Source organism: Strix uralensis, chromosome 5, assembly GCF_047716275.1.
Source record: "Strix uralensis isolate ZFMK-TIS-50842 chromosome 5, bStrUra1, whole genome shotgun sequence".
In the NCBI taxonomy this organism is placed as follows: Eukaryota; Metazoa; Chordata; class Aves; order Strigiformes; family Strigidae; genus Strix; species Strix uralensis.
This window is the reverse complement of record NC_133976.1, coordinates 42,989,983-43,060,875: the sequence shown is the minus strand read 5'-3', so window position 1 is coordinate 43,060,875 and position 70,893 is coordinate 42,989,983. Positions and strand designations below refer to the sequence as shown.

Here is a 70,893-nt window from a genome sequence, read left to right as displayed (position 1 = left end):
GAAGAAATATGCTGTTTTCAATTCCAATGTTTTTACTTTCATTATCATGTATTGTACTACTTTCTCCACATTAAATTCTTCCTGGGAGAGGTTTTTTAAGACTAGGGTTTTTGCAGTTTTTTAAAAGAAACATACCATGATTTAGTTCTTGTTTTATTTGTAGTAATCTTTCTTTGTTTCTTAAGCTGTTTTTTTCAGATTTCAGTTCTTTCATTTTCCAAATGGAATAATTAGGAACAATTTAAAGAGATTAATACTGTTCTTTTAATACAGAATAGCAGGATTTTGTTAGTGTAAGGTCAGTAAAGCAATCTAGAAAACAGTCTGGAGCAATATGTACTGGAAGTTCAGGATGCCCGGCTGAAGAAAGCTGAAGTAAAAGATACATCTGGAAGAGAAACTGAATCGTTTCCTGTCAGGCTTGCAACTCGAGCTTGCTCACTGTTCACTTGCCCCTCCCTAACGGGCACTTCTTTTTTCATGTTTGACAACCAGAAATGGAAAATGAGCTTTTGTTTTTGGAACTTGAGCTGGGGTGTTGCTAATTACTGATATGGTTATGTTCTCTTCTGGTGGTGACCATGCGAGATAGTAAGAAAGAGGAGCGCGAGGAAAGAGATCAGAATCAGGACAATGGCTATGGTCTATCTGAGAGATCTGTGGACATTATCCCAAGATATCTCAAGTATCACCCAGTCAAAGCACGAAAAGCAATAGATGTTGCAAGAGACAGCTCCCAAGCTACTGGAATTAAACATCTCAAATCAGAGATGGGCTTCTCAGCCATAAGCCCAGCTTTGTGCATGCATTTACAGCTTCCTCCTTGCTCTGTGTTCATGTGCCACCCAGCAGAGGGACAAGTGTCACGAGCCATCTGAAATAAGAGGTTGCCACTTTTGGGTATATTTTGAATCATGACAGGCTGTCTTTTGCATGGTGGCTGCAGATGTTGCCCCCTGATGTGTCCAGCAAGAGGGCAGCAGGGCAAAACGGTGCAGGACCTGATGCCTCCAGCGCTCGCTCCTGCTGCACTTGTTGCTTTTTGGCTTCCCCTGCAGCCCCAGCACCTCGAAACAGCTGCTCTGTTGGCTCGGTCTGTGAGAGCCTTGCAAAGAAAGCTTAGAGAAAGCTCTCCAGTGTCGTTTGGCAACGGTCTCTGCCCTTGCCAACTCAAGTATGAAAGGTTGTGCTTAGTTCTGCACATAAATTACACCCCGGGCTGTTGAGCTGTGCTGCCTTGGAATGAGGAGGCTTTTCACAGTACAAAATGACAGCATTAGGTTGAGGTTGAAAACATGGGTTTCAAATGAGGAAATTAAGCCAGACAAAACTATGCATGTACCTGATTGCACAAAGCCATCTGATAACCAGAGCCTTTTTCTCTGCTTTAAAAAGAAGTAGCTCTTATGAACCCAGGAGGTTATTTTTTTTTCTTTTTTTTTTTTTTGTCATTTGATCACAAAACCAGTCTTTGAGAATTATAAACATCATCACAATGCTACACACTGGCATGTAAGATCCCCTTACCATGTAGAGCATGTTGCTGGCTGCTGGATTCACTTCTGACCGGAATCTGTTATGGGTTCGCACACATTCCTCAATAAACTTTGGATCTCCAACATCAGGCAATGTCGGTGGTTCATAGGAGTCAGAGGAACAACAGAAGTGCAGTACAGCCAGCACACAAGCAGAAAATCTGCTTGTCATGATTCTCAGTCTCTGGTCTTCCAGCTTTAAGAGCAGAGTGTTTCAGCTGTACGAGGTGGTTTTAGCTTCACCAGCAGCGTTTTGCTTGGAAGGCTTGTGGGCTGGACTTATCTTAGCCATGGTAATTGAGTATGGCGTTGGTCACAGGAAATGAGTCACATTTCAGGAGCGTTGCTATGAGAATAAGGAAATCAAGCTACAAGATCACATCAGAGTTCTGGCAGCTTTGTCTCTCTTTTTCTTCTTTAATTGTGGTGGGCAAGATTCTTCTCTCCTTTCTTTTTTGTTTTGTATCTCTGGCACCCACCATCCCATCCATAGCAATCACTATGGATTGCAGCAAAGTTTGGGATGAATTTTCTGCTTTTTATGAAAATAGCATTGCTGTTAAGGCTGTTACTCTGAGCCAAAATGCTGTGAGAAGTAATTGATTTGAACTACAACTTTTACTACAGTATGAACAGTCACTTTGATTGTACATCAAATTACTGGAGGGGTAAGTTTGGCTGAGAACTGCAGTTTAAATCTGCTGCAGTTATTGATGGGTTTCTCCTGTGATCACACGCTTGTGCTATGTGTTGCTATCAATTTCTCCTCCCAAGCTTTAGTAATTTGTTATTCATTCCCTGCAACCCTGCTTAATATGTGTAGAAAGAGGAGGGGGGAAACAAACAAATAAAACGTCCAAGCGATGCGAAGGTAATCACTCACCACTCCCAATGGCAGACTGACGTCCAGACAGCCTCTGAGCAACAGCCACCCTAGAAGCCAGCCCCCCACCTTTCTTCTTCCTCTACCCTAGTTTTTTTTGCTGAACTCGATGTTATATGGTATAGAATATCCCTTTGGTCAATTCAGGTCAGCTGTGTCCCCTCCCAACCACTTGCCCATCCCCAGCCTATTTATAGTTGCTAGGTATAGAAGATGGCAGCAGACAAGACCTGACAATTGTGAAATTAAGTATGTATCTTCTTATGTGGTGACATTTTGTAGCATATGACAAGAGCCCAAACATTTGGAGCTTGTTTTTATTCTGTGGGATATCATGCTCCTTCAGAGCTGCAATGTGGATCAGAATTTGAATCACCGTGTTATCAAAACATCAGGACTAAGATAAAGGAGAAAAACCAGCTTTAAATATTGATAGCGCAGTTACGCATGGCTAGTATCAGCCAGTATCTCTTAGCCTGAAAGATGGCTTTGTTTCCTTTACTAACAAATTATATAGGAACAATAGGGATCAAGAGCTAAATGTGTCTAAAACCAAACTGAATCCCTCAACAGTTTGGGCTTTTTTAATGAGGCTGGTATCTTCCGTTTCTGAACAGAATCTGTCCTGGGCCCATTTAATCTTCCCTCTCCTCTTTTTCCCTCTCCGTTCCCCCCTTCCCCTGCCTGCAAGCTCAGGATGTTGTCATCTACTCTGCATTTCAGATTTTATCACCATCTCGCACTCTAAAATTAAGCTCTCCCCATTTACACCCCATCTTAATTCTTGCTCTATCAACTTTCCCTGTATTCTTCTAGCTATGGAGGACAAAGCTTAACTCTCAGAGGAGAAGAACAGAATAGTACAACTGACAATAGAGTAACTTTAATGGAGAATGATACACATAGGCTAAATATAGTAAAGGACAAGCTTTACTCCTTATGTTCATAAAAAGTAATACATACAGTTAAATTTCCATTATCTAGGGAAAATGATGTCTGGGATAACTGAAGGTTAATGGAGATGAGTTATTGCTTCTTTTGGATACAGTGTGCTGCTTCAGACATGTCTTTGTGATGCCCCAGGTTTCCAGGAGGCTTGTTAGCATATATAGTAACATATAGTCTACGTGGTCCTTCTAGCAATTTACCCCTGAGCTAGAGCTAAGAGGCTTGTACAGACATAGAAGTGTGTTGCAGCTACTGCCAATAAATTATACTAACTATATGAACAGCCACTTGTATCTTGCCCTGAGTGAAGAAGCAGCCTTTTCTATGCTGTATAAACATCACAAGGATAATGGAGAGATGACCAAATGTTTTTTTAAATGTGTGCAATTCTCTGAGAGTAATACAGTGGTAGGATCACTATCAGTATCTTAATTGATCTTTACTCATAAAAAAATGTGTGTGGAAACCACCGTTGTACTAAAAGAACAGCACCAGCACTCAGTACCAAAAACAGTGGCCTTAAAATTATAACACTAAGACAGTATTGGTCACAAGAGGGATGCGGGTCCTCAGCAGGCGGGATGTACGATGGCGTGGGAGGCCGGGGGGGACGGGGCCGCGGTGGCTGGGGCTGTGAATCCCAGTCTGGATACCAGTAGGCATAATCTAAAAGACAGTGAAGAAACAGCTGTTAAGATCCATCAAACTTAGCCATACGCATAGGAAAGCAATTACGAACAATTTGATACATACTTATCAGCTTCTCACGTTCTGTATTTTCTGTAAAGAGATCAGAAGAGGAAATAAATGTGAGTATCATTCAGTGGTGGTTCTTAATGTAGCCAGTGCCTGGCTGATGCACTGACAGTGCCAGTCAATGCCTAAAACATCCTGAAAGGCGGAAACAGGCCAACAAGAGCAGGTTCCCAACTGGTGTAGGCCTCATATTTTTTATTGAATTGAAAGAGAAGCAAAAAAGAAACAGCTGTATTAGGAAGAATTTGTGTCATGGGGAGGACGGAATAGCAAATAAAAACAAAACATGGAATTTATTTAAAATTGATACCAAACCAAATTTAAGTAGTTGCAGACAGACAAATATAACTACTAAATTTATCACAGAATTACACATTTACTAAGAGCTTTGATACATTTTCAGGATTGCACATGTGCATCCTCCTGGAATTGCTGATTTGCCCTATAGGAGAATACGGTAAAATGGGTTGTAAACGGGTTTTAGGATCTAGCACTTTATTGTTTAAAAGCTTTCTTTCTCCTCTCCCTCCCCCTAGTCTTTGAGATGTTTCCAGTTTTCCTGTGATGCATCAGTCTGGGACTTCAAGATGAGTCAGCCAGGATATCACAGATGGAAATAAGAGTACCAAATGTTCAATTATTTCTACAGCTGAAGCTATCTAGAGCCTGGCTAGTAGACACCATCCCCAAACAAATACAAACCTCTGTATAAAATTCATATTTAAGATATTGCTGCATATCCTTTAATCTCTGTTTATTTAAAACACTATTTCTAACTAATTTGGGACTAGGTGTAATGACATAAAGGTCCACAGCTGCAAACTGCTGTGGGAAAATAAGCTCTCACTGCTGTATTTCAAAAAATCGCAGAAGTTAGAAGTAAGTGCGCTTTTCAGTATAGTCTTATTACTGGTTCAGAACTACAGTTGTCTGGAAAATGTGATAGGACATACTAAACAAGCAAGAAAGCAGAACTTAAATATACTATTTCTGCTAGGAAATATTTGTCGGGGAATATTTGGGGGGAATATTTGTTGGGGCTTAAGTTTTAGATCTGACTTCTGGTCAGATAAAAGGTGGAAAGTAGTCTTATTGATACTTCTCTTCATCAGAAACTCTGGCTTCTACTTCTGAGAGCCTTCAACAGAAAAGTGTTTCAATTATTTTCTTCTAATACTATTCTTGCCAGGATTTAGTATTGTTGCTGTGTTGTGGGCTACAGATCCACTATGTACTTAGTGCAAATTGACTCATTGTTATATTTCCACTGACAATTATGCCACTTTTATTTCTATGCAATTTTCTTAGGTGATCTATTTGGTCTTACCACAGAGCCTGTCTAGACACTTCTCCTTACTGCATCCACTGCATGGTCGTCCCATTTTATATGGTTTTCTTGGGTAATTCCCCCTGCAAAGCAGAAGAACAGTAGTTTGTTAGCTCAGTCATTTGAAAAGCAATTTAAAAATACACGGTTTCATCAGACTGTGAGAATAATTTATCATTAAAAGTTACCGGGGGGAGAAAATCTTTTATCCAAAAACTAATCATTGCAACTGTTTGAAATTCCTTTTATATTAGATTAAAGCTCTCACTGGCATGGGGAGCAGCTATCTGGTGACTCTCGCCACTTGAAATTCATGAGACTTCTTGGACAGTACTGTATTTTCAGTGTAAGCATACAAGAGTCTGGCCCTAGTCCCTCATTACCTCCCTGTGTTTTAAAAACAAATCTGTAAAAGGTAAGCCCAGAAATTGCAAGGTATGAGATAAACTAGAGGACTGTCTTCCTTTTATTTCTTCAGTTAAGATGTCTTGTTTGAAGTTTGGGTGGGGCCATATAGAGATGTAATATTTCTCAAGCAGAAAGCTTGCACCTTACCCACTTTTCCTGCAGAGACTGTTGTCAGAACAGATTTTATTCCACCATCTTGGTTATGGTGAGTGCTCTCAGATATGATCTGCTCGCCTGCTTTTTTAGAAAGGGATTTTCTGCAGATCCGGCTACGTTCAGCAGCTTCTGCTCTCAATGGCCGGGGAGAGTTTCCCTTGCACTAGTGACATGTGGACATAGCTTCTTTTGAAATTTATTACAACTGCTCCCATCATTGTTGGCATCTAATACCAGATCAGTTATAGGATATTTAAAAAACAAAAAAACCCAACCAAATGCCATAATTAACTTACGCTGGCCCATAGTCGCAAACAAAATGTGCTGCTCTGAAGAGTCCTGGAAAATTTTCAACTGTATTGCAGAAGTGAACTGCACAGCCAACTTTGTAACTCTCTGCCCAAACGACCTGAAGGGCAAAGGGAAATACGTAATGCACCTGTTCAAAGACTGAAAACAGGAACAGCATTAAGGGAGGAAGAAGAAGGGAAGGATCTTGTGGAAGTTTAAAACAGCTGACACAGGAGCAAGATTGACAAACCAAAGGGCAGCTGAGGCAAACAACTGATTGATAGATGTTTTTGCATTTATGATCTGGCTCCCCTGGAAACATGAAATTGTCAGGGAATAATCCCTTTCCACCATTACTGGAAACAGGACTTGGACAGCCCTGGGGCTTGGAATATTTATTTCCAATCTCATGCAGCAATAAACCAGAGGGTGAAAACTTCTCCTGTTCCAAAGAAGTCTGTTCCAAGCCTGTGCTTGGATTTTCTGTAAAATCATTACATTATAAGTCGTGGGGCACATAAGACTCACCTGAGTGTAGTGACCACACATGCCAGTACAGCTACCAGTGCTGAAATCATAGCTGCTGACTTCATTAAACCAGTCACTGAGAGCTGTATCCACGGAAAAGAGGGTGGCTGTGCCAGTCCAGATGTTTTCTCCAACAGGGGTAAAGGTGGGGTGCACCTTCCCCGGCATTTTAAGGTAGATATTGTGCTTAAACTTGCACTTCTTTGCCCATGCTTTGGCAGTCTTAGCTAAAGCAGCATCCCAGGACTGTAGAAAAGGGAGAAAACATAACCTGTACTGCAGTGACTTAGCTGAATTCAAACATTTTTAAATAGTAACTTGTAAGGATTCTTCCCCCCTTTTCTGCTTCTCATCCCTGCATTCAGTTTCCTTCTCTGACTTGACATTTCTACTCCCATGACAATTCTTCTTTCTCCCTTAGGTATTGCAGGACACATAGTATCTATTCACTGTCCTGTAGTATCTGACTTGTTAAAACATTTAGAGCTGGACTGCAGTCTTTAAGCTGCTATGCCTGAGAGGAGGTAACTGGGTGAAACCCCCAGATGTAGAGGGGCTTGAGGGACTTTGTGCCTAGGAACTGTTGGCTGTCCAGGGACTCGCACTTTGCAATTATCACTAGACCAGACAGGAATTCCGTTCTGCTGGCCAGGACAGATAGAAGGATTCACAGCTGCTCCCTTCCCCAGCCCCTTTTGCCTCATTGCTCTTCTCCCTCCTCAGTGTGTGGCCAAAGCAAATAAAAGGCTCGCTCATCTCTGCTAGGCTGAGGAGGAACCATTCCCATCCTGAGTGGCACAAGTGATAATTTGAGAAACCGGTCTGGGAGACTCGCCAAAAGATTTCATGACATCGAATGACCAGGGAATAAATGGCAGGTAAAATTCGGTACAGAGAAATACAAGTTAAGGGATGTGAGAAAAAAACCCCAATTTTGACTTGGTGTTCATAGTGACAGGTTTTGAGACAACTATTACACTTGTAAATCAATGTTTAGTAGTAGTCTAAAAAGCAAATAAAGTGTTAGAAATTCCTTGAGAAGGAATTACACCACTGCAGAAGTGGTTAAATGCTGTGTTAAGTGTTAAATGCTGTGTGCAGCACATCACCGCACCTTAAGAAGGGGACACTAGAATTGGAAAGGGCAGAGAGAACATGGAGGAGGATGATTATCCTCACGTATGAAGGGCTTTCATAAAGCAACAGAGAGTGCTCTGCAGCTTTGACCAGAGGCAGCTGGACATCTTGTGTGAAGTAGGTAAACAAGCAATAATTACTTGCTCCTTCCAATAGAAAGACCAGAGACTGTCAAACAAAGCTAGGAATTAACAGGTCCAAATAAAACACAAAGAGATATTTTCACGCAATTTGTGGTTAGGCTGTGCAGCTCTTTGCTATACAATGCTAGCGACAATAAAAACTTGCATGAGCTCAAGGCTGAAAAAAAATCATACAAGAACAATCCATCAAGAGCTTTTAAATACAGTGCAACACCTTTGATTCAAGAGGTTTCTGTATATTTGTCCTGCTGTTATTCCAGGCATGCTGGATCTTTTGTCCAAGCAGCTAAGTTCACTCTTGTGCACTAGCATTTTAAATTAAACATTGTTTTTTAAAATGGTAAGAAATTATAATCACAAGTAGGCTGAATTTTACCCCTTTACTATGAACTTCCTTTCACAGAAATGATTCATACTGTGCATGCGGTTATGCATTTAACTTCCTTTACAGCTATGCAGCACTGCTGGAGGGCTCAGAGTAATGACATGAATTGGCTGGGGTTACCTCCCTCAGCTGTCTATCTACCTTTTTCCTTATTTATTTCACTGAAAAAGCTGAGAACTATCTATAGCCTGTTCTGGTATCCATTGTATTTACAGGAAGTTCTGCTTTCCAGCCCAGATATTAGTATCACTACTCTTCAAACCCTGCTACAGCAAATGAAGATCAGGTATTTAAATGGATGTCCTGGCAGATCCCTTTCTTCAACACATCTTCTAGATTGGAAGAAACAAGGGGAGATGATAGATTTTCAACCAATCCTGTAGTGCAGACTGCCTATTCAGGAGCTTAATACCAAACAGCTTCCCTGTAGGAAACCTGGACTAACATAAAACAGATTACTATCTCTCTTATAAAGAGGTAAATGAAATGCTGAGAACTGAACACGATTTTTTGCAATACAGCTCTTTGCTCTGGCTGAAGTTTAGAGTAGCAACCCACCCCTAAACAAGGAATTCCCTTTAAATTATTAAAAATGAACACTACTGTGAAAATTAATGTCTTTTCCGTTTCCTATGAAGAACTAACGCAGTTAACACAGAAATAATTGATAGAAAGGAAAAGAAAAGCACAAAACAAATGAAGAGTAAAGTTGGACTAAATCAGCAGCACAATCTACATGAATTTTCAAACAGATCACAAACGCCTCCTTACCATGCGAAACATATTGCTGGCTGGCGGATTCACTTTGGATCGAAACGTGTTGTGAGCTCTCACACAGTCTTCAATGAACTTTGCATCTTCTATGTCAGGTAAGGGATATTGTGGATAAGCACAACAGCAAGCAAAGAGACCCAATAAGAACAAAGCAGCAAAGAAAAATGTGATTTTCATAATTCTTCAATGCTTTCACTCTTATTTTTTAAAAGTTTTTAAAAGAAAAATCTCTCAGGTGAAGATAATACTGGCAAGCAGCTCTTCAGAGATGTGGAAGCACTTCAAAGTGTCAAAGTAACAGGAAGTGAAATTGCTCCATAGGGTACAGCTCTATCTGACATCACAGCTGGCCATCGAAGGGTAAACTGCGAAACAGGCATCTGCTGTGCATATTAGCAAGGAGCAACACTCCAGGTATACTTCTGTCTTGTCTTTGAGTGTGCTCCATTCTGGTTGACTGCCAAACCATTCCGTGACTGTAGGTCTTATCTGAAGAGATGCTGCAGAACAGCTTTCCTAAAACCTGCGTCAACCATAAAAATTGTAGCTTTGACAAAATACAAATCTGCTGATTTTCCTACAGTATAGCTTAGTCACACCAGCTCAATTAAAATTATTTTGCAGGACCTTGCTTCCATTTCAGAATTACTCTAGGAATAAACACAATTAGGGGAACTGTGTATATTGAAATTTGACTTCACCACAAGAAAAAAAAATGTTCCTGAAGAGCAGCTTACTGCAGAACAGACCTTCTGACCTGGTTTGGTGTGTAACAAAAGTATGCAAGAGCATAAACACCAACATATGTTTTAAGAGCTAAGGTCTTGTAACTCAGATTTAGGTAGGTTTACAGAGAAAATATGTTGCAGATTGTAAACAACATTCATGGGTCTGATTACCTGCTCAGTTTTACAGGTCAGGCCTTATCCTGCTGAGCACTTGTGGAAATTACCATTCTGGTGTTACCATCTCTGTTTGCATGATGACTTGTCTTAATACCCTTGATTTGGTTCAGAGTCTTGTAACCATCTGTACACTTAATTCAGCGTGAAGGAGCTGTAGCCCCCCAGCACCATCACAGCTATACCTATCTAGGATGTTAACAGTAGGCATATAAATATTTCTCTTTCTGCATCTGTTTATGGATGTCCATTTATTACTAACTCTCCACACCCTCCTTTTAGCTCTGCCATGATCTGTTGACGGATTTCATGAAGGTAGGGGCAGCTGTAGAAGGCAACAAGGTTGGGGGCGGGGGGGGGAGGTGGCCTCTGGTGTTTTATATCTTTTGGGAAAGAAACAGAAAGGACACTCCAATTTTTCTTGTTGGACAGGCTTAACACAGCCATTACCAGTAAACAGCCCTCAGAGGTACAAGAGACCTGGACAGAGAGGGAACTGAACAAGTATTACCTCTTCTTCCCCCCCTTTTCTTTTACAGTAGTTTCCTGTGCTTTGAAACTCTCCCAGTAAGATCACAATTTTTTTCTCTAATAAATTATTTGTTTAAAAAAGACCAAGCTGAAGTGGTCGGTGGGAGGAGACTGGCCACTTTCTCTGTGGGCACAGCAAGCTGGGTGCAAGACACTTTTGGTGCTGCCATGTCCTTGACGAAAAGATGCATGAGGCACTATGAATCATACCAAACTCCCACCTCCCTTGGCAAATAAAGGGAAGCAGGAGGTGAAGCACCCACCCTGGCACAATCCCAGTCCAAGGCAGTAGTCATACCTGCAGCCCAGCCATTGGCTTTTAGTTCTAATCACTTTACCTGTTCCTCTATCAGTGGTTGGCTGTGGCTCCATTTGTCTCCAAAACATGTATGCAATGGTCATGACCTCACCTACATTTACATTTACCTACAGCCACCTGGAGTACTGTGTCCAGCTCTGGGGGCCCCAACATAAGAAGGATACGGACCTGTTGGAGAGTCCAGAGGATGATCGGAGGTCTGGAGCACCTCCGTCATGAGGACAGGCTGAGAGAGTTGGGGTTGTTCAGCCTGGAGAAGAGAAGGCTCCAGGGAGACCTTATAGTGGCCTTCCAGTACTTAAACGGGGCCTACAGGAAGATGGGGAGGGACTCTTTATCAGGGAGTATAGTGATAGGATGAGGGGTAACAGTTTTCAACTGAAAGGGGGTAGATTTCGATTAGATATAAGGAAGAAATTCTTTACTGTGAGGATGGTGAGACACTGGCACAGGTTGCCCAGAGAAGTTGTGGCTGCCCCCTCCCTGGCAGTGTTCAAGGCCAGGTTGGACGGGGCTTTGAGCAACCTGGTCTAGTGGAAGGTGTCCCTGCCCATGGCAGGGGGGTTGGAACTAGATGATCTTTAAGGTCCCTTCCAACCCAAACCATTCTATGATTCTGTGATTCACTAGATCCCCCTGCTGACTCTGCCTCCTGGTGTGCCATTAACAGTGACAAGGTCCCTTGTCTAACAGATGAAGTTTCTGTTCTCTCCTGCTGTCACGCTCTATCCCAGAAACTGTGTGTGGGCATTGGCAAAGACGACAGGGCCCTCAGCTGTGGTGGGACATTTTAAAATGTGCGGGAGGGTGGCCTCTTACTGGCATTGGTGACTGCTGGTCAGGCTGGGATGGTGAAGGAGATCTTGGGAGGGAGGTTTCTTCCTGTGGGTGCAATTACCTTCTGTCCTACCAGGGGACAGATGTTGGTCTCTCCTGTCAGCTGCTTGCTTCTGGGCTACAAGGACTCTCCAATCCACCATGTGCCCTCCTGAAGCCCACAAGGTAACCATCCAGGTGCCGCTGGCAGTATGGGGTGTGTGTGGAACATGAGGTAATGGAGAGGTCCTTAGATCAAATTATGACAGTTTAGATCCTTATGGTGAATGACCCTCTCCACTGCTTCTAAATTGAACACAGAAGGCCTGTCCACTGCTTTGTTCCTTTGAAAGTCATCTCGCCTCTTTTCTAAACCAGGGCCAACTGAGTTCAGTTTACTGCCAATTATTCTTTCTCCAGCTGAGTATTACCTTGAAACTAGAAAGTGTTTTCTCTCTTTTCTAATAATGCCCATGCAGTCTATGAGAATCTAAAGACTCTGTCAGCTAGACTTAATGGAAAACCATGATTACATTACAATTACATGCAATCTGCACAGAAATTTTCACCACACTAAAACTGTACCATTAATTTAGCAGTGCAGCGATCTTGCAGTTACACACACATCCATTTGGAATTCTGTGCTTGGAAACTGAACTGAGATCTTCATGAAGTAGGAAATTTTGACATATCCAGGATAGTCTAGGTTATAAAATGCTTTCCTGCAGAGATGACTCTGGCTCCATCTAGTGATTCTGTCTATACTTAAAAGCCAAAATCCAGCCTGCCCTCAAGCATTTGTAAACGGTTTTCACAAAAAGAGGGTTATAATTCCTTGCTAGCATTAATCAGTAGATCTTGTAAACCAGATGAAAAGTAAGCTTTGTGATTTGGATATCACATTATATTTGTCTGGACAATGCAAGCATTGCCTGTCCCTGCACAGATCTCAAGTGAAATTTAGCACAATGAGCTGGGTACGGGCAGGAAGCTGTACAGACCAATGATTTTGAAAAAAATCCCCATGTTTACATCCCCCTTTCTCACTTCTCACTTGCTTTCAGTTTAAAATAGCTGGAAGAATATGACCTCAGATTCTTAGTTTTTCCCTAACATACGATTCAGTCAGAGAACAGAACAGAACAGAACAGAATCATCTAGGTTGGAAAGGACCTTGAAGATCATCCAGTCCAACCATTAACCTAACACTGACAGTTCCCAACTACACCATATCCCTCAGCGCTATGTCAACCGGACTCTTAAACACCTGCAGGGATGGGGACTCCCACCACCTCCCTGGGCAGCCCATTCCAACGCCTAACAACCCGTTCTGTAAAGAAATGCCTCCTAATATCCAGTCTAAACCTTCCCTGGTGCAACTTGAGGCCATTCCCTCTTGTCCTATCGCTTATTACTTGGTTAAAGAGACTCATCCCCAGCTCTCTGCAACCTCCTTTCAGGTAGTTGTAGAGGGTGATGAGGTCTCCCCTCAGCCTCCTCTTCTCCAGACTAAACAACCCCAGTTCCCTCAGCCGCTCCTCGTACAACATGTGCTCCAGACACTTCACCAGCTTCGTTGCCCTTCTCTGGACACGCTCGAGTAATTCAATGTCCTTTTTGTAGTGAGGGGCCCAAAACTGAACACAGTAATCGAGGTGCGGCCTCACCAGTGCCGAGTACAGGGGTAAGGTCACTTCCCTGTCCCTGCTGGCCACGCTATTTCTGATGCAAGCCAGGATACCATTGGCCTTCTTGGCCACCTAGGCACACTGCTGGCTCATGTTCAGCCGGCTGAACATGACTAGAGAACTAAAGGCTGGTGGATTACAGACTATCCAAGATGCTTGGGAATCTGTATAATTACATTTAATTTTGGCCTCAAATCATCAACTTCCCTACAAAGTACTGTTACTTGTGTTGGGGAGAGAATATGTTTGTCCTTGACTTACTAGGTTCAGCTGCACAAACAGGGGTGGATCTGCCAGGTTTCCTTGTTCTGTCCACGGGATAAGGCAGCTGCAAGATCACTTGGCCTTCCAGACCTGTGAATAAATTAATATTCTGACGTGCATTGCTAATCCTATTACACAATCTCACCTCAGGGCAGAAACAGATTAAATGAAAGGATGGTGCTGGTGCTGGATTTCTGCAAGTATTATTTTTTAATAAACTATTTTGTGTTTATTAAAAGCTAAAAAAACTTGCAATTACTTTGCAATAATGAGGCTGTAAACAGCCTCACAATTAACAAGGGAGGCAATCAGTTTGTGGTTGGACTGCAGGTAGTTTTACTGTAGTTTTGGTTAGGGGAATTTGTGCAGTGCTGCTTAGTGCAACTATGCCCCTTGGCCTAACTGAGCAAAATCACACAGTGCTGCTTGCTGCCTTCTCTCAACAAAGTACCAGGATCTCACACAGACCAAAGCACAAGAGGTTGATAGCTGTTCTTTCCCTGCCAGTCAAGATGGCCCTTTATCATATCTACTTAGCCCCTCAAGGACAGCCTGTTTCACTCTCTTCCCTCCCTCAAAGGATACGGGAAGTGAGAAGCACTCACTGAAGGCTGGCTCCTCCCTTTGATGATAGCTCTGCTGAAGATTGTGGGGCAAAGATGGGTAGGCAGTGATAATGCTGTGGAGGACAGCAGTCTCTGAGCCATAGAAATACCTGAAGGGAGGGTGTAGAGAAGACAAGAGCCAGCCTCTTTTCAGTAGCGCCCAGAGGCAATGGGCACAAACTGAAACACAGGAGGTTCCCTCTGAACATCAGCAAACACTTTTTTACCAAAAAAGGGTGACCAAGGACTGGCACAGGTTCCCCAGAGAGGTTGTGGAGTCTCCATCCTTGGAGATACTCAGAAGCTGTCTGGACATGGTCCTGTGCAACCAGGTCTAAGTGGTCCTGCTTGAGCAGGGGCGTTGGACCAGATGACCTCGAGAGGTCTCTTCCAATCTCAACTGTTCTGTGATTCTATGATTCCTTGATGGAGCCAAAGCTTCAGCAGGTTGTGCAGGATGAAGGATTTAGCATGATCTCAGCAACATAGACACAGCAAGCTTGTTATAGAGTACGAGTATATGCCTAGCTGGGCAGGATCTCTGGTTATCTTCCTTGCCCTTCACACATGATTTATATTCTTGAACTTAAATTACTATCATTTGTCACATTTCTTTCTTTTTAAACTCAAGGCATTTGAAAAATGAGAAGGCTTTTCTGCTGTCCATCCTAAGCCTCTTTTCACAGCATAACACCAGAAGTGGTTGGTGCATAGCAGCCATATGGAGGTGTGAAAGCTCAACTGCTACAACACTACTGGAATATTACAGAATACTGCTTGGGAATCTCCTGAGGGAAGATACAGCAAGCCATTACAGTCCACATCCATGCTATTTTTAAAAAGGGGATCTTGGAGTGAACTATGCTCTCAGCTATTCATAGATTTTTCTCCCAAAGACACCAAATTAGGGAACAGGGCAAACTATATGCATTTTGTGTGGACACCATGAAGCCACACTGAGGACAGAAACCTAATATCACAAGTTCAGGAAAGCAGAATGAAAAAATATTCTCATGGATAGAAAACTACTTCATTTACTGAAACAGGATCTGATGGCATCACTATCTGCACATCATTCAGTGTTGCAAACTCCACACTGCTTAGCTCAGGAAAAACACTAGAACTATGTTTCAGATGAAAGGCCTACTATCAGCCAGGCATAAATATGGCCAGAAGGTACCACGCATAAATATGGCCAGTAGGAACCAAGGTTCTTCTAAAGCTCTGAGAGACTGCAGAGCTCTTTTTCAACTTTGCCTTCTCTCCAAGGCATCCTGTGTTACAGTCCTAACTGTAATGGAGTGACTGAATTACTTTCAGGGATAGGAATTGCTGTGTTAGATACAAATTTCTTCCAGGCTATGTCACAGCTGCAAGTAGGACAACTTATGTTTTAATGTAAATGGGGGAGTTTGTTTGTAAAAAAGCAGCATCCTAAAACTATGCAATATTAACACTTCAAAATTTGAAAGAACTTTATTGTAGTACCAAATTTTGTATTTCAGCTACTAAGGAAACTTTTTTTTCTTACAGACATCCAATATTTAGCTTTGAAGTAAGCTTTTCAACCCTAATATGGCATCTAAATAACGATTCTATCTTTAGAGATGGTGAATATCAGCGACTTCCAGGTAAATCAGTGGGAACAGCCACTGCTCAAGAACTTTCATACTGCATAGTTTTCTGTGTAGGAGCCACCTATTTATGGTTTTAGGTATATAATATTAGGCTTCTAGATTCGAGAATGTAATCCAAGTTTTAAATAATAAAACTTGTATTTGAAAAGTCTGTTCTGTATTTTAGTAATTTTAAAATAAAAAAACTTACAGAATAGCTAGCACATGACTAATTTTAAATTCATCTACAATAAAAGTCTAGTTCATTTTCTTTGAGACTGTTTCTAAAGCTGAACTCATGGAAGCTCCCTTTAAGCTCAATTTGAGTTCTGAACATTAAGAAAATAGCAGAATTTGACTTTGTTGGCTTTTTTTTTTTATTTGTTCATTTTACAATAATGGTGAAACATTACCTAATAATAATGAACTTTCATACAGTCATATTGGCATTCACTAGACAAGACTAAGATATAACCGTGAAAGAATCTAGTTTGCTATACTGGTAAGAAAAACAGTTTCAGATTCTTGTATAGGTTTCACCTGTCTTTTGGAGAAGGTGAAATAAAAGCATACTAATGAAAGACTTCATGTCTTGGATATAGAAAAGTAAAATCTGTGTTGATTAAATGGGCTTAAGCAAGTTTCAGGATAAAATAAAATTTATTACTAAAACTTTAGAACACTTAAAAACAGGAAAATATACTATGCTATGTAATGGTACATGTTAAAACAAGGAATAAAAAAATTTAAAATTAATCACAAGGTTTAGGAGTTAGGAACAAAATACTTAATGATAAATCTAAAGCATCACACTTTAAATGAAGAGCAATAAATGCTTTACCTTATAAATATCAAGTTGTACTAACTTCACAAATATCAAGACTTCTCAAGAACCATCTATCTATAAAATTTTCTTACTTTACACATTTTATTCAGAACATTCTGTCACTCTAGGAAACAGGACTGAGTACATACTGTGATGCTAGCTTTGTCTCAACATCTAAATTAAACAATTATGATTTGAAATATTAGCTTAGTATGAATTGTAACAGTTGTTTAATTGACACATACTTTTCTCTTTGAATTCCAGGAATAGAGTATGTCACAGTTTCGGGAAATTTGGTATTTAAAAATAAGGCTCCAAACCTTATGAGATACCATCTTTAGCTTAATATTTTCACAATATGGGTTTTACCCACGTATAATTTCACTTCTTTTGGCATGTGAGCTTTCTCTAAGGAGCATAAAATAATAGCAACAAAATTACTGTCCGAGAAAGTTGTCTTTATAGTCATGTCAGTATGACTTTTGTGCTTAATTCATTAGCGAGTATCTTCAGAAGACAGTATGTGTTTTAAATCCAGTTAGGTGGACATAGGCATGTTCGTGAAGTGTTTTTTGATAAAATAAACAGCTACAGAAGAAAGAAACATCAGCGATTCTCTCAAAACTACAAGACTGATACAAACCTCATCGCATATAAAGCTGAACTCCAAGGGGGGGTGCCATCTTGAATAAGCTATAAATAAGCACATAAACATAAGATTTATTTGGAGTATGTATATGCAAAGTAACTGAGGAATGTAAGTAGCAGTGTAAAATTGTAATACATACAGATAATTTTATCACGTCCTGGATTTCCTGGAAAAAGGGAAAAAAAACCCAGTTTTACCAGCCAGCCATGACTTCTCTCTCCTCAAATCTTTACTAGCTAGTGAAAATAAACTCATCAGATTTAGAATCAATAGAATTTGAAAAACTCTTGAGAATTCCCATTGAAAACCTTAGAAATAAAAAAAGCTAAAATGTTTTCATAAAAACTAAAACCAATGCTTCATAACATTAATGTCTCCATAAAGCTATTATTGTTTGTGACAGTGACATGGATGGGGGAGAGGGATGTATTATACAGTCTCCTTTATTTTCAGTTTGAACCCTCTCTCCTTTGTCTTTCTCAAAATAATAAATACTGTTTAATATTCAGAATATACATATGAGCTAGTAAATACTATCAAATACACTTTTATGGATGAGAATGGGAGACAGACTATTTCCTAAGTGGGGCCTAATCCTGGGATCAGGTATAACCTGGTATTCCTTGTATGTTTTTCAGAGCTGTCTGCTACCTAAAAATTAAGACCGACAGGACTGCTGAACTGTGGGAGACATCGGCCTGTCAGCCCTGCACAGCTTCTGAGAAGCAGCTAGGCTTTGATGAGAAACAGGCCTTGGGAGAAAGATAAGAAACTGCTGAGTTGTGCCAAGGTGGCAGGGAAAAACAACGGACAGCTGCAACACTGAACTGTGGAAAAGTACTGGACTGTGAGAAGTTACCACCGCGTGAACAGCGCGGGAACAAGAAGTTGACTGGTCTGCACAGCACGTGTTAGAGTGGTCTTATGCTGATAGGAGAAAAGGTTGATAGCTGTCTAATTGCTGATTTGCTAATTATGAAGCAAGAGCTTTGGCGAGAGCATAAGTATGTACTATTAGAAAAATAAACGGCTTTGCTTGATGTAACTCTCATAGAGTTGTGCAGGTCCGATATTCTCCCGCAACACTGAATCTTTTTAAAGTTATCCTAACATATATATTGAGCAAATATAATAATTAGCTGTTAAACAGAAACCACAAGCCTTAGCCCCAGTTTATGAAAATGTAAAAACATATGTCCTAACTTGAGCCACAGGCAACTTCTAGCTTGTGAGTTCCCAGTGGGTGGAAGTTGTCAGGTCTAGAGCTTTCTGAAAAGAGACGACCTACCATCTCTTTACGTTTCACTCCATCAAAACATGATGTATACTTAGCAATTCATGACTCTAATTCTTTTTTTTTTTTTTTTTGACAAGAAAAGAGTTAAAAGAACTAGCTAGTTTAAGGAATGAATCCTGTTCGCCATGGGGAAAATACTTTATAGCTAGAGAATTAAATCAGTATGCAGTCCCTTTTCCCACAGACATAATCAGGTGAGAAAGACAATATGCCTCTGTGAATCACTTCTTTTACAACTCTATCATGAATTACAGACCCAGAATGACTCTCCCACAGTTACTGTGACTGCTTACAGAGTGTACAAGCATCAGCTATACCAATGCTCAAGTGTAATTTTGCTGCGGCTGCACAAAGTCGCAACAGACTCAGTAACTACAATTTAAATTTTTTAGTCTAAATACAACTGATTAGTAGCTTTGCAGTTTCTGAACTACTCAAGAGTTGCTGCTAAATGCTACTTTAAAAAGTACGTAGCCAGATGATTTCTTTGGTATGATTAATGAAGTCAGCAGAGTATTAGAGCGCAATAGAAACAATAATACATTTATCTACAATCATGAATTATACCTGTCAATAATCAAAGACATCATAATGATCACTGAGGCCTAGATTCCATAAAACATGAACTATCTGTTTCCTGAATGTAAATGGCCTTAAGAGTGAATTGGACCTGAGTGAGTACCAGCAAGGAGTAAAACAAAGCTTGCAACATTTTTTATCATGTAGATGGTTGTATTATTTCCTTTTACATACTGCATTTTACATTTGTTTTTACTTACTACACAGTATTTTCACAGATGTCCCGTTTTGCACAATTAGTGCAGGATTTTCCTTCTATGTACGGTCATCTTGGAAAATTACCACTACAAAGGAAAAAGAAAAGTTTCATACATAATTTTAAATCACTTGTTAAACAACTTAAAACATCCGTTGAAGTAAATACACTGAAAATTCAGTAAATTGCTGACAATTCATTAAAAACATCAGAATAATTTTCCTTCTTTTAATTTGCATTGTTCTGTCCCTGTGAAAGAAAAGAATCCTAAAAAAAGCTATTATTTTTCTTATGAGAAAATACTCGGGCTTTTTATTCAAATTTTACACTGGTATATAAATTACTAAACCAGAATGTTCTGGATGGAGTTTGTTTTAACTGAGGTAAAATGAAGATTTTAGAGTGGAAAATTTTAAAGCTGACTCACTCCCAAATAGCTTAAAACCAACTTTTTAGCAAAAAAAAGAAATCTTGTGAGCATTGTTACACAAAATGCAACTGTCCAAGAGGAACTATGCAGTCTTAGTGAAGACAGGGGAATCTTTACATGCTTAAGTATCTCATCCAAGCCAAGCTGAAGTGTTTAATTATAAAGATCTGCCTGCAGTACTTACCACTGCACATTCTCAGAAAGGCTCCTTCTATGTATAACTGCTGAAAATGATAATGCAGATACCATCATCCTGGCTGCCTCTACTACACCACTAGGTAATGGGAAACACAGTATGCAGTCTATGCTGCATCCATCAAAAAGATGAAGCTCTGGCAAGAACATAATGCCTCATATGGGTGTGAAAGCAGACCCACTTGGTGACTGTGCATGTTTCAGTTGCAGGAATGCAATACAAAGAAGCTACAGGTATTGCCTAAGCTGCAACTCAGCACGTATTTCTTGGTATCAAAGGCTTCCACTGTAAGTGATAATTACGCTATTACTTCACGCAGTTCGTAATCCACTGTGAAATCCTGTTTGAGAAAGACTGGTAGAACTCTCAGCCATAGATCCACAGACATGAAAGGTCTTGCCTTTTTCTCCAAGAAGCCCTATTTTGTCCTTACAGGTAAGTAATTTTATCTATCTCTCTGTCTATCTACAGATTGGTTAATGCTTAGGTTGTAGAATGCTGCCTCACTGAGAAAGTGTAAGGAATGAGAAACAAGGCACGAATTAACTTCTCCAGAGAGAAAAAAAGTCACTCTCACAAGGAACTTCAGGTGGCTTCTGAAGACTATGCTACTTAAATGAAATAAAATATATGGGAGACTATCATACGGGCTTTAATTTCACTTTTCTTTCTGGTTTAGGCCACAGAAACTAGAAGGCTGTCTCCATAAAAAGTCACACTATTGTGTTTTATGTTTTGCTCTTTAAGAGTAATCGTTTAATTTAATCATTACTACTGTTTCATTTGCTTCTGACAGCTAGTGAGTATTGAGTTGACATTTTCATGGTTTTATAGGTGACCGCCTTTTCCCTCATGTGTTTCACTTCATATTTACTTACAGTGATTTTCATTTACCACTTTACTCACTAGCCACTGAGGTCCTCTAATATTGTAACTCCCACAGCTTCTTCAGGAGAAACTGAATCCTAAAAATGGCAGATACAGCCACCTATTGGGGACTGGATGTCACTTCCCTTTCTAAAGAGCTACTGGAGACCTGGAAGGTCATATGCATGGAAAGGTACAGTAACAAAAAGATAGTGAGATGCTATTTGTTCTTCCAGAAACACAGAAATATCACAGATTGTAATTTTTTCTTCTAGCGGAAGAACTGAGAGGCTTGTGAAGTCGGGACAAGGAGGTAGTTTTTCCACATCTGTTGAAGGACGTGGCATATCTCTTGTTCTGAGGATGCCATGATCTGTCAAACAGGAAACAGGGATATCACATCCCTGCCAATATCCAGGACCTCAATGAATCATCTTGTGATGTGAAAAGGTGAAATGACAGTATTTGGATTGACAGCACTTAAGAATCACAGGTACTACCTGTAAGACAGACTGAGAGGAATATGAAAGAAGGTATCTTGCTGTTTAAAGGTATCTTCCTAACAGTGCTGGGATAACCTCAACCACTACAAATCCTAATCTGAAACTGTAAATACAGCTGTTCTGATTCTGTAAGACCTGAATGTGTCACCATCAATTCACAAACAGAAAGCAATTATGAAGTCCTTTGCTCCGAAGTAAGTGGAAACTTACAGCCCCCAAACCAGGACACGTTTCCCCATCTGCTAAAGTAGACTTAAGATAAAGGTTCCTAAAGAGCAGTAAAATAGAAGCACAAAAAAGAGCAACAGGCTGAACTGAACTGAAAAATCTTCTCAATGACATCTACAGTCCATCTATCTGTGATGGTATTTGATATTTCTAATCACCTTGTAATACAGCCATCCTGGTAATTTTGACATACAATTTCCAAATGTGTGAGAGAAAATTGAATGTGAAGATGAAGACTTTCAGCTGGGATATCTGATTTGCATGTATTAAACTAGTTTCCCTAGAAGTCAGTGTACGATTAATCACTGTCTCCTCCTGTGACAGACAAATGGAATGAACAAACTTTAAACATGAAAAGAAAATAATTAGAAAAGGGTTTGGAATAGGAAGCAGAGCTGCCGCATGCTAGTGTCTAAGACGGCATTTTTAAGTGTCTCAACAGAGACTTCCTTCATAGTATGGAGTGGAAACTATGTGATTTCAAAATGACTTAAGCATAATAAATATGTGAATATTCATTAATTTTGGAACAGGACGGAACTCTCAAACAGAGGTCCTCTGGTATGTCTCCATGGGGCTGGTCAGTGCAAACTCTACCTAGCACCTAAAACCCACTAGTGCTCAACCTGAGACACCAGTGATTCACTGGATCCACTGAATGCAGTTCAGATTGATAGCTTGCCTTCACCCAGCAGTGTTGTGAGGACTCCAGAAGCTGCCAGATGTCAAGCGTTTTCTGACATCATGTAAATGTCACAGCACCCTGTATTCACATAATGTATACACTTAGTAATTTGGCAGTTGTAACTGATATAGTATCTTCTAAAGTGATAAATCACTACAGTATCTAGCTAGTCTTCCCTTCAGGATTCACCAGGTTGTTTACACCTTTTGCCTTTAGCGATGATTATCAGAAATGAGAGTGAGATGTGAGAAAGCATTTAGTTTTCCTAGTTTGGACTTTTTGCCTATGGTGCAGAAAATGAAGAGCTAAAATAGAAAAAGAAACTAGGTAAATGAAAACAACTAGGTAAAAAAAAATTACTAGTTGGGAAAGCTCTCTAGGATGGTTGAGAAGAATGTCCAGTAAGCTATGTGACATCCTACAAGACCCTGTCAAAGGCATTTCTAAGATTCTGCTACCCTCCAAACAGAATACTAAGGACGATCTTGAGGGTCCTCTTAGAGCCAAAGGTTTCTTGGACGTAATAGATGAAGATTCACCTACCAAGAGGAAAGTAGGTAGAAGAGATGAGAAGAACAGTGTAACAAACAGAGCCTGGTAGCAAGGATGGGGCAGCTAACTTTTGAGTATGAGAATGATGACAGGACAGGGCATGTATTTCATGCTTCTCTTTAAACAGGGGGAAGGATGCTCTGGGCATCTCAGACGTGGATGGTCCCAGAAGCAGACCTTCAGAAAAGGTCTATAAAAGGACTACAGTGTAAAACTGCTACACTGAATAAAGTAATTTTGGCAAGGTGATCCTTAATTTGGTGCATCCTCAACTCTGAAAAGAAAATGCTATCTAGCAGGGTATCTGAGCACTAAGGGTCCAAACCTCAAGAAGCAGTCATGAAGGTCAAGCTGGAAAAGTCTGTTCCAGTATCTGGAGTGTGGTGGTGACTGGTGGAAGGTTAAGGTTTACTTATTTTTCCAGACAGTTTAGGAAGGGAGAAGAAGATGGTCTGCCTGCTCTACCGCCACTTGTTTCTGTGCTGATGTAGAGATCAGTGTTCTTGGTATCAAGCAGTGGACAGAAGAACAGTGGCATGTTAGACCTCATCTTAGACAGCTATTCGGCTTAGCTATCAGTTCTCCAGGATGCGCAGAACAGCACAGCAAACCAACATAGTATGTTGTGACAGATTAGAAAATTCTCAAGTGACAAGGCTTTACAGACCACTGTTGATGCCAATTAGTCATTATTCTGCACTGGCAACTGGAAACATTTTAGTTCAGATTTTAAGAAGAGAACAACAACAACGTTCCATACCCCAGCAAGTTTCAAAATAACAATTCCAAGTGCAAGTCCAGCTTTGTGATACGGGAAGAGAGATGGGCACGGCTCAATGAACTTTTTAGTTCATGCTAACTGAACTCCCCACTAGTGGCCCAGGTTTGCCAGAAGAAAAATTAAAAACAGTTGTCATGCAAGCTCACAGCTACGTCTGTTTTAAAAATGACAGATTGCAAATGCATGTGCTTGATTATGGACTGTGCATCATTATGAGACAAAATATAGTATTTTAAAACTATCTGCCTCTGTGTTTTCAAATTTCTCCTTTAGGAACAGCACCATCTGGGGCCTTTGTTTTTTCAGAATATCAATTTAAATGTAAAATCACATGTTGCAGTTAGCTTTTTCTTGCATTGATCATTTACTGTTTTCTAATGCTTAAATAACATCTGGTATACTCACAACTATTAAATAGGCAAAAAATGATAATGTAATTTTATTTCACTCAGTTAAACAGAAAGGAAAAGCAACTGATCTAACTGTGCTATTATTTCTATCCTTTCTAAGGGGAAAAAAATACAGTGTAAAAAGGTAAAGTGCAATTAAAAAAAGGTATAAAACTGCAAGAGGTGATTCCAGCTCTGACAGCAGTTGCCTGCAGCAACTTTCTCATTTCTTCTGTTTCATATGAAAAAGAAATCAGTGAGCTGAATTTGGGATTTGTTTGTTTAGGAGCAACAGAATGAGATTTATCAGTAAAGTTAGGAGATTAAAAAACTAAGCAAGTACATATTCTAATGCTCATGGCTCTCTTGATAACTGAATTAGACAACCATTGTTTTCTCCGATTGCATTTACAAGACTACCAATAAATAAATAACCCAATTTACTTTCAGCTAAATGTCATTACAATTGCCTTCATTTTTTTAAACATTTAAACCAGCAATTTACCTTGGTGAATAGTTGCAAACAAAATTTGCTGCATTTTGTATTCCTGCAACTTCCTTACGTAAGAGTAACAGCACAGCCTATTTTATATGGATCATCCCAAACTACCTAAAAAAAAAAGTTTAAAAATAAACCAAAAACTACACCCAACAGTAGCCTAGTCTAATATCTAGACAGTTTCCATTATTTTCAGAGATCTTACATGTTATTTTCATTTTTCAGCATCTGATCTTTTTATGCATTTAAAAAAATTGCTGGTAAGCAAGTTTTTTAAGATGAACTTCTAAATATTCACCCCTCAAGATGAAGTGACCTATCCTGCAAGTTTCCAGAATCTTCTACAGACAATTTCAGTACGATTCACTGACTTTATGACCCGTGGTAAATTCCATGGAACAAAAGGGAAATTAGTGGCAACTACCCAACACCACCTTTAATTAATTTCAACATTCGTAACTCAGGTCTGCAAGAAGGGCTTCTCCTGTGTGCTAGAAGTGGGCTGGCTGATTACTACTGTAAACTTAAGTCTGAAAGCTTTAGCACTGCACCTTTTCAGACTAAGAGTGTTATCTGCCATACTTAAGAGAAGATGGTTTACTATCACTTATAGTTTGAACAAGGGCTTTTGCTTGGGAGAGTCTTCCTACACCTTCCACGTATGAGTAACCCAACTGTACTGAATTCAGGTAAAAAAGTTTAACTAGATGCCTAGAACATCTGGATGATTGTACACTGCACTTCTGGAAAACTTAAAAGACATCATGTATTACTCTCAGGATCTCCCCAGTATGAAGAGTACAGGCCTCAGACTGACAAACTGATTTGAACATCCCCAAAAATTCCATCTCTTCAACTATAACTTCAAGAAGCAGCTATGTTCAACAGGCATAAACTTTCTTCAAAAAGGATCTTAACATTTAATATGGTGTTATCTGAATCCTGGATTAAGGACTAAGCATTTCAGGGGCTTTTATGTAACAGCTTCACATATTTTTCTGAGATTTCCACCATTTTGAGATTTCTGTGCTGTGGTTCCCTTAGCAGGTCTACACAACCTACCCATTTAGGCATAATTGCAAATTCTACCCATTTTCAATTTTGGGTCTGAGCCTTCAAGACCATGATGGCTCCTGGATCATGCATGGTCTTTTGATTATCAATTTTGATGACATATGTACTTTTACATGTTCATTGGTGTTTAACCCATGTACTCCACCTTTTTTTCCAGTGATTAGATTCGTTTGTAATTCTGCCTGAAATACATTAACATTTCGATATGACTTAACTACATGTAACAACAAAAAAGCAAGCAATATTAACGAGGGGAAAGAAAGCTTAGAAGTGAACATCACTCCAAGAGAAATGTGCAAAAACCTCCAGAATTCTATGTAGACAAGGTTGAACAGCAAATTTTAAAATGCTAGGAAACACCTTGCTATGTAACCTTTTATCATTTATTGTTCCAGAGAAATAATGAAAAATACTTTCCTAACATAGTGTCTAGTTCTAATCTTCTAAAGATTTACCGCTTCTTATTAACAGCAAAACTTAAATCTCCCAGCCTTGCTTTTGAGTTTATTAAAGGCAGAACCAGGGGCAGGAAACAAGAATTACCACTTGAGGGGAAGTGAGAAAAGATGTAAAAAGGTGCAAAAAGACACAAACAGAAAATGCTCTGTAAATGATTCTGGTAACTTTATGTATTTTCATTTCACAATCCAAAGTCTACATAAAAAGAATCTCGCAGCTACGGCTGTGTCCAGTAACAGTTTCGCTGTAAGTATACTGCACAGTATTTTCATCTGTAATTTGCACAGAGAGCAGTCTAAGCATCTTTGAATACTGAGATGAGAAATTAGAGAGTCATTTTTACTAGATATGATCTACTTGACATTAAAATGATTGTCTGTTTTAGATCAGTGAAATATTATGTTTGCTCATAGATGAAACTAAACCTACTGCAAAGCTTATTTTTTAAACATGGGAATGAATAAATCCATCTACAATATTCAGTGTTCAAAGAAAAGTTTTACTTTCTCATCAGAAGTTTGTCAGCATTACCACTGAGAAATCAGAAATATAACATAAATTACCTCTTTTGTTGTTGATGCTCTTTTTTCCCTTCCTTTTTTTACAAGATTTGTAAAGGATACAATTTACTTTGGCTAGATTTCCTCCTTCTGTTAACATTTCTACTAAGGAGTACCCACAGACACTGCAATTACTGTGATTCTTTCGAACAGCATCTCCAAACTTACAGAATTCTGAACTGTGTGGCTTCGCAGCTAGATAACTTGATTATTTTATAAAGATTATGTAGTGCTGATACAGTAAAACGAGGAATGAAGCTTTCAGTGAGGCCAACATTGTGGACAAGAAGAATGGATTATTATACAAGTCAAAGAGGTGAACCAGTGCAGGTGTAACTGGCAGTACAGCCATTGCTTGAGATTACAAAAGACATCAAGCTGTCAGTCACTACAAACCGTATCTACACCTGTATTATTTACAGCTCCTACTGATTCATCTGGTAGGCACTATACAGGACATTTAACCGAAGGTAACTCTTACCTGAGTGTAATGACCACAAGCCTTGCTATGTTTCTGCATTGCGAAAACACAGAATCTGACCTCACTGTACCACAGTTTAATGGCATCAGCAACACAGAATGCTTGATGACTTCCAACCCAAATATTCTCTCCGATTGATGTGAAATTAGGATGGCACTGATGTTTCTCACTGAAGTATACATTATGTTTAAAAATGCATTTATTTGCCCATGCCCTTGCAGTCCTTGCCAAAGCTGCATCCCAAGTCTGCAAAACATGAAAGGTGAAATAGGTGTGCATTGCTAAGTTATAACTGGATTTTAAACAATCAGATAAAGCTAGTCAGGCAATAAAATACAGATAGGTATCGTATGCTGAAGTTTCATAAAGAAATACTTTCCCTTATTTAGGCAAGTACCTGTGTTTTGTTTTCATTGACTTCTCCTGCTGCAGCACAGAAATAAGAACTAGTTTCAGTAGACGAGTTTTTCCCCCTTCACTATTGAAAATTAACTTTGTAAGAGCACTTGATAGCAACTGAAAAGATGTTTGAAATGCACTTTCATCTTCAGATAAGAAATTACTGTCACAATTAAACATGTAATTTTTTTTTTTGTTAAATAGGTCATTAAGGATTTCTATTTGCTACATAAAAGTTAATTCAAAGTAAAAATGCACAGCTACTGTAGGTTCAGATATATAAATATTTTAAGTATTTTTAAGAGAGCCTCTGGAAACAAATACTCACTCCTCCTATGGTAAAGCTTTAAACACTCATCAGAGCACTACAAAGACAGCTTCTTGGGGTAAACATGCCAATGTTTGGCCAGTAACTCGTTCTATTACCTCTTACTTCACAAAATCACAGAATTGTCTAGGTTGGAAAAGACCTTGAAGATCATCCAGTCCAACCATCAACCCAACATTAACAGTTCCCAACCACACCATATCCCTCAGCGCTAAGTCGACCGGACTCTTAAACACCTGCAGGGATGGGGACTCCACCACTGCCCTGTGCAGCCCATTCCAACGCCTAACAACCCGTTCTGTAAAGAAATACTTCCTGACATCTAGTCTAAACCTTCCCTGGTGCAACTTGAGGCCATTCTCTCTTGTCCTATCGCTTATTACTTGGTTCAAGAGACTCATCCCCAGCTCTCTGCAACCTCCTTTCAGGTAGTTGTAGAGGGTGATGAGGTCTCCCCTCAGCCTCCTCTTCTCCAGACTAAACAACCCCAGTTCCCTCAGCCGCTCCTCGTACAACATGTGCTCCAGACACTTCACCAGCTTCGTTGCCCTTCTCTGGACACACTCGAGTAATTCAATGTCCTTTCTGTAGTGAGGGGCCCAAAACTGAACACAGTAATCGAGGTGCGGCCTCACCAGTGCCGAGTACAGGGGTAAGATCACTTCCCTGTCCCTGCTGGCCATGCTATTTCTGATACAAGCCAGGATGCCATTGGCCTTCTGGGTCACCTGGGCACACTGCCACTGTTAACAAAACTTCTGATTCCTGAACATGAATGATCTTTGGCATTTGTCTTCCAGTCATGATTGGTTTTCATCAAGTTTCTTTTATCATTAAAATACCTAGTTTTATGTCTTATGTAAAAGATCCTGTGTTTTATTGCCAAAGTTTATGGGTGTTTGTACATTTCAGTTCACTCTTAGTTACTATGTGGATCTTACAATAACTCCACTGGCTGCCAATATTGTTTTCTCCCTAAGGCCTTTAATCTTTTCTAACCATATTTCTATATGCATACCTTTATTCAAAATTTTTCCTGGTTTTCCTATTCCTGAGTACAAAACCTGGGTGCATTGTCTTTCACAAGACTCTTCACATCCAATGTTATACCCCCACATCTGCCATTGTGCCTTCAAACCCTCTCAAGCAAATGGCACTCTCTTGTCATCACTATCCGAGTACGTGCATGTTTCCAAGCCTTCCTGGGAGTACTCATCCTTTAGCTGCTCATTGCCCACATTTTCCTGTCGTGGTAAAGCAGACTAAACATCAAACATCCACTTTTCTGCATCTTCTTCAGTTTTGTTTAACCCTTTCCAGCAAAAATTTTCAAGTGCAAATTGTTTTGGTTATGACAAGAAAAGATTCTTCCTTGACACCAGAAATCCCCTTCTGTCCCAGTATTGCAGTTCATACCCTTGTTTTTGATGCAGAGCCTAACTCTTCTGGATCTGTCCTGCTGCTGAATCGTTGCTTCTTCCTAAGCAGAAACTCCTTGGGGTGATCTGTGAACATCTTCAGCTGGCCTGTGTCACTGCATCCTCATCCTGCATGTCTGTTTTGTCTAGACTCACTTGTCTACAACTGACTCACCTCACTACAGTATTTCCTATCAAATAAACGTGATGATATTTGAACACAAACCAGTGATGCCATCCTGGCTGCCTCACCCAGGGACCACCAAGAGACCCCTGTCCCGCTGTCCCATCCCCCCGGCGGGGCTCCGGAGCCCCCCATGCACCCCCAGGCCTGTCCCTATCACATACCACATGTTGCTGGCGGCTGGCTGGGCTGTGGCGCGGAGGTTGTTGCGGACACGCAGGCAGTCCTCGATGCCGGTCTTATCCGTGATGCTCGTTCATGCGTGTGACTGCTCGGCTGCAGCCCTCAGCACCGGCCATCGAGCCCCACACCGCGGCCCACGGCCTCATGGGCCCGGCTGCCGTGGCCCCGCCGGAGGGGCCGCGTCGCTCCCCCCACGGCCCTCTTCCAGAACCTTCTCCGTCAGGGAACCGCCCGCGGAGCCCTGGAGCGGCGCCAGGAGCCCGCCGGGGGGCGCTGTGTCGCCGGGAGGGGAGCGGCAGCCGGGCGGGCGCCTCTCCTTCGCGCTGGGCGGCGGCTCGTTGGCAGGAAGGCGGCGGCGGCCATGGTGCTGTCGGTGCTGCAGCAGGTGGTGGTCTCGGTGGTGCTGGTGCTCTGCGTCTTCGTCGTCATGCCCAGGATGTTCGGGGGAGGAGGCGGCGGCGGGCGGGCCGGCCGGTCTCCGCGGGGCGGCAAGGCCGGCCCCGGCCATTACGATCCCCGTCAGCACCGCGGAGGTAGGAGCGGAGGCGGTGCCCGAGGCCGCGCCGCGGTTGGTCTGTGCGGGAGCTGCTCGGAGCCGGCCCCTCTCGGGCGGGCTGGAGGGGAGCCCCCGGAGCGGAGAGGGCTGTGCTGCGGCTCGCCTTCGTGTGGCGGGAGGCGCCGGGTGCTTTACACGGCCTGTGAAGGGGGGGCCTTGTCAAGCGGCCCCGAGCTGGCGTGTGTGTTTTCACCTCCTCGCCTTACCTTTCCACGCCCCCACCCCCCCTTTTTATGATCTGCTCTTCTGGTTCATTACTGGTTTGATTTTTGTCTGTGTTGTCTTAAGAAAATTACTTTTAAATGTAGGTAAGTACCCTGTTACTGGAAGCGTGTCTTATCCGGGCAGTTTAAGGAATAATGCCTGCAGGGGCACAGTTAGTTTAACAGATGAGTAGCTGTGAGGTGTCAGAGCAAAAAATTCCCTGTGCATGTCAGAATTGCAATAAGGAAGCCAAGTGTTACTGTTAGTAAACATTAGCACAGAATCGTATGAGATTTGTCAGGTAGTGTATTGGAAAGAGTCCAAGGTACTTGTTTAGAAAAGTTGTCACTGAATGGGCTAGAGAGTTTACTGCTTGTTAAAGCTTGAGTAGTGTAAATATATGTTAAGCAATGTCAGAGTACATTAGCAGAGGATTTAGCTTAAGGTCCAAAGGGCCAGGTTCGTTTTGGAAAATAACAAAAAATCTGCTGTCTTGAGGTAGCTTTCTCTGTTGATTGATTCATTGATGATGCCTTCCAAGGCATTGTAAACCAAGAGACAGTTGCTGTTAATCCCCCAAATTATGTGTCTGTGCTTTTCCCCAGGAGGCAGAAATGTGAGGCTTGAGTTGCTGCCATCTTCTTCCTGGCTGACATTGAATTTACTGTGCTTCATAAGCCTGGCATATTTTGCTTGATTACTTTTAATTTATATGGTAGCTGTCATTTCATATAGATCAAATTCTTTTAAAACCAAACCTTAAAAAAAGCAACACTTCACACGCTTCTGATGCTACTGATGTAAGATGTTCTACTGCTTCTACAGCACTGTGTAAAATAAGTTTCAGGCAGGTCTGCTGTTCTTACCTGTCTGGGTTCTTCTTTCCTCCTGTTTGGCCATTAACTCACTCTGCTGTTTCTTCTGTGGGATAAATTTGGTACAAGACACTGCACTTCATAGGATTCAACATCCCTCCTCTGTGCCAGGAAGGTGTTGTTGCCCTTGACCAACCACATTCTTACTTGTATGACTTGTGGAAATGTTTTTATCTGTGGTTAGGTATTTCAGTAAATCTCCTCATTTACATTAAAAACAAGTAGAACGGAAAGTAAGAAAAAAGAGTGAGTGCAAACTTAAAACTAGTAATCAGTGGGAAACATTCTGAAAGGAGGAAAACTATACATAAGATAAAATGTGATTTCCAGATTAGTTAGTGCAGTTTTAGTAAATCCTTGTGTTGAAACTGGAATGTCTGCCTGAACTTGCATTAAATGATTAAGGTAGCTTGAGTTCTGCTTGTATCAGACTTGCATTAAATAATTAAGGTAGCTTGAGTTCTGCTTGTATCAGCTAGGGCATTTAATTTTTTTGTGTAACTGTCCAGTTCTGAGTTCCAATGAGCAAACATACAGATGGGTCTACTACAGATGTGCATGTTTCAAACTGATCAATTACATGTGGAAGAACTTGCAGTAATGCCTGGCAGGACTTGACTGTAGAGCTGATAGTAAATGTCGCTACAGTCAGGGTCATTCCTGGAAGTCTGAAAAACTTTTCTGGCTAACTCATTTTAGAAAATTCTAAAACACTGTTTGAGATCCCTTATCACAAAGTACCAGCTTAGGTTAGCAGAACTAGATTCGTTTTTCTCTTGGATTTGGAAGGAGCTGTAGCAAACAGTTGTTTTACTGGAAGTTGTAACTTCTGTTATTTTTTTTCACTTCCTGATTGCAGCTGTCTCTTGCACACTTGAATTACGTTACTGTAAATTCTTGAAATGACACTGTTTCAGTATTAATTGACAAAGAGTGATTTGCATAATGGTCTTTTGTTTAGGAGTTTTTATAGAATACGAATCTTGTTTTACCCATACTCAGTTCTAATATATTAAATTACAATGAACTAAATATTGAAAGGCATTTGAAAGTATAAGTCTAGGCAGTCGAGACATCAGTTTAAAACCCCACACCCCCCTGATCACCTGCTTTCTGTCTCTGCAAGCATCTGCATTCTTTGGCTGATAGCACTGTTTCTCATGTGCATGTCCCATGAACCCCAGATTTAACTACCAAATAACCTAATTCCTAACCTGAGCAATGACACTGGCGGTTCTTTCATCTGCTCCCTGTTCTGGCAGGCAAATTACATGCAAAAATACTTCAGACTTCCAAAGTTGCATCTCCTTGCTATTGTGTAATCTTTTCCTACTAAATACTTGATCTGCAGAGGTACAGCACTTCTAAACCAGTGGGAATGTCCACATAATACTGAATTTACTGTTAAAATAATGAAAGCAGCAACACAGCAGCATATTTCAACAAAACTTTTTTTTTTTCTGTGACTAGAGAGTTCAGTTTGTACTTAACTCCTTTGTTACAGAGGAAAAATAGTAATTTGTAACTGTTCTTGGCATTAGCAATAGTTTCTTTGCGTATGCTTTAATTTCAAGATTTGTTTCTTGTTAGTTATACCTTTCTGTGGTTTGCTGTGGGTTTGCCAATGTTGCTGTGAAGGAAGAAGCTTAAAACTTATATTTTAAAGAAACACAGAAATTTAGTTTGAGAATCTTTGCTGTATAGATTTAACTTTGCATTCTATTAATGAAAAATTGATTAAAAAATATTTGTTTTGTACCTTTATTTGGATGCAGCGCTGACCACACCATCTTAGGAGAGTGATGAACAAAGATGATCACCCAAGAAGAAAACAATTTAATTCCAGTTGTGAAACTAATTGAAGTCTTAATTTCCTTTCTAACTTTGTCTTCTTTCTCTCAATTTAATTTTTTAAGGTAGTCCTCAGACAATTCATCAAGTTCACCTGAATCCAGGAAATTCTGACAGCAATACTTACCAGAGTATTCAGCAGATGAGAAATGCAATGGAAAAAGAGATAAAGAGTGAGAGAACAAGAGGAAATGGTAGAGAGTTAGCATTCACCCTCATGCCGTTGTATGCTCTTGGAGTGGGAGTGTTTGCAGCATACAAATTTCTTAAGGTAAGCCATAAGAAAGCCATAAGATTATCGAAATTAGAAGGAAATGTAACTGGTCTGTTGAAGTTTTTTCCCAATTCTGAGCCTATGTATATGGTTGTCCAAAAGCCATTTCTTGCTTGATTTGTCTTTGAATGTGAGCTCTGCAGTTAAAATTGTAGGATATCTGATTCTTCCTTATGAAGACTTCTGACTTGGCTTTTTTTAGACACTTAAAGAAGTGAGAATCTTAGACTTTTCCCCAGCCTTCAATAAGAACCTGAGAACCTAAACAGTGCTGTTACATGAGGCTGTAACTTAAGCCCTCATCAGTATTTCACTTCCTTTGCATTCTTCAGAATGAGGTTGAATATGGGAAGGAGATGGACGACTCCTGCAGAGTAATAGTTTTAGATTAGCAATTAGATAGAATAGCAAGTAGTCTAGACCTTTTATTTGGACTTCTCATTTGGTCATGCATCTGCAACATAGACTTTTATCCATGAGATGTGGTACCTTTTCTACCATTAGTAAATTAAGAAAGGAGAACACATGATCAGTTGGGGTTTTTTTTAATACCAGTCTTGGTATGTATTACTTGTAGTAAGAGATGTTACAACACTTGCAATGCTGAGAGTATACCTGGAACACTGTTGCTTGCCTTCAGGGAAAGGTTCCTTCTGTTCATTTTTGAAAACTGGAGTTGAAATAGCAACTGCTTTCTTTTACAACTTTTGTCAGTCATGTTGTCATTGCTTAAAATCAGAAGTTTTAGTTTAAGATAGGAAGAAGGCATGGCAGAAAAAAAGTTTCATTGATGGAGCACATTTTTGTGGTTGCTGTTTACTTTCAGTAAATTTCTAAATGCATTTTTATTTTTAATACACAAATAGTGATGAAGTCTTTTAACATGATTGTATTTATTAAAGATGAAGTCACATGAAGAAAATCTCTCCAAAAAGGAAAAAAGTACAGAAGACAAGGCAAAGGAAACGGGTAAGATAACTATTCATAATGTGTATTTCACAGTGCGTTCACCAAAAATGCGTATTTCCTGCTGGAACAAAGCTACATATTTTCATTGATGCGGTATAGCTAAACAAGAACAGTATTTTAAGTTACTTAAGTGCAGTTAGGAACCTACAAAACCCCACTTTATGCTGTATATTTGAAACACTTAGAGGTTTGTTTGAAAACTCCAGATGGTAATGTTTTTTTAAAACAGCTATAGTAATATAGTATGATTCTCTGCCTTTTAATGTCTGATGTTTTTCTCATCTAAGATCTGTTCAGTTTTCTTCAGTAGAATAGGATGTTTAAATAGAATATAATAATCTTTAGATTTATAGGGTATTAAAAAAGGATATAATGATCTGCTTTAGAATTGAACTGTGTTGATAATGGAACAGTATGGATAACCAAGTATAGAGACTCTTGAATTTTTAGGCCAAATTAAAGACCTGTCAAAAACATTAAAAGTTTATAGAAGAGACAGAATAAATGATACCATCTTTTTCTTCATGATACAGAGTACTCTTGACTGTCTGATTCAGTCTATTCTGCACGTGCCAAGAAGTGGGCTTTCCTTTGGAGAAAAAGTTATGGTACATGAAAGTTAAGCTGTTTTCAGACTTTTTTTGCCCCTTGTATAGACACATTTTTAGTTAATTAAAAAACTAGCAGCCTGTTTTGGTGTCTCTGTACACCAGATCTGTAATCAGGTTCAGCAGCAATTTGCTACACTGCCTACTCACCATCCTTTCGTGTTGCATTCTTCTTTCTTCAAAGTTCAGTAGTACTTTAGGAGGAGTTACTCCTCACAACTGTAGTGCATTAAATGTTGAATATATGTGTAAGGTGTGAGTGGGCAAATTCATGACAGCATATTAAGTATAAATACACTACTTATACCTCAGGAAGTCTTGGAACTGCATAGTTTTTGAGGCTGGAAAGTTGAGAGCCACATTCTTGCTCCATTTCTACCAAGGTGTCCTCTGTTTAGGCGCTATTGGAGACAGGTTATTGGATGTGAAAGACTTCTGGTCACACGTAGTAAGGCTTCTGTTCTTAGCCCCACCACTCCCTTTTCATATTCTAGAATTTTATAGAGAAAAAAACTTCTCATCTGCCCAACCAAAAACATAAATCAGTATCCTTTCGGTATTGTAAATACATTTCTTACAATGTTCTTTTTCTCCTGCCCACCACCCTGCTCGCCTCTTTTTTTTTTGTTTCTTTTGTTAAGAGCATCAGCTTTTAGAACTGGAGCAGCATCTAGCACAGACAGAGAAAATGTTAAATTCCTTGTTGACTCAGTTGGATCCACTGTCGAACTGGTGAGTGTTTCTCAGTTAGTATTGTTTTCTGTAAATTGAAATCCTCCAAAATGTTAACAGAGTTCTTAAAATGTTCCTGATACATAGGTAAGGAACAGTGTTTAGGAACCGTCTTTAATTACTTACTGCCTTTTGCGGGTAATACCTCTTCTGCAATTTGTGATCTTTTCCACAGATACCTCCCGTCTCTTGTTCACCAAACATAAATGCAAAAGCTCAGACTTATGATCACGTTACTGTGGCTTAACAAGTTAAACTTTAATATTGACAGAGGAGACTAATACTGAAAAAAAACACTTGAGCTCAGTGGCATTTGAAAGCCCATGTGGGAATTAGATTTCTGGTAGCAGAAAGAGTTTCTTCCTTTTTATATAATTAGAAGACAAAACTAGTTATCAAGATATAGCTGCTTATTTTTGTGTTTTGAAGTGAACCTGTTAAGTGATTGTGTGTGTTTTGGGGAAATAAAACTTCTCTGTTGTAGTGTAACAAGGGAATAAATAATATAACCTCCTTGTAGTTTTAGAGATGTTCTGTTCTTAAGAAGATAGGGCCTTACCTGTCTACTAGAAATAAAAATATCCATGTGGTCCTTTTTGTGTAGACTGACATCCTTTATGAAGCCTAGTTTTAAACATGCAGAATTTAATGATTGTTCCTTTAGTGTACTTCTGAACTTAATATGTGCTGAAACTATTAAGCAGCAAATTCACTGACCAACTTACCTAACAAATTTCTAGTAGCGCTGGGGAGGGGAGAGAGTAAACAAAATCTGAAATAAGAAAAGCCTCTAAACTGTAAAGTCCTGGATTAAGCATTGTTGTACTAAAAATAAAATTACTTTGGGTAATTGTTTCTTTCAGTAGTCATTACTCGGCCATTGAAGCTCCAATGTTAGAATTCAGTGACTAGATTATTCAGTAGGTCTGTGTTATGGCTCCCCACTTCTCAAGAGACAGTTCTCAAAGAAAAGCTTGACCTAAACATGTTGCTAACTTTAACTATGGTATTTATCCATGGAAGGAAATACTTCAGTCTTGTGTGTTATTACCAAGCACTCACTTCCAAGGTAATCTTTCAGCTGTTGACATCTGTCTTTTTTTCTAGTGTTAATGCTTTAGCTTGTGAGCAGAAAGATGAAATAATGACACAGCTCCAATCAATTAGACGACTGATGAAAGAAAGTGGATTGGATAAATCAGAAAACAAGATGCAAGGTACTTTGATTTCTAGCAGGCTAGATAACTAAGTAGTTTATATTTGAAAAGGATAAACAGATCTTACTATAATGTTGTTCAGCTCTTGCATCTTAGGTAATGTGTGTGGAATTAATTCTATTCGGGAGGAGTACCATTCTTCCTGTTTGAGGTGTATCTGATTTCAAATTTTTGATACATCATGATTTTTTTAACAATCGGTGCTAAAAGACATTGAACTAAGATAGACCACACAGTCATGTTCTGCTTTATTAAAACAGGCTTCTTGAGTTCCTAAGCAGTCTGTTAGTATTGGACTAACTTTAGTCTGAGGATTCCCAGATGGGGACCTCTGTGGCTGTGGGTAATGCTTGCATAATACACTAAACAGCAAATTGTATACTAGTTTCAACTGGAGACTTCCAAGAAGTGCATAATAGTCTAAGAGAAATACTAAATGTTAAGAATGGTTCACTAGAAATTTGAGGAATTTTTGCATTAGTTGTCTTAATAAAAAACAAATAAAAAAATAAATATTCCACTTCTAAACTGATCCTGAAATTAGGAGTAGTTGTAGTAATTTAAGCTTGCCTTTTTTTTTTTTGGTGAATTATAAGATGTCAGCCACATTTGTAATGAGAAGCTTGAAGATCTCATTCAGTCATTTGCTGAACATTCTCAAGAGAAAGAAATGGATGATGGAGAAGATGACAGTAATGAAGATCTGCTTGAGGATGTTGATAATGATTACAAAATAGAAGAGCATGAATTATATGATGAATGTGAAGTACATCAGTTTGAGCCAGATGTGGTAGAAGACCAAGAAATGATAAACAAAGATGCCATTGAATCAGAAGAGATAGGATTGAGGAGACGTAATAGATACGAATGAAATCTGCATACGTAAAACTTTCGAACACTTATGATTTTTTTTTTTTTATAATGTTGTATGCACTTTAAACTGTTCTGAAGTTATGTGCACTACTATATGCTTTAAAAAGAGGGGTGAAATACTGCCTGTGCTCCTATCTATGATGGTTCTATGACTTCAGTGGCAGCAGAATTTCACTCGGGATGTTTACATATTTTTTCTATTTATTTTTTTCCTATACAAATATTTCTGTACTCTGTATACAATGCACTGTAATTATATCTGATGCTTCACTGAAATACTAGAATATCTTGTAATTAAGATTATAAAGAATAGATGTTTCATAAATGTAACTAGTAAGCGTGGTGCCACTTGAACTGTGACTTTTCATTAAAAAGCATGCACTGATGAATTTTTTTCTTTGTGGAAAGCTTTTCTCTAGGGGGTGAATGAAAAGCAGTATGGGTTAAGTCTTAGAGATGCATTCATAGTCAGGTTTCTTTATTTGGAGAGAGAAATTTAGCCACAAACACTATTTTAAAATAATTATCTTTGAGTTTGCTGTCTCCTCAAGAATGATGTATCGTTTTGTATGTCAATTTAAACCTTAATGCATTACACTGGATCACTTTTCTTTCCCACCTGTCACTGGTTGAACTCAGCAGCTCCCTAATGATTGATACCTATCAGTACTATATCCCTGTTTCATATTTATTTTAACACAATAAATGATTCATTGTAATACACTTTTTCTTGTATCAGTATTGCTGTGTATCATTCAAGAACTGTGGGGGTTGGATGGGGTTCTTTTTTCAATACATTATGCCAACTTGCTCGTGGCTTTTTTAGGTCAGTGTTAAAAGCATTTTTATCCTTTGCCAGAATCATTTTTGTCCATACCTTTATTTTCTACTCATTTTTTGTTCACTTAACACACGTCTGTGGAACTGCCACTCTTTAATGACAGGAATTACATTAGAGGTCGGTCTGACAGTACAATGCTGTTCAATTTTCTGGTTTATGAGTGCATAGATTTTAAGCCTGAACTCTTGCCATCTTATTTTCCTGTAAGAATAAACGTGTATTTGTTTTTATGGAGGAAATGTACCGTAGTTAAGGGGACCAAAGCTATTACTGTGTCACTCACTGAAATGGAATGAATTGTTCATTCTTGTGTAGAAACATGCTATGTTCTTCGGTTCTTAAAATAGGTCACACAGGCTTGGAAGTAGCAGCATCCAGAAATACATCCTTAGCATCAGTATATTAGTAGTTTTGCATTAAGTGAGATTTTGCCTATCTTTGGAAAACTGATTGACCAAAAAGCCAGGGTTTCTCAAGGGGTGACAGGTTTTTCCTCCAAGACAGTACAGATGAATTGGGACTGGTACTTGGGGCACAATTTGATTTTTAAAAATAACTGGTGTAGGTCTGGTCACTCAAGACAACTGAAATTGTTTAAAAAAATTGTTATTGCATAGAGGCTATCCTCTGAGATGACTAATAAGGCTAATTAAAGTGAACTGAAACTAATTTCAAAGCCTTCGATCAGAGGAAGTGAAGGAGCGGGAACCGGCGGCACTGCCATGGCGTTTGCTGTTCGCGGCTCGGTGGCTCGCTCTGCTGTGAGAGCTGCTGTGGCTGCAGGTCAGCACTGCTGCCCTCCGGGCGCTGCCACCACTGCTGGGCACCTTCCTACCCGCAGGATTTCACTGCCTTGGGCGGTGTTTGAATCACCAGCGCTGTGGCTTCCACCTCCCAGCACCCACAGGCTAGGATGCTGCTGCCGCTTGAAGCCTTTGTGAGGCATTGAGCTGCCTTGGGGTAGTCGCTATATTCCTGACCCGGGGCTACAAACGTTCACCGTGAGGCATTTTGCCGCTCTTGTGAAGTCTCCGATTTCAGCCGCCGGGGTTTGTTGAGGACGCGGCCCTGTGCAGTGCAAGCGCCCAGCGCTGCTCGCGGGTGGCCGCCGGGGCAGGGCTGGCAGACTCGCAGCCAGCGCCGGGAGGGAGGTTCGGGCTCGCAGCCGTGCCGCGAGCAGGGTATGTCCTCGGGAGGAGTAGGGGATTCGCCTTCCCCGCTCGGCTGAGGTGGCGGCTTGCGACACTTCCGCGCGAAGCCTGGCCCGGCCCGCCCCTCCCCGCCGCGCTGCAGTCCCCGGCACGGCCCCAGGGCGGCCGGCGGCAGGGCCGGTGCCGCGGCGGGCAGGTAGGGCGCGGGCGGGAGCCGCTCCTGCGCCTCAGGGGGCGGCGGGGTGCGGTTGCCGTGGAGACGCACGGGGGCGGGCGCTTTCCGTCAGCCGGCGGTGCGACCGCCCCGGGGAGACCCCTTCGGGATCCGGCCGGTGCCCCGGGCCTCTCCTGGGCCCTGCCTCAGTGTGCTCCCGGGAGGATACATGGTTTCCGTGGAGCTGTCTGAGAATAAACATATTTATTACTCCCCTATACGCTATAGCGTTGTTATTTGTGATAAAGTTATTTCGGCGTGTTAAGTGCAACAACGCTCCTTTCCCCCTGTGCCTTCAGCTGGGAGGATACTACATTTCACTGAGAGGCTTGAGGTCGTGTGAAGACAGCGGCTCTTCATCTTCAGTGCCCGCAGAAAGGGGTTCGGCTGGCAGGTCTTGGAGCAGGCCCTGCAGCTGTCCTGTGTGGTGAAGGAAAGGGTACTTGGGAGTTAAAACCTGCTCTGTAGGTAGAAAGAGGATCAGCTTTGGTGGAGGGTGAGTTGAAAATGGAGCATCCGATTCCAGAGAAATAAATGATAGGCTTTTGGTTCAAAACTGCCTGGGTGCAAGGAGAAATCAGCAGAGCAGAAGGTAGCGTACTGATAAAATGTCGCTCTGGGAGGCCGGCTGTGCGGAAGGCCCTTACGTCTTCCTGAAAATATGTGGTCCCAGGGCACGGTGCAGTTGAGAGCCAGGCAGCAGCAGTATGGGAAGAGTAAAAAAGGTTTGATGTCATCAAGGGGTAGCAAATTAGTAATACTGGTATGAGAAGGTATCAAGAAGTGTAAGGGAGAGAGGGAGTTAAACTTGAGGCAAAGATGTAAATTTGAACAGGAAACTAGTTAAGCATTAGTAAGGAAGGACTGGAATTTAAGAGGTGGTGAAAAAGGGAAGCCAGTAACATTTCATAGCTTGCTGAAGACAATACCCAGAATTACTGGTGACAGACACGTTCTTTCTAATTCAATAATGGTTTTTTTTGCAGAAGTACTTACATTAAAAATACATGATTTTCTCAATAGCCTTTTCTGTTTTTCAGTTTATTCTGAAAGCTGTCATTGAATTTGCATGGATTTGGAAGTTAAAGGAGTTGCTGCATCCCCTCGAAGGCAGGCTCAGCTGCCATCGACGGGGAAGAAACATCAGGTATGTTAATGGAAGGTTTATGGTTGTTTTCCTTCCTTTGTCATTTTATCAAATATTTTAATCATACTTCAGAAGGTTCTTAGTTTGATATTATAATACATTCTGTAGAGAAGGAAACTTCTAAAGAAATTATTTTTGTCAGAAAGTGATAGTTTAGTATGACAGCTTCTCAAATGAAGGTGCGAATTTCCAATAAAAACAGCTGTTCTAAACCAACTGATATTCTGGGTACTTAACTGGGATGTGGAGAACTCGGGAATGAACTCCTGCTTTCAATTAAGAGCAACAGAGGCTTGAACCTGTACTGTCTCAGGCTGTTGGTGAAATAGTAACATCTTTTTGTTTTGCAAATAAGTAACCCCCAAAACATAATTTCAAAAGGCATGATTTCAGACTGATGTGTAAAATGAATCTCAGTGCTCTGCGTTTAGTATGAAGGGGAATTTTGTTTTCCAGGTATTTCTAATTGTGTTTTGAGATGAGGTAGTTGTGCAGCCCTCAAAAAGATCACTAGCAGAAACTTTCAGGCTAACTTTTGAAAGCCTGATCAGTACAAAATACTATCTTGGATTCAGAGGGCCACTGTTTTATGTTACGGCTAAGGTAAATATTAATATTGTTACTAACAATTGATTTTTCTCACAGATACGTACTTCATGTCCATGAAGTAAAGTTAATTGATAATCTTCCCTCAGCCCCCAAGCACCCATTTAACTTCCTTATTTGTTGGATGACCCCATCAGAAGTTCTTGGGAGTTTGACTACCAAGTTGCTGGTTTTGTTTGATTTGGAATGAAAAAGGACCTTTTGTAAATGATATCACATCACTGTTATAATGTTACCTTTTAACCAGTCTTTTGAGAATGAAATACCTGTGCACAAGAACACTTGGGGCATTTAGTGTAGGTTGTAAAAGAAAATAATGTCTATTTTTCTCTAATCTCTCATCCCCCCTTTCTTTTTCCCTTTCATGTGCCTCTCTGTTTCCAGATTTAGAGTCCCTAGTACATGTGATTCTAGGTGGCTTGCAAAACTAAATCATAGATTAAAATTAGGTTGAAACTATGTGCTTCACCCTGTAAAAGTGGACAGTCTTCAGGATGATTTTTGTTTGCTTTCTTCCTGATTTGATGACTTCTGGAAAAGGAATTACATTAAGACTTTAACATCTAGAATGTGGTCACAGTTGAAATGGTACAGAAAAATTATATACTTGAGATTTAATGCGTTGCATATAGTTTCAAGAAAAGACTAAATTGTGTTGGATCTCTTAACGGTTTTTTACACACTTGACCACAAGGTGGTGGTGTTTGTTATGTACGACTTTACTGGAGAAAAACACTTATTTTTTTAAACCTGAAAACCCTTTTTTGAAGACACTAGAGGGTAGTGTTGCTGAACCGTGAACTTCTTTTTCAGGAGCAGACTACGAGGGTGTCTGGCAAGAAAGGAGTTCTAGTTTTGTGACTGCTCTCAAATCGTGAAAGGTGTTAGGCCACCGCTGGAAATTGGTTGTCTTGTCAGTTCAGACTGTGATGCTGAGAGGTGTGAGCTGAAGAGTGTGAAAACAAAGATGCTGGCCCTGGTTCAGAACATCCCTGAACCACATTTTTTTTTTTTTTTAGATTGGAAGGCTAGTTGGGGGAATTGTTACTGTGTGCTTGCCCCAGTCAAATAGTCTTCCCTAGGGATTTGCTGTTGGCTGTTTTCAGGAAGCCACCATAGTGGGGTGGATGGAGCTTTGGTTCTAGTCTTTTCTTCTTGTCATGCTCTTGCTCAGTTTAGTTTGGAGATCTGTGTGGTACACAGCCATGCAAAATAAACAGTGTGATTACACAAGCGCCTAGCCAACACCATGTGCTGCTATACTAAAGCTGAGATGATAGTTACACAGATATCAGGGCTTCTTTGGGGTCTGAGCTAGGTCCATGGGAGCTAGCTGGCTGTCAGTATTGTGGTTTTGGTTTAAGGGTTGACTGAGGGGTGATGTGACCTAAAACCTTGTGAGCAGTGATTGTACAAAGTCTCAGGAATATGGGTTACTTTTAATGCATTATTTACAGCCGATGTGGATACTGTCTGGATTCTAGGTTCTTAATGGCTGGAAATCTTTCTGTCATGATGAATATTCAGTCTTTAATCTCATGATCTGTAAGAATCAATTTCCAATGAAAAGTTCTTGTTTTGCCCTTCTGTTAGTAGCATCTCAGTCAAATATGTCAGACAGATGCTTTGAGGCACTGATTTTAAATATTCCAGGGGAAATTGAACTAGAGAACTATGTATTTTAATCCTAATCGCTGTAAGTATATCATGTGTTGTTCTTTTAGGGCTGGAGACCAGACAGACAGGCTACTCATGGTCCTCGCCCACCAGAGTAAGTCTGCTTCTATTTCTGATCAGTTTTTTTAATTGTGCATTATTAACACAATGCATTTGCATTTGTATAGATATATAACTCAGTGTTCCATGAAATTTATCATCATAGGTTTTTTTTCTATGATTGATACTTAGGGTAGAATATTTGATGCATTATTTCCATTGGAATTAAGTTGATTTACATTTGGTTGAGCTTAACGGTAGAGTTGTACTCGGAGCTTTCATATTTATACCTAGTCTTTCTTGAATGCTTTTAATATAATAGTCCGCAAAAACATAAAAACATTTTTTTTTTTTTTAAATATTGGCCTTCTTTGCAGGTATTAGACTAAAAATTACAGAGAAACTGTTGTGAAGGGTTTTTACAAGCAGTGGGAAATTTTGTACAGTGCATATAACATTTAAAACCTTACAGTGACTTTGGTAGATAAGCAACATCTGCTATTCCAAGAACCGTGTTTGATAGTTTAGGTCTTTTTGTTTACTGAAATACCTTACAGCCAATGTATCTTTCATACATTATTTTAGAAGTATGTCTGACCATGGATTGGTCCATGGACCTTGGATTGTTCATATTGAAGTCAAAGAACTTTGATTTCTGTGTACTGTTATTCTCTAATGAAAAAAAAGACTGAAAATTAAGGACAATTTATTCCAAGAAGTAATCTTGTTATAATAGGGTTGTTTGGAAATATTGGTGGTAAAATATAAAAAAATATGTATTCATGGTGCTCTGGAGTGTACCTGGAGTAAAGACAGAAGGCACAGAGATTCTTTCATGAATTGGAGATGTCTTCATTTCTTTAAGCAGAATAAATACTGAAGTATAGTTGGCTTCGACTGTGTTAATCTCTTCCAAGAGGTTTGGAAGGTTTGCATCCCAAGGAGCTGTTGCTTCCCTGTTGCCTCTCCAGTGACTGATTATAGAGGGATGTTCACACAGACCTGCTGTAGAAGACGGGAATAAGGAATCCCTGATTTATGATCTTGTTGCAGCAGCTCTTGTTGGGAAGTGGAGAGAAGCCAGGATGGGCTTGCTGGGATTGAAGAAGGGCCTTGTGGTGGCCACTCACGGCTCCTAGGGTACTCTGCAACTAGGGAAGAGGAAGAAGCTCAGTGACCAGTTCCTGAACTGGAGGAAGAGGGGCTAACAGCGATTTGCCAAGTAGGCCATCTCCGGCTGTAGTGAAACTGTTCATAGCAGGGAAATTTTTGTGAAGGTGCTAATAATAATAACTAATAGGCAGTTTGCTTTTGTTGTAATTGAAAAATAAGAAAGCATATTGCTATTGAAATAATTTTAACTTCCTGCAGGGTGCCATGCCTAGATCTAGGGAGGCTGAGAGATTCCGATGAAGAGGTAATTATAAGTTAATTCTGTCTTGAATAATTTTTAGAATTCATGTGTTGCAGGAGTTTATATAAATATCACTCAACATAAAACAATTGCAATTGCTTGTCCTTTGGGGTTTTTTTCTGTAATTTTAGGATGGGAACTCTTACATACCATACAGTGGAAGTTATCCTCATACATGCCCTCTAGATTTATCTTCAGGTTGGAGAACATCATTACAAGCGCCATATGCGCAGCATCATCAGGCTCAACAGGTCAGTCTGTCACTACAAGTATCTTTAAAATATGCCCCTTTAGCAGTAATTTAGAAAAACATACTTAGCTTTATTATACAATTTATAATTTTGGTTAAACTCATATCTCCAAGTGCTATTGGTCCAAAATATTTTTGTCAAAGTACTTTTTACTGAGAAGCCTCTAGACTATTTTAAAAATCCTATTTTCTTAAATACTTTAGCTCTTCTTTGTTGATTGATACACTCATCCTTTTCATTGTACTAATTTTTGAAGAGATACATTAATAGCTAGCTTTATTAAGCAACTGAAAAACTTAATACTTCTGAGGTAGCATCTAACTTTGGTTTCTCTTTCTAAACAAAGTGAAATTTAGAAAAATAATAAAGATCGATAGTAGTAAGTGTATAATTCAAGACAAAACCCAAGTTTACAAACAGTAAGTATTATTTCTATGGAAGAATAGTTTTGGTGAAAAGGAAACTTTTGGAGTTACATGCAGCCATTTCATAGGGGTTTTTTTAAGTCTCTTGTCTTTAAAACAGAATTCTAGAATTATGTTCAATTTGTCAGAGCACTTTTATTTTTAAAATTTCTTGATCACATGTCAGCATTTTTTTTGCTGAATGACTAAGAAACTTAATCTCCACTAATCTTAGATGCTTTATAAGGAAGATCAGTAATCCACTGCTCAGGATCAATATCCACTATGACAACTTTAAGAATTAATTTAATTAGTCAGTTATTTACAGTTCCCTGAATGCAGGAAAAGTTTTCCTTTGAACTCTTATACTGAAATTAAATTTGAAAAAAATGAACGTGACAGGTTTTTTTGATCATTGATACGTATTTAATCTTTTCCTTTAGTTTAAACAGCTGTCTAGAAAATCTTGTCAGAAGAAAACAGAGGTAAAGTAGCTGAAAAAATATACACTGAGAAAATAACATTAGCAGTTCAGTAGTAGAGTACTATAGTATACAGTCTGAAAATGCATTATGTTTTAGCTTCTTTTGTGTGACAGGAACTAGTTTATTGGAGAGACTATTTTTAATCTGCTGTCATTTCATCAGTATTTTGACTGTTTCAAATGTGATAAAGGAAAAATGCTGAAGTACTGCAAACAGTAGTCTTCTGTTTGTAAACCCTATATATTTGAGAGATTAGATATCTAGAGCTTTAAACTAATTCAGAAATGCTACCTACATGATTGTTCAGGAACAGTGCTACCTACATGATTATTTTCTGTCATAATCATGCACCATACATAATCATAGTGAAAATCTACTAGTAACAGTACATTTTTATTTGGTTAGGATGCAGGAAATATCCTAACATCAATATTATCTCTTTTTGGAACTACTGGAAAATACACTGTTTAAAAATCCATTATTTCAAAAATATTTAACTTACATAAACTTAAACACCCTCATTAGAATTTCTTAAAACAGAAGTGTAGCTAGAGGGGAAAAATGATTAATGTGTACATAACCTGTGCCCCTTGGTACAAATAATATAGTGACTCGTATGGCAGGACTCCACATTGACTTGAGCTCAAGGTGAATCTGCGAAGATCATCATGTTATATGTTTACTTATATAACCAAATGGTTTCTCAACATGAAAAAAAAATTGCATTTAAATAAAAACTGAAATGGTTAAGTGTTTTTTTTAAATAATGGACTAAGAATGTACTAATTCTCAGAATATCTGTATGCCCAACATAGGTATTTACACATGTCTTAAGATGGAGCTGTAAACATGTAACTACGGATAGGTTATTTTCCTCTGTACTGCATTGTAAGTGGGCAGTGCAAACATACTTGAGTTGCTATACTCTTTTTAGTTCTGGATGCCTATAATTTCACCGCTTGCTTTACTAATTTTTTAAAATATAAGGTTCATACATATAATTCTGTTTAGCTGCAAGAAGGCTAACAGAAGGTTGTATGGCTTTGTTTCTCAGGGTCTTTATCCCTTTCTTCTCTGCTTTCCTTTATCTCCTGTGTGCTTCCCTTCTGCCTTCATTATGTCTTAAATACTGAAGTGCTGAATGTGCAGGAATGTATCTTCTGTTCGCTTACCCTCTTTTGCTCTCCCTCTCTCTTTTTTTGCCTGACTTTTTTTTTTTTTATTTCCCTTCTTTTTTTGGAGAAGGTTTTCAAGCAGTTCTAAAATATTTTAATGTATTCCTCTGAGCGGCCTTTATTTCTGCATTGCTTGCTTCTGGGGCCCCGACTGAGTATTCCTTTAGCAATAAATGTTCCAGCTTCTTCAATAACAGACTCTGAAAGTAAATCTTCCCAAAATAGGTCACTTTCGGAAGAATAATTTAAATATAGCCTTATCATTCAGGAATTAACCAGTAAAGGGATGTGGATCCTCTTTTGAAAGAGAAAGCTGCCCTTTCAAGAACATAAATCTTTTGAGTTTTTGAAAAATTATTTTCTAGAACAGGACTGTTAGACTGCTGTTGCAGGATGAGATGTTTCAAGTAGGGATGGTAGATAAGGCTGTCTTAGTTTTGTTAGCGTTGAAGGAATATCACTTAAACATTGAAGGTGTAAGTTATTCAGGGAGAGAAAGAAGAATGTAGTCTTGGCCTTCTGTCATTGCTGCTGTTTCTACTGATCCAGCCTCCATTGTGTAGAGTGCTGAGATGGATGTAAAGTTAGGAAGGTACTTAACCTTTTCAGCTGGTGTTCTAGGGAAGGAGGTTCCAGTACTAATACTCATCTGTCATCCAAGCACTGACTAAAAACATCCGTCAGCCCATTTTCAGCCATCCAAAATCAGATGTCAGAATTCCCATCTTAGTGATTTGTAACATTATCTTGTAGGATAGAACCACTGTATCTTGGCTTCTCTCTTTAAAACTGATGTAAAACCGTTTGGCCGTGTACTTTTAAAATTTAAAAATGGCAGAATATGAAGAAATCGATGAAAATTAAGCCTGAGTGTGCAGTCATATTTGCATTTTTTCTTAATGTCAAGATGTTTCAGAATTTATACTGGATAGGTATTATAATAATGCTGTTCTCATTGAATAGATCAACCAGAGGCTTTTATATTGATTACTCTTTGCTTTAGCATTTTGTTTTGAAGCAGAAGACAATACCAGAAAATCTGCCGTCCCCAACAGCCAAATATAAACTGAAGTATCGTCAGTATGAAGCAGATCTGAGGGAAGAATATAAGCAGTATTCTCAGAGAATTGCAGAAAAGAAAAAAGACCACCTCCAGTGTCCAGAAGCTTCCATAAAGGTAGCTGGGCAAAGAAGTAATTGCATTTTTAAATAGCAAATGTACGTTGGTGTTTCATTATAGTGTTTGGAGAGGTTTGCATGTGTGTGCAATTAATTTCTTCCATTTTTAATTGTAAAATAAAACCAGGTAATTTCAGCATGTAATGTTGAGTAGGGAATAAAATATAGGAAGCTTGTTTCAGTTGTTCCAGAGCAAGAAACTGAGGTTCTCTGAGAATCTGAGTATGCTTATTCTATTAAATTATGACTGTATATAGGATTTAAAAAAGGAGAAGTGAAAGATGTAATCTGTACCTCAGAGAACTATTAACACTGAAAATGGAAAGGAATATGGGGTTAAAATAATGAAATATATTCTCTGTACTTCTTGCTTTGACGCTGTATAAGATCCAGTACAGTTGGACTGCAAAATGTATTAATTCTGCCAGTTTTCTTTTATGTTTTAAAATTAAAAGTAAGATGCAAACAAGGGAAGATCAGTGGAGAGAAACTGGAAAACAAAGGGGTGAAAAAAGCCAACTTTCTTCTTGTTCTGAAAGAGAGAGTGGAGAAGGGTGGTTGCACAGAGCAAGATACATCATTGTAGGTGTAAGGAAACAGGAAACAAAAGTAAGCAACATCTGTGAGGACTGGTCAAATGCTAGACTCTGCTGATGGGGTAGATGTCCACTTAATGAAAAGTTAAGTATGCAGATGTAGAGGAAACATACTGTGCTCATTGTTTTTCAGAGAAAAGGTTTGTGATGAATAACAATGAATTTACTGATTTTACTTGCTTGATGTTCAGTTGAATGAAAAGGGAAGGTCTTACATAAGACAAAAATTATGTTCACATGTTGTTGTTATTGTTGTACACATATTGATGATAGTTTTAAAGGGGCTTTCCCCTCTTAAATCACGCTTTTAGTGTTCAGATAAAACTTGGAGAACCTGCAAGTATTTGTAAGTAAACATTATGTGAGTAAAAGAGTTGAGTGAAAAAACCAATTCTGTTACTTTGTTTAGTATTATGTTTGGTGGCAGTTAAGATTGTCGGTTCTGGGAATTTGTTGCAGTATTACTTTTTTTTTTTAATGATTCCACACTTACATACTAGTCTGACACTCTGCTGTCATCTGTTTTACCAAGGAGTGACTCCTTTATATGCTGTACTGCAGGCCCATCAAAAGGGTATTTACAGGAGCAGCCAAGTTAATCTGAAACTGAAGAAGTAGATGGCAAGTGTATAATGGGAGAGAAAAAGCAGGACTGGCCTATTCTGGTGATTTTGGATTCTAGAAAGATACTTGCTAAGCACTAGAAACCATGTGTGTCAGTTCCTATGACAGATTTTAATATAATGTTTAGTAGAATAATTTTCTGTGTTAGATATTATCACTACCTGATTAAAAAATCAGAACCTCTTTAGAATTCAAGATACTTTATCAAGATATTTTATCTGGTTAGTGGAACTGGTAATAACTTTTATTCTCTGAAGAGAAGCTGCTCCTAGAGGTGCATAGCTAACAAAACCGACTCTTTTGATTTCTTTCCCATTTTCCCTCTTTCTTGACTTCTGTAAACACGGTCTCCTTTGTCAGTTTTCTTCATATCCTCCATGTAGGAGATATTTCTGTAACTCTCTCGGACTTATTTACAAGTCTGTTAGACCCAGTTCAGCAGTATGTTTGGGCTTTTCCCTGTCTAGACTGTATTTAACTTCTTTTCTGGTCAAAAAGCAACATCTCTGCAATGGTGAACTTTGAGCGAATACATAATGGAAAATCCACTGCTTTCTCTTGGCTGTTCTTGAGTGAAACAGAAAAAGGATGAGCTCTTGTCTTCTTCAGAGAGATACTAACAGTCTACCTTCTCTGACTTGCTGATTTTTCACAAACCTTGTAGAAACACAGTATTTTTGAGATTATTTTTTTTTTTTTTATTATTTCAATATGGTTGAAAGCTGGTAAGTATTCAAAAGATACAAGGAAAGACTAGAGAGCAAGATCTGTAAGTTCACTTTCTGTAGAAAGCTAGGCTTAAATTCTTTTTCTAATTAGCATGAAGTGGAAGAAGTAGACACTTTAAAAAAAAAGAAAAGTACTTTTAAATATATTGTTGAGGAAAATGTGTTGTGTGGGGGTTTTTTGTTTGCTTTTCTTACAATTAATTACATTTGATTTATGAAAAGCATGTATTTTTCTGGAGGGTACACAGCTTGAAGATGGCCATCATGATGATCTTACAGCTCTTGATGAGAAAGCTCTTCTGCAACAATGCTACAGAAGCAAGCCCTATAATATGTGGCACAGTATAAGGAAATCAGAAGCGGTAAGTATTTTGGGTGGTATTATGCTGTTAACGGTCTAGACTTGTAGAATGACTTCCCAGATGTTCAACAGAAGTTAGGCCTTTGGTGATTTGGTCCTAGTATGTAATTGCACCCATTGAAATCATGGGAGTTTAAACATTTGTTTCAATGGGACCTGAACTGAGCAATCCAGTGGGCATTTTTTTTTAGTCTTATATGCAATGCTTGTATTTTGTGTAGTAATGTATGTAAATGAGAATGCAAATTATGAATAACAAATACAAATATATACATACAAGTAAGATAAACTGAGTAAGTTGAGTGAACCTGAGTATACTGTTACACTTGCTCTGGACTGTAGCTTGTACCTGAGCCTGTATTCCATGATCCATGGATTCCATGAGCTCTTACTCTGACTTGTTTCTAGAGTAAACAGTCTGTTTTCCCTCATTAACTCCTGAAATGGAGTATGTGATGAGAACTGGCTCTCTAAGCTGTTTGGGCTCTGCTGCTGGTACTCGACTGGGTCAGCCACAGCTTTGACTCAGTCTTAAAGCTCCAAGGATGGAGCTTCTACAGCATCTCTCTAATTCCTCTTACCCATACCAAGCCTCCCAAGGCTCAGTGTGTAACCTTCGCCTCCTGTTATTCTGTTGGCTACTGTCAAAAAAGTTTGGTTCTGTCTTCTTTTTAACTTTCTTTTGGTTGTAGGATGTTTTCAGAATGCCTCATAGCTGCTGCTTTTGCAAACTAAACAAACCCAAGCTCCCTTAGCCTCTCCTTTCAGTTGCTTTAGCTCTGATCCTCTGTCAGATCCTTTTCAGGTTCCTCTTGTCCCTATTGACCTTGGGAAGGAGGGAGCCCTGAAAACAAGTACAGCGTCACTGGCATGTGTAGAGGGGAATTAAAACTTTTCTTCTATGGATGTACCCAATATGTTTCTTTAATTTCTTACATAGATGCAATTTTTACTCTTCTTAGGACTGAGCAATAGGAGGCTTGCCCATCTAAAGCTAAGCCTTGAATTTAGGTTTATTTACAGTGATGAAAAACCTTGAGGTTTGATATTGCATGACTCAGTATTTGCATATACAGAGTGATGGCTTTCATAACTGAAGGTATTGTTGAACAGTTAGCATTCAAACTTTCTCATGGAATAGTAAGCCATGAGAAATTTTATGAGATTGTAAAAGTATATAATAATTTTAATTTATTTTGTTTGCTCATCATTATGCACTGAATTTTGTATCATTGCAAACATTTATTTGATTTCTAGCCTTGTCAAAGTGAACATGGATGTTGCACTACTGAGCTCACTATTTATTTTCATGATAAGAAAATCTTCTCAGAAAGTACTTTTATGAAGAACTTGAAGAACCTCCTGTTCATTATTTTTAGAATAAATTTTAAAATCTGTACTATAGGGTGAAGGTAATGGAAAAAAGTTTTGAAGTGTCATTAGAGTAACTACTTCATGCTAAAGCAAATAAGCTGAAAACACTGAGAAAGAGAGCAGTGCCGAACCACAAAATAATAGGTACACTGCAGCTGGCAAGCTTTAAAAGGAAGCCAGCAGGTGTCTGAGCAAGATGTTACTGGGACTTTTAGAAGCCCGTTTGTTATTGATTAGCACTCACAGTTGTACAGGCTGGCTGTCTTTTTCTAGAGCATCTCTAGGGTTGTCTTGGGTTCAAGCTTGGGTTCAATGAATCAGGTAGGAATAATGGAAAACATTGGAAGTAGTAACTGCATACATATTAATTCAATTGGGTATATTTTACCTCAGTTGTTGGCATTTGATTTTAAGGTGCTTTAAAAATTTGCTTAAGAATACACAATGTTAAAATACCATTTTACTGTAATCATTACCAAAAAATCTAATGTTAAAGTAGAATTTCTCTTAATTTTTCTGTAGTTTGGGATGAAAGTTCCCTTATTCAAGACAGATTATAGTACATGTCTGATTGCCAGTCGACACTATATATAATAAAATCAGGGTTTTTTGGAAGAAGGTTGGTTTCCTCTGAATAATCATATTTTGTGAACAAGATTTACTACTTTTTAACCAGTGAGAGCTGCTGCAAGTTCAGTGTTTGCCTCAGCAATTTTGTAAATCCATAGTAGAGCTTTTGTCGAAGAGCTGAATGGGAAGATGTTCCATGGAAGAGTACATTTAGTGACCTAGTTTTCAACTGAAATTCAAGGTGTAAGGTTTCTTTTTTAAAAATCGTGTTCTTTTCAGCATGCTAGCTGGTTTGGCTCTATAAGCCGGAGTCCATGGACTATGTTGTTTTTTAACAAACACTGCTCTGTATTACCACTGTGTCCTTCTTTACATAATGCTTTTTAATATATCTGTTGTGCCAGTTAATGGGCAAAGATCCAGTAACTGAAGTAAAGCACCTGTAATTCTGATAGGTGCAAAAACGAAATATAAAAGCAAACTAAAAAGACCCCATCTCGTACAATTCAGAAATCTTTTAAGGCTTAAAATCAGTTCAGAATAAACACCAGCTGGTCTAGCGTTACATTATTTATTTGGGGTTTTTTGTTTTGGTTTGTTGGGTTTTTTTTCTGGCTAGTGCCAATCAGTATTTACTTGAAGGTTGTGAGTTATACGCATACATGTCTGTGGAATTATCCCTTATAGTTACCCTTTACAGTTACCTGGTGTCTGGGAACAAACTTTTGGTTCTTCTTCAGCCATGGGAAGGCTTGATCTATCTAGAATTTGGTTTGCACACAAGAATTGTGTGGTGAAAAAATAAACAATCAGAAAAATATCTTAATTCTTCAGTTTCAGAATACCTACAAAGTTGTCAAAGAGGTTGCATAAAACCCCTCAGAAACAATAATCTCTCTTTTCTCTTATAGAAAAGTTATTTTTTTGGGAAAAAAGGCAAATTTAAGTACAGTGAAAAAGTTCAGAAATCTGGAAGATAAAACAGAGATGCTGGGGCCTAGTTGTTGCCAGTGGCCTCCATGCTGTCCTGGGCCATCCTCTTGTGCTTTGGTTTCTCTTTTTATGAAACAAATGGTAATCAATGCCTGAGCATTTTACAGTGAATGGCACAAGGTTATGGTTCAGTGTTACTCTAAGAAAAATAATAATAAGATCATGTTAAATCCCCTTCCGCCTTGTGATGATCTTTCCTGAAAGGTTTTTCATATTGCCCTGTGTCAGCAGAAAATTATTGTGGCACGGAGCAAATAAAAATTGTGTGTTGAGACTAAGTCTTAAAAGAACTTTTTTGACTAAATATTGCTGAAGGTAAAATTTCATTCTCTAAGTTGGAATCTGTGTCAACCATGAAACCTGGAATAGTGCGAGTTTCTTCAGGCTCTCTTGTACTTACAGAATTTATTGAAAACAATACAGAGATAAGGATGCTGTCTGTCAACAGAAATATTAAAATTCTCATATTTATTGACAACTAATATGCGCAGACAGTTTGATTATGTAGCAGAGAATATTATTTATCTATTTGTTATGCAAATAGAACTCTGTTCAGAAAGATGGAAAAAATTAATTGTGACATTGGTAGGATTGTGACCTCTGAATGCTATCTTAAAGGGTAATTTATTATTTAAAGTGTCTGGTGTTATGTATTTCATTTGCTCTGAGTCAGTTCTTCATTGCAGGAGGATGTTGCTGCAGAGAGGAGAAAACAGGCTGTAGTAGAACAAGTGATGGTGGATCAATTATCTAGGTAAGTGAATTTATAATGTGAAATTTCAGTTTTCCCTACAGAAGAATTTAGATCCATGAGTGTGTGGGTTTTCTTGCCTAGGAGGTGTTTTGATCATCTCGTTCCAAGTCTTATGCAGTCTTATGTAGTGTAATTATTTGCAAGAATTCTTTAAATGAAAAGTCTTTGTAATTTAACTTAAAAGATCAGTTTAAAGTTCTATGTGTAAGTTCATTTTTTTCTGAGAATAATTTTTAATTTTATACTTGAACCTAATTTAAGGGCTTTACAATAGCACTAGTTGTCAGAAGTAACCTTCTTGCACCTCAGCAAAACATGAATGCCTGCTTCACTTGTGCTTACACTTCTTCAGTATTTATTGTCTTTTCTGAGAATTTTAGCTTTATTAATATTCCTTTATTAATATTGACACAACACCCCTCAGGAGTAAAGGAATATTATACCAGTGTTGGGCAGGTAGGAAAAAAAGGCACAATGATGAATCAAGCTGATCAAGGTTGTACAGGAAGGCTCTCTTAACTTCACTGCTATCCCTTTAGCTCTGAGAAAGCATTGCTTCTGTGTAGAAAGATTCCTGTATATGTTGGGGGGGAGTAACATACAGGTAAAGATCAGATCAGTATAGTAGAAACATCTTTCCTTACTATTTTTCCCATAAACTTGTTCTCATTTTTAAGCATGCTTTAATAAGTCAGGGCTTTATTCAAGTTGTTTGGTTATGGCAATATAGGATGGTGCAAGTAGGTTAATATAGTTTCATGTTACCTTACACTTGCTAAAAATTATCTGTGAGTAGTCCACAGAATGTTATATTCTGTGCTTAGTTTACAGCCTCTGTAGTCATCTGTACTGATACTATAGCCCATTGGATCTTAAGACTTTGAGGTTGAAATGTTATTGCACTTCACCATTTTATTTTTCTTTGTTTCTGTTCCAGCTGCAGTTTAAATGACCTATATTGTTTAAAAGTCTGTTAATGCTTTTATGTTACTTAAAAGCTGAGATATCAAGAAAGTTGCATGAACGAAACAAGATTGTCATGAAGCACAATGTTAAATTCCAAGTGTTATTGTGGCAGGATTAAAAATACGGAAGTGTTCAGTGCAGAAATCCCCAGTTTTTAAAGAAATGCTTGTCCCATGTCATATCTCTGCAAAGATGTATGTAAAGCAGATGATTACAGAAATTATCTTAAAAATGTGCTGGTCCTATTGAAGTGTTTCAATCCTACTGATGTTGGATTAAACATACACGTTTGTGCATCTTGGATCATGGATGTCCATTCTGTGCTTAACCTCCTTCAGCTGCTTTGCCTTATTTTTTCCATGTATTCCTTCTCCTGCTCTGAACTCTTCTGTTGACAATGTCAAAACAACATTCAGTAGTGCTGCAGCTGCATCAGGATGAACTTTTAATTTAAAAAATCTCTCTGTTTATGTTCCAAATATAACTGTGCTAGTACTGCCAAACAAATTGTTATCAGAGAGCAGGATGCTAATCGGGGAAGATTAGTTCAGAGCTGTTGCATGAAAAATATCTATTAAAGGAAACATAAAGGTGTTTTGATTTTGTTTTGATTTTTTTTTTCTTAGTAGAGCCAATCTTGCAGTTAAATCAGTGTAACTGATGTGTGCAAAGATAGATCTGCATAGAGAGCAAGTTTATAAAAACGTATTAGCAGGGCAAAATTATTTTTTCCTTCTGATTATGAACCATTTCAATAACATAAAAAGAATCTAATGAGTTTTTAAAGGGTCTCTTCTTTTGTTTACTTGTTAAACTGATGCTACAGAGAATATCAAAATGTTTGGAAGCCAGTTCATCCATTTCTTGTCTGCTTGATGGGACTTTGAGATCTATGGGATGTGTAGTCAGTGCTTTGGGAGCGGAAGTGCCAATGTTTTTGTTGGATGATGTCGCTGGCCAGTACCAGTAACTGTTGTCACTGATTTTGGAGGGAGCCATGGATAAAGAAAATCAGTGATGGAATTTTTACAGAAATACTAGAAATGAGGAAAAAAACCGCTCTTTGTAATCCTGAGATTTATTTTATATATACATATATAAAATATATTTAAAATAATACATATATACATGTAAAGTTACTACATAGTAGTACACTACCAGAATATTACTGTATATATTTGATTTTTGAGTAATAGAGTTCAGAATTTGTAAAAACAAACACAGAAGTAAGATCACAAATTTATGCAAGCTTAATGGATAACTCCAAGATTTTATTGCTGTGTTATTCTTGGGTGTTTTCTTTCTTGAGTAAGACCATGTAAGATCTGAAATTCAAACCGACTAATAGTCACAGGGCTTCTCCCTTCTCTTTCTGGTCAGAGCTGTTATAAGTGACCCAGAGCAATCCACACGTGCTGATGTTTACAAGGAAGTTCATGGACTTCTGGGACTTGGGACGGCACCAATGCATTTTAGAAAAAGAACGCTACATGAAACAAAGTGAGTTTTCTCTAGCAGTCATTTTTTTTTTTAGAAATAAATTTGCTGCTGTATTTTTTTATTATTTTGGGGTCTGCGAAGTCTGTTTGCCTTTCCAGATGTTTTATTTCTGGCTTGGATCCACCAGCTTCATGTGAAGCCCTTTTTGGAGCCTTCCCATGCTTATAATTGCCTAGTGGGACTCTTTTTGTGTGGATTCTCTGTGTATAATGATTGATTCATAGAATTTATAAAACCTGGGAGAACATTCTTGAGCTTATATTGATTTTTTTCATCACAGGGTTTTACTAGCCTTTTCTGAGCTGTTGAATGCTTGCTATCTTGTCACATCCTGTTAGAGATTCCTATCCTGAGGTGCATAAAATTGCATAAATATGCATCCGTAAATGCTAATGTAGATCTTCACAATATAATCGTACTTTTCTTTTATGTTTTGATTTCTGCTGCAGTAATTAACCATATTGGCATTTAAGTGTCATTCCTGGCCTGTAAGCATTGAAATAGTAACTCCAATGGCTTAAGAAAAACAGAAAACATTGTGATCCATAAAATTAAATGAATCTGCAGGTCCGAGTTTTGTTCTGTTAATCTTTCTCAACCTGCAGGCAAACATCTCTGCTTTGCACATTTTAACATCCTGCTCTAAAGTCCTTCCAACAAATGTCATCTTTGTATTCTTCAAAAAAGAAAGGCAACAGAACCAGTCTCAGTCTCTTCCACCCATCACATGGACAAATTCCCATTTCTGCAACTAGTAATATGGCCAATATATAATATCTAGGTGGCTAAAGAAGCCTCAACCTGGGTATTTTTGCAAGAAAACACATTGATTGTTTGTATGGTGAGTGGTAGAAGTTTAACTCTTGATATAAGTGTATGTAAACAAAATATCCCATTCATATCTATGCCTTCTGTGAATGTACTCTCATGTGATATAATTACAGAACACCTTCAACATTACAACTCTGAGTTCTATCTAATTCAGCTATGAGGGATCATCTCCTCAGCCAGTTGCCAAGGATACCGTACTTCACATTTTTTGCTGTTTTGAAACAGTTGATTTTTATGTAACATTTCTTTGTGAGCATATAGGTATCATTAAGATGCTGCATTATTTTCGCAGAATAAGGACCAAATCAGGATTAACTGAAAGCATGCTCTCTAACAAGCTACGATTTGATAGTAGGATTATATCGAGGTAATCACAAATTTTCTAAAGCTTTTAAATTCTAAGAATTTAGGAATGATGACCTTTACCCTCTTAATTAATTGCACTGTACCTTTCTGTCCCCTATGTTTAGAAAAAAAGTAAGTGCTGTGTGGGTGTATATATATATGCATACTTGTATAATAAAATTTTTTACATGGCTGATGGATAGTGGCTTTACAGTCCCGTTGTACAGTGTTAATATCCATAAGCAACGTTATGTAACCATCATACCCATAGCTCTGTGCAGGACAGTTACCACAGGGGCTGTGTAAAATGGTGCTCTTAACCATTGCACCTCAGCTGATAAAAAATTATTTTAGTCTTATCTTAGTATGTGGCAACCACTGTGGATGGAAAGGGCAGCTTTGTGTCTTGTTTGTAGCTCCTTACATATTAAACTTGCAGGTTTAGGGAGTTTTTGAAACTGTTCTGAATTGAGTAGCAGTGGCATAAACATATTCTTCAACTCTGAAAGTGGAGCTTTTCTGAAGCAGTGAGCTGTATACTTGTTAGACATAGCTGAGGATTCAGCCACATGGCTTCATATACCATAATGAATGCAGTAGTCCTGGTGTAAGTAATCCTTTAGTTAATGAGTGAAAATTACATTGTTACACTAAAACATGGAGCCTTGAAAGGTGTTATGGAAAAAGGAATATTGCATTAAAATAGGTGTCCAAATCAAGAAGTTGAATGGCATGGTGGTTTAGAGATGATAGTCAGATACCTCTTTCAAAGAAGAAGATTGTACAATATGCAACATTGGAAATAAAATGCGTATTCCAAAATAAATGTTATTTATGTTTGGGTTAAATTGGATTTATATAGATGCAAAAACATAAAGGTGTTTTTCAATTTTCCTTCTAGAAATGGTCATGATGCTTGTAGAGAGTTGATTGGATTTTTTTTTACATGTGACAGATCCCTTACTGTGTATGAATTCCGACAGTTTGGAAAAAATAGGTAGGATAAATTACCTTTTAAAAAGGTTTTAGAAAATATCTTCCACTGTATCTAAGATGCTTAAATAAATGTAATTGTTTTACTAGTGGTTTTGAATTATTTCACAGAACAAATGCCTTGCCTTTCATTCAGAAAGGAGTTTATCAACATCAACGTGGACAAAGGAAGGGAAAAGTTTATGATCTTAGTGACTTCTACATTGTAAGTATTCTTCTGCTGAATGTAAGGCAATTTTGTTGGTGATTTGGAAGTAATATTTAGATATTCGAGTTGAAAATTGTGACCAAGCTTTCAGGGAAGACCAAAGGTCTTTTCCTTCGTTTTCGAATTAAAGATTTTCAGGAGTCTGGATCATTTTGCTGTCCCACGTTATGGATTCCATTTTTGGTTTTAAGATTAAGCTGTAGTTTGCAATTTACCCGCTAGAGGGAAGAAGACTGCAGACAGTGCAGACATTTTTGTAGGCAAAATGAACAATTCGGGAAAGAGAGTCCTGAAGATGAAATAGACCAAAGTACTTGTTAAAAATTAATAGTCTTTGCAGGGTCTGCAGGCATTTTTGACAAGAGGCAATGGACTAAATATTTTTTTTAAACATGAGGAATTTGCAGGTTGTTTTTAATCTAAAGTTTAAAAACAATGGTAAACTTCATCTACCAGCTAATCTGATGACTGACTACAAATCATATTGCATTTTCTGTACTGCTGTAGTTCTGTACTGGATTAAGTGTTCCTGGTTTATAAATGTTTGAGCCATTTTTCAAGTACAGAGTGTCTTCACTGAGTTCTCCACATCCTCCTGCAAATCTTGAGTTTAGAGCAAAAAGCATGTTTGAATGAAGTATTGAAAGTAAAATAAGACAACATTAGTTTTTAGAGTATTTTGTCTATTCATCTGCCTAATCCTGTTTACATGTGGCTATGATATAAGAGTTTCCAAGATGAAATAGATTACTTCCTTTATGGTATGGAGGTTGAAGCTATTTTGTAGAGGGATTTTTTAAATTTTACTGTCATGTATCTTTGCAACCTGTAGATGGAAATACGTTCTTAATAAAGATGCATCTTAAAGCCATCCAGAAAATATACTGCTACAGAGTTCAGTAGCTCTTTGGAATGACATCATATCTGTGAATCCCCATAGCTGCATACTGGGTTTCTGGACTGACATTAAGATATACAAATCTGTCACAAAGTCCAAATGGTTGAGACAATGCACAACAACAGTGTCTGTCTCCTTCCTAGTTTATGAGTTTTGGAGGCTTTATAACCCAAGCCTTTTTTTGATTTTTCTCAGCATTCTTTGCTTTTAGTTTGCTGCTTTTCTTTCTCTCCCCTTCCCTGTTCTCCCAAACCAAAAAGCATCTTTAACTTTGCAGAATATGGGAGGTATGTCCTCTGTCCCCAACTTAGAGAGAAGGGGAATTTGTAATAATCAGAAGAGACTATACTGGGTAATAGAACTCTATGTTAATAGTAAGATTTTTATTCTATATTTATTAGTGAAATCTAGCAATCTAGCAACGAATAACTTTATAGTTATACTGCAGGAATGATTTGAACTTTGGGAAGGCTACTTTTTAGTTATTTGTTTATCTCAAGTATGACTTTAGGTTAGTGAAGATAACTGTGGAGGGTTTCTCTAGTCTGAGAGAACTTTGCTCTCATGGAATCAATGTGGCACCTTCTGTGACTCTCTTCTGTGGTCCAGTGAGTTTTGGATCCTGTAAGGATGAAAAGAAAAATTGAAAAGTAGAGCCTGGCTGAGGGAACAACAATCTGTAGTCTCATGCTCAGCTGTAGATTAGACAATAGTAGGCCCTCTTACCAGGCAAACCTCTGCATAGAGGATAATCTGTCATCTTGGAGCCTGCAGATGTTTTTATTTAGTACCAGAAAGGCTCTGTTAAGAAGGTTAACTGACCTTAGGCTACACCTTTTCATCATTTCATACCAAGGCCTTTAACAATCACTTGAAAGTCTTGCAGAATGTATTTTACAAAATACACAACCTATTTGTAAATCATTGTATGCTTTACCAACAGGGAGCAAACCTAACTTTCCGAAGTGTTGATCATAACCTTCCAGAAAGTGTTAAGCAGAACCCAGTTCTCACCCTTCGTGTGATAAGTATTGATGAGGCAGCTATGGATTTCCTAAAGTAAGTGCAGCTAACTGTTTTTCAAATTACCTTTCCTTGCTTAAGCAAAAAAGATTTTTTTAATAAGAGCTTCTAACATCTTACTATTTAGTATTCTTCTGTATTTAGGCTGTTGTTAGGATAAATTAGTAATGTTAGTGGGTGTTCTGTAATTCAGTAACTTTCTAGAATGATAAGGAGTAATTTTAAAATAAGAATTAATTAGATTATGAAACTGTATTATTTGCTTTGAAGCCAGATGTTTTTATATAGAAATCATATACTGAAACTTGTGATGAACTAAAACACTACATTTGGGGAAAATGCTTTCTTTTGTGATCAACATTATTAATACTGAATGTTTCGTGAAGCTTATATTAAAAGCTTGTATCAGTCATGATAATGCAAGTGTTTGAACACAGGCAGGGGAAGGATTGGAAGTTTTTCTCTCCATTTTTTCTTTTTAATTTTCTTTTTCCTTCCTCTTCCTATCACTTCATTCTTTGTTCTTCCAGATATTGCCACATATTGAAGACTTCAGACACTGGGACAGGATTTCTTCACTTATTCTTTCAAAATAGTTCTTGTTCCATACTCTGAAAGATGGGAATTTCTTAGAACTTTTTCAGATGGTTAGGTGAATGGTTAATCTTTGAGTATGTGTTATTTTTGAAGGTAATATTTTCATCTTAATATCTATAAAGAAGTAAACTGTCTAGGGAATGAAGCCTCTTTCTCTGGGGTTTCTGGCTTTTATTGTGAGTATAGTGGTTCTTAGCACAAATAAAATGTTGGTATAAAATTTATCATGCTGCTCTGTTGCCTGAACATGAAAGTTACTTAACAGTGTAGGAAATACAGTCAGAGTTTGATTACTCAAATTTTGGTGAGTGTTAGCCGATAACAGATGTTACAAGGTAGAAATTTTCATCAAATCATGGCATCATAGAAAGGGACCTCAAAAAGGTCTCTAGTCCAATCCCCTGCTCAGAGCAGGGTTTACTACAGCAGGTTGCTCAGGGCTGTATCCAGATGAGTTTTTTAATATCGCCAAGGATGGAGACTCTGCGACCTCTGTGGGCAACCTATTCCAGTGTTCTATCACCCTCACGGTGCAAAAGTGTTTCCTGATGTTCAGAGGGAACCTCATATGTTTCTCCTGGGCTCCACCAAGCAGAGCCTGTCTCAGTCTTCTTTACTCCCTTCTGTCAAGTATTTATACACACTGATAAGATCCCTTGAGCCATCTCTTCTCCAGTTCCAGCTCTCCTGGCCTCTCATATATCAGCTATTTCAATACCTTCTTGACTAGGAACGGCAATAACAGAATGTCAATTAAATACGTTCAGTATCTAAAGACTACTTTTGTTAGCACAACTTAACAGACTATTATTTTGCTTTCTGCAAGTTAGACACATGAAGCTTGCTCTCAGTTACTGTAATACTCACTTTAAGGTCCCTTTACACTGAAAGCTTTGCAAAGGAGCCATAGTGAGCTAACAGTACATAAACCAGTAAATTCAAATGTAACTGATTACAGAAATACGTGGTTGTATGATGCTTAGTGCTAATTGTTACCTCTCTGCAAGGTTTCCATGAAATAAAACACAATATAGTTTAATTTCAGATAGTTTATATAAGACATTTTACATATCAGAAGCCTCTGATTCTGGTAAACAGCTTTTTCTTTCATTTGTTTCTAATATTATACCTGTGAAATTTGGAGTTGATCCAATGTTATCTCTGAAGGCTCCAGAAAAGAGACCTGCTTACTGGGTTGTAATTTTGGATTTTTCTGCTACCTGTGGTGAAACAGATTGTTTCTTTTTTATAGGCTCTCTCTGTTCTTTCCATTAGTGACTAAATGTCAGATTGTGAAGTCTGTCTTTTTCTTCTGAATGGGGGTGTTATTGAACTCAGTATTCTCTGGTGCAAAACTCTTGAACTGAATCCTCTTACCTCCATTACTGTACTCGCAGAGAATCCTGCTCAGGCGCAGTCCAGAAGATCTGTTGCAGGTTTTCAGAAGCAGCTATTCCCTGCTGTCACAAGCCATGAATCTTTTGTTTTACATGTGTTTTAGAGAGTACACTGTCCTCTGTAGATGGTTGTTGACTTTCCAGTTTAGATGGAACTAAACTTTTAGGGACTTCATAATGGCAAGTACCCAAAGTGGAGATGAAAACTCTTAATAGACAGCAGAGATGTAAGTCTTTGGCCTCAGAAAGCAGGAGGAGTACTCCATGGCAAACCACTGGTGAGCAAGCAGCTCAAAGTTGACAGTAGTGCTTTTCCATTTGCCTTCCTATTCTGATTAAAATAATTATAGAACATTTTTTTTTTCTTCCAGTAAGTTCTTTCACAGTATTTTTTTTAATCAACCTTTGTAATAATTTCTGATGGGGTCTTCTGGGCAGCCCTTCTCAGAAGGGAACTTGCCAGACAAAACACAAAATGCAACCATAATTCCTAGATTGCAACTAAGATCCAGATTTTCGTCTACACCCTTGCTATTTCTCTTCTAAAGTGAGATTTTTAGCTACTTCATGTTATTTTCCTGTTCACAAATAAATGTAGTTGCTTTAACAAACTCTTCCGGTGGCCTGAGTTGAAGATTAGGACTGTCTTGTAATACATTTCTGGAGATTTTACACACAGGAGGAATTATTCATGGTTAATGAATTAGTAGAGGAGCTGCTAATGGAATATTGTCAGAAAGGAACTTCTGCATGTCTGCAGCTGTTCAGCAAGGACTTTTGTGTGTGCCGTCTCAAACTCAAGCAGTTGAATACTATGCTTGTAAGGGTAATATAAGAATTAAATATAAAGTTCGATCAGTTTTTTACTATAGTTGTTTTGAATTCAGTAATATTACATGTAATTTCACCAATCAACATTAATTTTTATTACTTTAGAGCTTCTATGGAATTCAAGCAAGAGTGTTCCAGGAAGCAAGTGGCTGATGACAGTGAAGTTTTCAAGAAGATTCAAGGTTTGTGTCTACCAGAATCCATTTAATTTTAATTTCTGTATCTCTAGCTCAACACAAAGAACAACAGTGATGTTATAAAGATTTTATTTGTATAAATGAAATTAAATAAAAGTTAGATATTTATCAGAATATTATTAGAATCTGATGCCAGCATAAATCAATCATAAGAATATTTTCTTCTTTTTCTTTAAATAAATAGTCTGGCTAAAGATGATCAAGACAGTACAGAATAATTGTGAATGTAATCAATAAAATGTTAATCTCTGTGTCGACATAATCTGTGAAAAAATGCTGAAACATAATGCTGATTCTATGTTAAACTGGCATTAAATTAAAAAAATTATTTGCAATATGTACAATCTAATTTCTTTGGTTAATTTTGTGCTACGTACTCCTTTTGACCATTATTTCGATACATTGATAAGTTGGGTTTTTTTATAGTCATTAATATTATGCTTATTAAAATATGTGAGTATAATTGAGTAGTATATTCTGGAATATGTAAATAAGTTTTACCAGGTTCTTACCTACAGTCTTTAGGACAAAGGCAGAGCTTTGTGTTTAAAATTGTGGAAGGATGCTTATGCAGTGCAGTGTATTATCTCTAACCTGTGGTCAACAAAAACTGTTGAACTGAACAGGTTCCAGCTTGTGGAATCTGCAGTTTACTGTTGTTATCTAAACTTGTTTTCAGTCGGCACTCTTTGGTCACAACTGCTTGGACATTTACTTTTAGAAAACTAGTTGGAATAATAATTAGGAATATTTTAAAATCTTCTAGTTACTCCATTTTTTCCTCTTGCGTAATAGATGCAAACTGGTTTCTCAGTTACCTGACTACATCTAAGGTTTGCTGATGTGGTCTGGAAGAAGGTTACATGTGTATACTTCAAGACATCTTTTAACATATGTCTGAGTTTGAACTTCACTGGAAAAAACTTCCTTCTTTCACCTTCCCCCCTATTTTGCTTTATAATTGTAGATACAAGTAATTTGAAGATACAATAGCAGATGACTTCTGTTAACAGAATATGCTGAGAAACTCAGACATCCCTAATGCAAAGCTGCTACCTAAAGATTTTGATAAGACTGTAATTTTTACCATAGAAATAGTTGTCTGCATGTCATTTTGGAATGATTTTGCAGAATTACTTATATTTGTTCTTGTTTCCACATGTATTTAACATGTTTGTACAATGAAGGAGCAACTCTGTGTCTCATAATGGAATGTTTGTATTACCAGAACAGTGTTCCTAAAATTGCTTTGTATGTTGAATCATGGAATGTAATCAGTTCTAGCAGAAGTAAGCAGTTTTATAATCTGAGCACACAGAGGGCAATAGCCATCTTCCTTTCCTTCTGCGATCTCTTTAAAAGTTTTGTTAGGTGTTGCTGCTGCTTTATATGATTTCTACTCAAAAGTTAAGTAATTGATAGCTTCATTTTGAATTGACATTCTTTCATCAAAGGTAGGGGAGCCTGGATGCATGGATATGTCATTTTAACCAGCAGTATCATAAGTGGCTGTGGTTTTCTTTTATATCAGCTCCACAGCAAGTGGCCAACTTCAGGTAAACATTGTGTCCTTTATTTCTCTAAATCTTCAGGTATACTCAGAGAGTCGCTAAGTAAGAGAGGAGTTCGGGTTATAACAGGCTTAGGAAAGTATTTCCGACAAGTAGACAAGAACAGAAATGGTTTTCTCTCTCAGGCAGCCTTTAAAGAAGCTCTAAAAGTATTTCATTTGGAAGTGCCTGAAGGGGTAAGTCTAGCTGAAACTATAATCATGGGTATTATCTTACTTCAATTTATGGAATCACTTATTTTCTTTGCTTAAATCTGTAGTTTAATACTTGTTTTTTGTCAGGGGTTTTTTTTTTTCCTTGTGGTATATTGACATTTCTATTTCAGTTCTATGTGAAATTCTTAAAGGTAAAAAACCAGTAAATTTAAAAACAAGCAATCTTTTTACCTCATGAAGAAACAAGTGGGATTGCAATCAATTTTTTTCTTTTTTGGCCTTTAAAAAAATAATTTAGATTATGCTATTTACTTTTTTGTTTGTTTTATATACTGTGTTTTAAAAATAGCCCACAGCTATCGGAACTGTAAATAATATGAATTATGGTAATTATGCATTATTTTGACAAATCTTTGAATTAGTTTGGATTTGGAAGTTTGGATTTTTTTGTGAGAATAAAACAGTTTCCTATTATAGCAATTGTTTTATTTCAGGACATGGTTAAGAACTTTGGCAAAATATTTTTAAATTGCAGGACTTAGAATCCTTATGGCTTGTTCTTGATGATAGCAAGAGTGACAAGGTTGACTACGGAGAATTTACTCGTGCTGTGTTTGGAGAAATGAATGAATATAGGAAAGCATTTGTAAGAAAAGTAAGTTTTGTTGCAGATATTCTAAGTGTAGATATTTTGCAGTCTAACTTTGGAGTTAGTTATCTGTCATGTTCTGGTTGTTGTTTTTTTTTTTTTTTTTTTTTCGTATACTGTGCATCTGGTAATGGACTTTTTAGACTTTCAGAACAGTTTATTAAAATAAATGTAAATTAGAGGACTGCATGCTGTTCCATTGTTGAATTAGTTAATTTTAAACTCTAGAATTTAATTCCTTTATTATTTTGAGTTTATGCATATGTGTGCTATTCTTACAGTTCAGTCCAGTGTGTAAAGCATCTGGTACCCTGAAGTTTCCTTATTTTGGCAGATCACTATATCTGTGTGCAGGGTTTTTTTCCTCAGTGTCTGAAGTAGGAGGCAATCATACTTGCCTCCTTTGAGATCTACAATAAGAGCCATTGTATTTGTGAGACTTCCTATATTTGATATGCCATTTGTTATATGTCTATAATGTAATGTGGAGCTGTTTGCAATATGAAACACTGATAACAAAACAGTGTATAGAGTAGTGACTGGATATCAAGATCAAGAAAAATGACATATAGTTTCATACTTTTAATCATGGAGGATCTGACTCTCCTAGCCTTATGTATTGAGTGTGTGTATTTGAATAAACTGAAATGAAAATGAAGTTGCTGTTTAGAAGTGCTGTAGAGACTGTGTTGAGTGAGGCCTCTGTTAGAATGATGCAGGAATTGGAGGATGCACAAGGGAAGCAGCTTCTGATTCTAAGGATAAGCTAAAAAGTTTGGAGAGAAGACACATTTTTTTGATTTGATGAGGGGACCACATTTGATTTGAAAGCTGTTGAGATAAAATAATCATGAAACTCCATAATCTAGAATAATTTTCTAGTATCTGGTGCCTTACATAAAATAGGTAAATTGACATAATCCATTGCACAAGATCTAAAAATATGTGCTAGGTAGTTAAGTATATTTGAGCTTTACATCTTTCCACTTTTTTTTTCCTTGTTTGCTTATATGAAATTCTTTTTCCCTTATAGGCTTATATGAAACTAGATTTCAACAAAACTGGGAGTGTGCCTATGGTAGATATCAGAAAATGTTACTGTGCAAAGAAACATCCTCTAGTATTGGCAGGTAACTCACATGAACAAAAAAAAATTTAAAAAAATCTCTAACTACTGAAGTCATCTTGTTAGCAGAAATACCACATCCAGAAACTGGTTGCAAATGCAAACTGTCATCATACTGGCTTAGACTTGAGCTGTTAAGGAGAACTTTTTTTCCTCTTGATGGCCTATAATGTGTGTATCTGGAACATGCATATAAACAGAGTCCATATACACATTTTTAATAGTTGCTTTTTATCAAGTTGCAAATACTGCATATATGCAGAGTAGTTCCTTTCCCTGCCTGTGTAGGACTACATTTAAGTAGTTATTTCTTGGCTTTGGTGTGCAAGTTATCAGTGACACATATGATATTAGTAATTTTCACTTAGGAGGATACTCTCATTTTCATATTACTGTTTTCCATCAAAGTATGAAAGGTTTCCAACTGACACTGAATGTACTCAGCACTTGAAGTTCCTTCTGAATATATTATTCATTTATTTCTGGGACAGGATTGTCATCCTTTACAGAGGAAATGTTGATATCTTCGTTATTTTTTCGGGATTCTCAAAAATGTTTAAACTGTGCTGTTGGAAAAATAGGAGCTTAAATATATGTATGTCAGTTTCTAAAATAACATCTCCATGTACCAAACTAGTCATTTTGAAAGTCTCCCTAGTGTCCTGACCCTTTCTCTTTTACCTGTAGAAGAAAGGATGGTTTTTGTATTGCCAGTGATTTTAATGGTAACACATGAAGACACCTGGTGGTACAGGGATGTTACACATGCAGTTTTTTCCTGCTATAATGCTATATTTTTTTCCATTTTTTTTCTCAATGCTATGAAAGCATCTTGAGTATAATCTTTATTAAGTCACTAGAATACACATGTAAATTGCAGAACACTTTCTGAATGCAAACCTACATCTTAAGGTTTTCCTAAAGCTTTGAGCTTGTATTATATTAAACATATGAATTATTACAAATAACTTCTGAATTACCAGAATTTTAGTTTACAAATGCATTATTCGTTTTTTTGCAGTCACTTGAAGGAAAAAATCTTCCTGATCTCATAATTCATTGAAATTGACTGCGGTCTTATATTTCTGTCGATATTTAATGCTATCATGTGCTATTAAAGTAAGATGATTTCTGCAACTTGTATTAAGAGAGCCAGTGACTTAACTCTGAAGTCAGAATATTGAATTTGTTCAAGAAAAAAATATTTGCAAGCTAAAATTTGAAAGTTTCTTGCCTGAAGTATACTAAATGCTATATATATGCAATTGTTCTGGAAAATGTATTTAATGGAAAAATATACTTTCACAGGCAAAGCTACGGAAGAAGAAATTAAATCGTCATTTCTAGAAACTTTAGGAGAGTCCTGCAGCAACCCCAATGAAGTGTCCTATTCTGAGTTTGAAGATTACTATGAAGGATTAAGTATTGGAATCATGGATGACGATGATTTTGTTAATATCTTAAGGAACCCTTGGGGAATTTAGAATGGAAGACGACAAAAATGAAGAAGAGACATTTTCTAAACAAGGAGTGAGCTAAATAAGGGAGGCTTTAGTCTTGATGTGCAGTACTTCATAATTAGTGTCTTAAACTGATTTCAGGGACTGAAAATTTTAGATGCTTTCTGAATAATACATGGCAAATTTCTTAGAGTGTTTTTTGAGTTATGCTAACCACTTTTTTAATATAAATGCTGTTCATTCCTTTTCATTGGAAATAATAAAGGCTGTTCCCCATACCAAAACGCATCGTTTACTGGATATTAGAATAAAGTGGCCTATTCTAAAATAAGAGGGAATTTGAATATTAAAATGCATGAAGGGATATATGCAAGAGAAAATTTAGTTTTATGATGCATTGTGAAAAGCTTTAGATTTGGCTGTATAAATATCAATGGTACCTTTGCAGAGTTTTCTTCTTATGTTTATTCTTATAACATTCTTTGTCTCATTTCTTGTTTCTAATGGTGGTACTTAGCTTGAAAGAGAGCAGGTCATCCTTTTCCAGTTTTGAGGATGTTTGCAGTACTAAAAGTGCAGAAGTGTTCACACGAATTAGCCCTTTGGCCATCTTGACTGATCTTATTTTTTCATCTTGGTCAGGTATCCGAAGCTGAGCATTGAATCCCAAAGGTTTTAATAAGCACATGGATATTTTGTAATGCACTTCTTCCTTTCCTATATTTTGCTAAGTGGCTTTCAAAACAAATAATTTATATTTTAAATATCTGGTTTCTTTAATTTCTACTGCTGTGATTTTTTTTTCTTTTTAAACTAAAGCGTGGCAATGATATCCTTTGTCAAACTGATATGTAGCATTTCTGAAGTGCTAAGGCTTGGACAACAGGCCCAAGCCAGAGTTGACCTATAGATGAATCCTGTATATTTTGTAACTGGTAACCATTGTGCTAGTAGGTATTGTACTAGGTTATAACAAACCACCTATGCTGATGTAAAAAGTGCTAAAGTGTTGAAGTATTGAAGCCTGAACAACAGGCCCCAAGCCGAAGCAGCTAACTTAGGATGTAGTCATTAGTGAAATATGTATGCTCATTAATGAAAGATGTAGCTTAGATATCATATATTCATTACTGATGATGAATGTAATGAAAACATGTCTATCCTGAGTGTATCTTTCTTCTTCTTTGCGTAGAGGCAAGTTAACAAAGCCATGAATCCAGCTGTCCGGCCTTGGGACCAGACGTGTGGCCTTGTTCTATAAAGAACATAAATAAATTAGATAAGCAGGGAAACTCCCTTAGCTTCTCCCTTGAGCCCTGGCCAGGCTCTGGGGGAATCTAATGAGAGAGTGAAACCAGATATTTCCGCTTAAAACAAAGGTGCCAGTTATTCTGGCTTGCTAATTTTTAGTATATAAGGCTGGACCCGCTCACAGCAACTTGGGATGCCTCACCTACGGGTGGACGCACCACGTAGGATTTCCCACTTGCCGGGACAGGCTCTCCAAATCCTCGCTGTAACCGGGGCTCCCCAGCGACTGCGGATCTGGATGATGGTAACGTATGCAAGTGGTGATGTATCTTTCTTAATCACTATTCTCTCTCTCACGTAGTAATGATTTGATGCATT

At 38.2% G+C, this 70,893-nt stretch overlaps 4 protein-coding genes, 1 long non-coding RNA gene and 1 pseudogene across 11 annotated transcripts in view; 3 read left to right on the top strand and 3 right to left on the bottom strand.

Moving 5' to 3' along the window:
• Positions 1-1,783, bottom strand: part of LOC141944279 (glioma pathogenesis-related protein 1-like) — an 11,246-nt gene extending 9,463 nt beyond the window's left edge. The window contains exon 1 of the mRNA XM_074870601.1: positions 1,528-1,783. Within this exon, the coding sequence (XP_074726702.1) occupies positions 1,528-1,707 (180 nt within the window). The 5' untranslated portion in view covers positions 1,708-1,783. The remainder of the gene's footprint in view (positions 1-1,527) is intronic.
• Positions 1,784-3,279: 1,496 nt separating this feature from the next.
• On the bottom strand, positions 3,280-9,552 carry LOC141944278 (glioma pathogenesis-related protein 1-like). The gene is made up of 6 exons (XM_074870600.1): positions 9,269-9,552; positions 6,833-7,078; positions 6,310-6,422; positions 5,450-5,532; positions 4,120-4,146; positions 3,280-4,032 (listed from the first exon to the last, which is right to left on the bottom strand). The coding sequence occupies exons 1-6, from the start codon at positions 9,446-9,448 to the stop codon at positions 3,806-3,808; spliced, it is 876 nt and encodes a 291-aa protein (XP_074726701.1). The 5' UTR covers positions 9,449-9,552; the 3' UTR covers positions 3,280-3,805.
• Positions 9,553-16,510: 6,958 nt separating this feature from the next.
• Positions 16,511-29,505, bottom strand: LOC141944134 (GLIPR1-like protein 2; annotated as a pseudogene).
• LOC141944281 (uncharacterized) lies at positions 20,215-23,950 on the top strand. The gene is made up of 3 exons (XR_012629220.1): positions 20,215-20,620; positions 21,129-21,245; positions 21,328-23,950. It is a non-coding gene; the product is annotated as an uncharacterized LOC141944281 (long non-coding RNA).
• Positions 29,506-29,875: 370 nt separating the features above from the next.
• Positions 29,876-38,657, top strand: CCDC107 (coiled-coil domain containing 107). Its single transcript, XM_074870602.1, has 6 exons — positions 29,876-30,308; positions 33,327-33,532; positions 34,438-34,504; positions 35,754-35,844; positions 36,952-37,061; positions 37,658-38,657. The coding sequence occupies exons 1-6, from the start codon at positions 30,137-30,139 to the stop codon at positions 37,930-37,932; spliced, it is 921 nt and encodes a 306-aa protein (XP_074726703.1). The 5' UTR covers positions 29,876-30,136; the 3' UTR covers positions 37,933-38,657.
• A 1,412-nt stretch (positions 38,658-40,069) lies between these two features.
• On the top strand, positions 40,070-70,319 carry CAPS2 (calcyphosine 2). Of its 7 annotated transcripts, none has more exons than XM_074870593.1 (19): positions 40,070-40,122; positions 41,181-41,287; positions 43,618-43,664; positions 44,981-45,026; positions 45,155-45,274; positions 46,122-46,163; positions 48,357-48,515; positions 50,705-50,827; positions 54,450-54,517; positions 56,864-56,983; positions 58,107-58,181; positions 59,061-59,156; positions 59,264-59,357; positions 61,202-61,317; positions 64,212-64,288; positions 65,896-66,050; positions 66,565-66,684; positions 67,712-67,808; positions 69,113-70,319. In XM_074870593.1, the coding sequence occupies exons 2-19, from the start codon at positions 41,210-41,212 to the stop codon at positions 69,286-69,288; spliced, it is 1,809 nt and encodes a 602-aa protein (XP_074726694.1). In that variant the 5' UTR covers positions 40,070-40,122; positions 41,181-41,209; the 3' UTR covers positions 69,289-70,319. The 7 variants fall into 7 exon arrangements, with proteins under 7 accessions (XP_074726694.1, XP_074726697.1, XP_074726696.1 ...); XM_074870594.1 differs by lacking the exon at positions 40,070-40,122 and adding an exon at positions 40,429-40,636; XM_074870596.1 differs by lacking the exon at positions 46,122-46,163 and having other exon boundaries at positions 48,360-48,515.
• Positions 70,320-70,893: the final 574 nt, after the last annotated feature.

Coding starts and splice junctions, on each gene's coding strand:
- LOC141944278 (XM_074870600.1), bottom strand. CDS start 9,448: ATGAAAATCACATTTTTCTTTGCTGCTTTGTTCTTATTGGGTCTCTTT. Junction 7,079..9,268: donor CCAGCAATATGTTTCGCATG/GTAAGGAGGCGT, acceptor CCTTTTCTACAG/TCCTGGGATGCTGCTTTAGC. Junction 4,147..5,449: donor GTGTCTAGACAGGCTCTGTG/GTAAGACCAAAT, acceptor ATCTCTTTACAG/AAAATACAGAACGTGAGAAG.
- CCDC107 (XM_074870602.1), top strand. CDS start 30,137: ATGGTGCTGTCGGTGCTGCAGCAGGTGGTGGTCTCGGTGGTGCTGGTG. Junction 34,505..35,753: donor AGACAAGGCAAAGGAAACGG/GTAAGATAACTA, acceptor TCTTTTGTTAAG/AGCATCAGCTTTTAGAACTG. Junction 35,845..36,951: donor TTGGATCCACTGTCGAACTG/GTGAGTGTTTCT, acceptor CTTTTTTTCTAG/TGTTAATGCTTTAGCTTGTG.
- CAPS2 (XM_074870593.1), top strand. CDS start 41,210: ATGGATTTGGAAGTTAAAGGAGTTGCTGCATCCCCTCGAAGGCAGGCT. Junction 48,516..50,704: donor GTCCAGAAGCTTCCATAAAG/GTAGCTGGGCAA, acceptor ATTTTTCTGGAG/GGTACACAGCTTGAAGATGG. Junction 67,809..69,112: donor ACATCCTCTAGTATTGGCAG/GTAACTCACATG, acceptor ATACTTTCACAG/GCAAAGCTACGGAAGAAGAA.